We start from the raw sequence: 60,948 nt of genomic DNA, 5'->3' as shown, positions 1-60,948 counted from the left end.
TAAACTTTGGATATGATTCATTTTTTTGTTTCATACTCTAAAATGATCAAAAACCTTGGATGAACGGTGTGGATATAACAAATACATCATTTTGAGCCCCATGTAACTTTGATCTCCTTCGTATCAGCATCTTCGCACGACACGTACCCAATCCGCTTCCGGATCTCTTCATCTATCAAAAATGGCATTTTTGTTATTTTCTTAAATACGAGCTGCATTATTATCGCTTTTTTCAACCGAAAAGCGTGTACGTTTCCTTATATTGCTGAAAATCCATTAATTCATTTGATTCATTTGATATTTACTTAAATCACTCTCTCTCTCTCTCTCTCTCTCTCTCTCTCTCCAATCTTCCATGGCCATGATCACCGTCCACAAAACCCTAATTCTACTACTGCTCTTCCTGACCCAACTCACCTTCTCTTCCATAGGTAAGTGAAATCAATCACCAAAGCCTATTTTCATATTTCAACCTTTTTCTTTTCCTTGTACACAAATCAAGTACCTTCCTTCCCTACAAACCACACGTGTGCAACATCTGGTCCGTTCATCCCACACACATCACCCTGTATCTCTCTTCACCCAAAAATCACCCTCGTACACTGATCAGATGGGTCTTAAATATAAACCGTAGATCATTTTCACAAACCCAACTTACCCAACTGATGAATAAACCAGTCCCACCTGATGAATGGTCCAGATCTATCACACATGCTCTACAAATCTTCTCTTCATTAGAATCACCTTAAAATTTCTCTCTCTGACATACCCACATGCAGGATCTTATGCCGCCGTCGCCACCGTAACGCCCACCATGCAGAAAATCGAATTCCTCCCAGCTGAGTCAGCTCAGTACCGAGTCATGGAAAATAACACCAGCGACAGCAGCCGAAGAAGACTAGCACCATTCCAGCTATGCTTGTTGTGCAGGTGCTGTGCTGCGAATTCAGCACCGACCAACTGCGCTACGATGCCTTGCTGCTTCGGCATCGATTGTCAGCTTCCTGATAAGCCGTTTGGGACGTGTGCTTTCGTTCCAAAGTCATGCAACTGCACCTCTTGTGCCATGTGAGCTTCTTTCCATTCCTCCCAACTCAGTTTCCATTGATATGGGTACTTCAGTACTGAAATATCAAATTACAAAAGTTTCAATCTCATTAGAAGTATACACAAAAGATAGAAGGAGAAAGAAAAAAGAAAAAAGAGAAATGCTCCAATGCTCTCAGAAAACTGTAAGTTACAATGCTACTAGTTGCATTGGGACACTTAGAAAGTACAATCCATTGATCTAGACCGTTCATCAGGTCCAACGCAGATTTCATGGTCTACCATTTTAATACCATACTAATCTGATAAACATAAACCATTTGATCAGTAACCTTAAATATGGACGGTCAAGATCATTTACTCAAAAATAGGTTTAAGCAACAATTTGATCTAGGGACCGTCATAGATTGCTTATGATTCTACAGAACCACCTTTGTTAGGCAATCCTAACCATCCATCTATGGTTTGAGAAAAGTATGGCTATAGAAAATAAGGCTAAATCAAGGATGGATTGGACCATCAGATCAGTGTGATTTTTTTTGCATGTAGTCCATGAAATGTGTTCTAAACATAAAATGGACGGTTTAGATCGATTGATTAAACTTTCCAAGTGAACCGATATGCAGGTAGGAGCGCTATAACTTATAGCAATCTGAGAGTACTGGAGCATTTCTAATCTTATTACAGTGCATTTTTACAATAATTAATCACATATCTTTAAAGTAAGTGGAGTTTGGGAATGGGGTTGAAGTGTCCTTTTTTTCTTTTTCTTATTTTATTTTATTTTTGGGAATATTGTGACATTGGATTCTTGGATGTGTGTGCCTCATACCATATGCTTGAGCTAGAAATTATTGTTCTTACTATCTCTGAATTGATGTTTTTGGAGCATGTGGTGTATGCATTGCATAATGGAGATTCTCCTGTTGGGAATAGGGGCTGTACTCATGTGTTAGTTTTTCACCGTTTAAAGAATGCGGTGGCTTTTAAAACGTGCACAATGCGTATTTATATGGAAATCCACACCGTCCAAATTACTATCCCAACTACGGATGGAGTATAATAAGAAAAAATTGCACTGTGGATTTGAATGTCATGTGCACCGTTCACTCAACTAGCTGTGTGGCTCACTATGATGCATGTGTGGCATCGGAGCTGTGCATCATATGTGGGCCAGTATGAAAATGGGACACCCTAAAAATCAGCCGGACCGAAAATTCAGGTTGTCCACAACATAGGAAACTCCAAATCATGGCTAAAACATCCAAATTCCATGGTGGGGCCCAGCTGAGTTTTAGTATGGACTTATTTTGGGTCTGTCCCTTCATCCTGGTGGGGGACACGATGAACTGGTTGGGTGACATAAAAACATCATGGTCGGCCGCACAGACGGGTACCTACTTTGGTCATCCCCTTTTCAAAATTTTTCACCACCTGAGGTAGGAATTGGGTTATTTTTCATCCCAGGTCCTAACATCATGGGGCTCATCAGATGGACTGTTTAGATATTTGAAACACATCACAGTGGGTCCACTCCACTCTAGACCCTCCCTAGCGTGGACCTGCTGAAGCATACTGAGACGAATAAAGCGAAACACTCTAATCACAACAATCAAACCCAATCACAAAGACTCGAAATTTAATATGGAAAAATCTTTAAGGAAAAAAACCATGACATAAAGCGACAATGATCATTATAAAAGTAAAAATTATAAGAGATAAAAGAGAATACTCAATCCAAACAAACCTGGAATCTCCCTTATAGCCCCTGAAAACCTTTTTCTTCTTCTTCTCTTCCCCTATGCAAATGCGTCTTTTTTTCTCTTCCTCGGCCCCAACATTTTTTGATGACAGGAGATGCTGTTCAACTCTTGGGCCCTGTTTGGTTGCCATTTAAAATGAGTTCATCTCATAATTTGAATTAGCAATAGCAATGTATTACAGACCATAGAAATGATTAATTGATAATTTTTATGATTTCTAATGCATAATCACTCTTAACTAAAATGAGATGAACTCATTTTAAAGTGGCAAACAAAAGAGCTTTATGTTTATAATCATGCATTTGTTTATAACCCAAATTATTCTATACTAGCAAGGGTACATAACATGACCAAAATTCAGATTGTTCATACAATCCTGACCATGTAAAGGATGTCCTAATTGTTAAAGCGATTTCAGTGACCGTACACATCGATATGCATCGAATTGAAAGTGAGAGAATGTAAATTTCATCCTTACAGGTGGACGGAACCTCCTCCCATGCCAGTCCTGTCTCATGTGTTTACTATGCTCGGAACCATTTAAGGCTATATAAGTGGACCATCAACAAGAAATCAGGATGAATCATAACCATGTAAAATATATCTTAAGAAAATAGTGATGGGATTTTAGTGATGCATTAATATACCACATGCATGGAGTAGAAGTGAGTGGATGAAAATTTGGTCCTCTTATGATGATTTGAATTGTCCAATCATTATAAGGCTGCATGTATGGATCATGGACCAAAAATCTACATGATTGAATTTGGACCACGGAAAAGAAAAGAAAATTGTAACAATTATTCAAAGGCTATATCTTATAAATTTGAGCTTATTTGGATAGTGAAAAAATTTAAAGATTGCACAAAATAATTATTTACCTTGAATTAACCATAACTTTTTATCCGGGTATTGTTATGGGGCGCACAACCTATCAATCTTTACTGAAATGGGCCATCCGAGGTGAACCGACCCACAAAGTGGGTCACATCTGTCCGTTTCGTCAGAAAACGCGCATTTTCGGCTCAAAAACGAATTTTTAGAAAAAATTTACTATTTTTAGTAATTCCGATTTTTTAATATTTTTTAGAGTTTTAGATTTTCTTTCCTTTTAGAAATAACTTTTAGTTATACTAGGACTCTTCTAGAGAAAGTTTATTTGCAATTTTTATTTTTAGAAATTAGGCCTTAGAAGAGTTTTATTAGAATTAGGATTTTTATTAGAGTTAGAATTTTGCTATTTTTGGTAATTACGAATTTTAGTTTATTTTTTCTTTATTAATGGTGTAAGGAGACGCATTAGAGGATTATCAATTATTCATTAATCAATTTCGAATTTATTAGAATTTATTTCTATTTTCTACTTTCTTTCCTCGTGGATTCGAGAAGTCTCTGTGAGGAGTCTAGAGAAGTTCCGTGGATTCGGAATAGTTATCCTCTTGAGGAAGACGGTGCTCGACCTCACGTCCTCCCCTGCGTCAGTTTGGTATCAAAGCGAGGTTTCTCCTCGGATTGATGGCTTCTAACGACGGGTCGGGCAACAATCCCATGGGCGGTGCTCCAGGGAATTTACCTTTAACGGCGGTAGCTTTCGAAGCAGCACAGCGAGAGAATCGGTAAGCCATGCAAGGGCTGCAGGCTTCCATCGATCGTATGGCGGATAGTTTGGCGGAGGCCCTAAGGCAGATCTGTGTTCATGGTGGTGATCCACCATCAACAATTGCTAGAATTCGTAATCATATTGATCGTAGGGCGACGCTATCAGTGAACCACAGGATCACTCCTGATAAAGTGAGATCTAGCGACATGATTTTACAGCATCCTAGACGAGCCATTGATCAGATGGATCGGATGGACCAAGAATTCAAGATGAAAGTCGATCTTCCTAGTTTTAATGGTCAACTCTACTTCAAGGACTTCCTCGATTGGTTGCTTAAAGTCGAACGTTTCTTCGACTACATGAACATAATGGAAGAAAAAAAAGTTAAACTCGTGGCCTACAAGTTGACGAGCAGAGCTTTAGATTGGTGGGAGCAACTTTAACTCGAGCGAATGAGACGGATGAAGGCGCCAATCCGCATGTGGTCGCGGATGAAGAAGTTGTTGTGCATGCGATTCTTCCCTACCAATTACGATCAGGTATTATTCCAACAAAATCAAAATTATTGGCAAGATAACCAATCATTAAAGGGTTATGCAGAGAAATCCTATTATTTGTCGGCGAGAGGTGACCAAGTCAAAACGGAGTTGCAACAAACCACAAGATTCATCAGTGGAAAACATGTGACCCCTATGGGAACAGTGAGCCAACTCAAGACTTCTAAAGTGGAGGGACAATCTCTCATGACTGAGCAGGCCTTTGTTAAACAATCTGAGGAAACGGGAGACATATATGCAGTAGTTGAAGAGAAAAAATATGTGGAGCCTGTGAATATCCTAAAGGATTTGAAACCAGTATCGCAGGAGTTTAAGGGGGTTGTGCTCGATGAACTCCCTAATAAATTACCTCCCATGCGAGATATGCAAAATCACGTTGATCCCATCGCAGGGGAAAATCTGCTTAATTGCCCACATTATCAGAAAAAATATGAAATCTTGAAGACAGATGTGAAGGAATTAATCGCTATTAGTCAAGTCAAGGAAAGCATGAGTATATGTATCGTATCGGCTCAAAAGCTTAATGCCAAGTACAAAAAAAAGTCTAATGAACATCGGCGTCAGAAGTTATCTCAGACTCATGTGCCAAGTCTCTTGCGTAACTCGAGGACGAGTTTTTTCAAGTGGAGGGGTCTGTAGTAGAACCTGTCACAGACACGTTTCTAGCATGGTTGAGCCAAAAGAAGATGGACGTGAATTGACTATAACTTTTGATCCGTATCGTTACGGGCGCACAACCTATCAATCTTTCCTGAAATGCCATCTGAAGTGAACCGACCCACAAAGTGGGTCGCATCTGTCCGTTTCGTCAAAAAAGGCGCTTTCAGCTCAAAAACGAATTTTTAGAAATTTTTTACTATTTTTAGTAATTCCGATTTTTAATATTTTTAGAGTTTTAGATTTTCTTTCCTTTTAGAAATAAATTTTAGTTATACTAGGACTCTTTCTAAGGAAAGTTTATTTGCAATTTTTATTTTTAGAAATTAGGCCTTAGAAGAGTTTTAATAGAATTAGGATTTTTATTAGAGTTAGAATTTTGCTATTTTTGGTAATTACGAATTTTTGTTTATTTTTTTCTATATTAATGGTGTAAGGAGACATATTAGAGAATTATCAATTATTCATCAATCAATTTCGAATTTATTAAAATTTATTTCTATTTTATGCTTTCTTTCCTCTTGAATTTGGACCACAGAAAAGAAAAGAAAATTGTAACAATTATTCAAAGGCTATATCTTATAAATTTGAGCTTATTTGGATAGTGAAAAAATTTAAAGATTGCACAAAATAATTATTTACCTTTTCCATGGTAAATTGTCGGAATCAATTTAGAAAATGAAAATGGAAAATTGTTGTTGGATGATAATTACCATTTATTTTTCTTTATTTTATAACATTAGTCCTCTCAAGTGGAATAAAGCTCCTCCCATGACATTAATGAGTGTAACGGATTTGTAACGTGTAATACATTTATCATAATGCAAACCATTCTTGTTGTTGATATCTTAAATATGTTAGTAACAGGAGTCGGTCAATGCCATTGACAGACCACTCGATGCCATCGACAGATGCTCAAGAAAATTTGAAAAATTTATATTGATTGCTAGAATGTTTTGGTGTTGCTACTCGATGGCATCGAAAGAGTTTGATGTAATTGACAGATCCTTGATGATTTATTAATGCCATCGAAGGTCTCATCGAAGATGTGTATAAAATTGCGTAACTGCGTAAGTTGTTTCCTATAATTGTGTAAGTTGTTTCCTATTTCAATTGTATTACTATATATATATCAAGTGTAATTGGAATTTAAAAGAGATACAGAGGTGTATTAGAGCTTTCTAATTCATTCATAAGGATTCAAAAATATAACTAGGATTTATGGAAAATGATTCGAGGATTGTTCGAATTAATAAAACTCTTTCTCTTATAATTTCTTCTTTTATAGTGCATTACTTGTCACTTTGTATCATCGTTTTTTCTCACAGGAGTATTTTTTACGTAAAATTCAGATTATTCTTTATTGGACTTGGTCATGCAATTACGTAAACTTTGCTTGATTCGTATATGGGTGTTCCCGTAGTTTCCAACAATTCTAGCGTTGTAAGGCCACATAAATGGACTATGGACCCAAAATTAGAGTAACTTTTACAATTGTAACTTCCTAACCATGTAAAAGATGTTACAAAAAATCGCTGATAGGATTTGAACCATTGAGATCTTTGCTCTTGCTTGGGTGGTAGACTCCCGGGAGTTTCAACACTCGGTCAAGGGTTCGAGTATCCATAGGTGGTGAAAGCCCACGACGGCGTGAGTGTGTATGGGGTGTGTGCCCATGTGTTAAAAAAAAAAAAACCATTGAGATTGTCATACACACATGCTAGAAAAGTGTGAACCTCATTCAATGAAATACTATTATTGCCTTATTATCAAAAGTGGGCTATGTGTGCATGTTTGTGTGTGAACCCACATCTATGTGACCTAAGATCTTCATGCAATTTCCGCAATCGGGTATGAATTTTTCTTGGTTGTGTTCTACAACCAATCACCACATTAATTACTTAGTTGTCTTCCCTCAACATCAAGCTGTAGCGAAAGAGATGTGTGAGGCCACAAATGAAGTTTAGCGAAAGAGATGTGTGAGGCCACAAATGAAGTTTAGCCATTGACGCTTAAGCAATGATTGGATGCAAGCAAAATTGTGTTTTAAACAAATTGTCAAACACTAAAATTGGACTTTGACACATATGAGGAGCTTTAGGTGAATGGTTGCATATCTAGCACTTACGGCACATGTGTGACTTCACAATACATGCAACTCGTTTATAAGTTGATACTGGAATATGTGGCACAAGTGGAGTGTTTGAACATGGACAATCAAATAGTGATACAATGTGATAAATACGCAAGTAACATTATATTTCTATATGTATTAAATTAAATATAAGCTTTTCTTATCTTTATTCCACATTTTTTTTTAATTCACATATTATTATCTTTTTATTCCACCTAGTGAAAATAGTATATTTTTATATACTTGAGTCATCATGCAAATTGGGTTAGATAAGTGATAGATAGTTTATCTATCTATGTGGGACATGACTTTTCTTTCATCCAAACAGTCCATTAGATTAACAAATGATAATTTTTCTTACTTAACTTTCAATTTAATATCATGTACTTAAATTCGCCATGTGCTCTTTGATCCATGCCAAAAGTCATGGTTGAGAGAAGAACAGGTCCTCTCGATTGTTATTGACGGTGGAAAAAAAAAAGGAAAAATGGTTGCTTGTTAGAGATGAGAGTGGGACATTTCGATTGTAATTGATGGTTGAGAAAAATAGAAAATTGGTAGCCTGTTCGATGGGGATTAATTCCGTTATTTATGGCGCCCGAAACGCCAAGCTTATCAAGGAAGGGCCCACCAATTACAATTTGGTGGCACATCCAAACACTACCAGGAGGAAATGAGTTGTCAATGCCTGGACCAGTCATGATCAAGCCATTAAAAAAAAAAAAAAAAATACAAATAGCAACCAAGTGAAAGTAGCTTTGCGTGTAACCGAAGAGCACCACCATTTATGGTGCTCACGAGGAGCACACAATACTAGGTACACCATCAGTATAGTGCTCTGCACGTATACCCAAAACTGTGTACTCTGATGCATTTGAAGTGTTGCAGTTTACACCACAGCTGCCATGGCCCCAGGGAATCTCCCTAGATGCTTTTCTCCGACCTCAGCTGGAAAGCTGAAGAATCAAATTGGTTTTTGTAAGCTGTTAGCCATGAAAAATAGACATGGATTGCCTGGTGACCTGGCTCAACTCTGTGGGGTCCACCGTGATTTATGTATTTTATCCATGACGTCCATCCGTTTTAATATATTATTTTATGGAACTAAGAAAAAAATAAGATATATCTAAAACTCAATTGGACCACACCATGGGAAAAAGTGGGGATTAAATGCTTACTGTTGAAAACTTCTTGGAGGGCCACAGAAGGCTTGGATCAAGCCGATATTTATTTTTTCTCTTCATCCCTGTACATATGACCTTATGAACAGGTAGGATGGAAAATAAACATCATGGTGATCCCTAGGAAGGTTTCAATGGTGGCCATCGTTATTCCCATTGTAACTTGTGGTGTGGTCCGATTGAGATTTGGGTCAACCTGATTTTTGGCATCTTGGACTAAAATGAGCGGAAAAAACGTATGGATGGCATGGATAAGACATATACATCATGATGGGCCCCACAGCGTCGGGTCACATCCCACTGACCGGGTTACCAGGTAATCGCGACCTGGAAAAACCTGGACGGTCCGTCTCTTTCTTTGGTTTGTCTCATCCGCAGTTCACATTTCCAACATTTTGCAAGCATTTATGAGATCCAAACCGGTAAGCAGGTAATCTCAACTTTGGACGGTCCATATCTCAAAATTCACAGAGATTGGATAATCGTAGCCCTCCGATTGTATGCTTTTTAAATGAAAAATGGACAGTGAACTGAGTTCTAATGTAGACTGTTATTTTCTTTTACAGCCGTTCAGTTTGTTTGCCTAAAAGTCCTCCAATGAAGATTAGGTTTGCCCGGTCGGCCTGATTTCCATGTTCTGGTCCATCCAAGATATAGCCTTCCCGACCATCCATTTGGATCTTATACACGTGTGCCACGTGTACGAACTGATAAGCACTGGAGTCTATAGATTCCCATGAAAACAATGGCTCAGATGAACTCACAATGCCAAGACAAAAGGTCATTCCATTTATAAACCACTCGAACCAAATCTCTCTCAAATCTGGTGGGTGTTTGGCAGGACCGCACTATATCATAATATATGAAATTTCATTCTAATTGGATCAAAACACAAAAACAAATCATTGATCTTTTCCATCATTCAACCAACTGGGCCATCAGCTCAATAGGGCTATCAGTGACCCATGCCTCAGCTGATCAAAATTAAAATTTTAAACCATGCTATCCCAGCCTGACCAGATCAAAATCCGGACCACAATCCAATCCTAGACCATCAGGCCCAGCCATTCAAGCAGTTCAAAATCCGAGCCAAACACCAATCTAGGCCTATCAGGCCTGACCCAAGACCAAGAACCAGACCCAGCCTGACCAGTTCAAAATCTGAGCCAACCACCATTCCAGGACCAGCCCCTTGACAGCCCAACCATAGTTCAAAACCTGAAAAATCGTCGGACCTGTCCCGTCGGGTCTGTTCGACCCGAAGACTCGGATGGGTCCTAAATTGACTTGACTCAATATTTTAATAGGTAATTAAAAAAATATAAGTGGGGTTAATAAAAATAAATAAAACAATTACATATATAAATATATCCATTAAGGGCCTGTTTGGGTAGCTCATCATGGACCTATATAAATAATTCATCATAGGATGATGCATTATGCTAATGAAAGAGATTTGGAATATTAAGTTATCATGCATGTATGACGACTTACTTTCTTAATTTTTATAAACATAGTTTGAATGAGAAGCTTAGGTCATTCCGCATGTTACTTTCTCCCTTTCTCTCATCTAGCATCTCGCACAATCTCCCTGGTGGACCACATATATTGTATAGTCCAAATCAATGTCTCAACTTTAGTGATTTTTAAGAGGGATTGTCAATTAAAGGCAGGACGAAATTGGATCAATATCAAAGATTTAAAAAAAATGATTGAGCTGAAATTGGTGATCAAAGGTATGATTGGGTGCATATATATTGAAGATCAACAGTATGATTAGATCAATATCAAAGTTGAATGGTCTAAATTGGATAAAATTAGAGATGAATAGTATGTTTAATATTGAAGATTAATAGTCAACAGTACGATTGGACTGATGTGGAAGATGAATGGTCTAATATTGGTCCAAATTAACAATTGATATATTTGACTTATATCAACCCAATCAGACCATTCAGCTCCAATTCTAGCCCAATCAGACCGTTGATATTTAACACTAGCTCAATTGGATGATTGATCTTCAATTTTGTCTTAATTAGACCCTTGATCTTTAATATAATTGGAATTAGATTATTCTACTTCAACATAAATCCAATCAAACTGTTCATCTTCATTATCGGCCCAATCTGACCACTCATCTTTTATATTGGCATAAAAGGTTCGTTAACCATCAATATTGGCCAAATCAGACCCTTCATCTCCAATTTTGGCACAATCAGGCCATTTATCTTTATATTGATATTTTCTAGCCATTGATCTTCAATATTGACCAAATTAGGTCACCTTATCTTGAACTTTAGCCCATCAAAACCATTCATCTCCTATTTTGGCCCAATCAAACCGCTGATCTTCGATGTTAGTCTAGTTAGATCATTTATCTGACTTTGACTTAATTACACTGTTGATCTTGGATATCATTTGATTTAGACCATTGGACTTTAACATTAATCTAATCAAACAATTCATGTTCAATATTATTCCAATTGAACTGTTGATCTTCAATTTTACTCAATTGGACACTTTCATCTTCAATTTTGGCTCAATCAGACCAATCATCATTGACATCCGTCCATTTTAATATTCAAACTGATCTTGAATATTTTCTCAACAGAATCATTCATCTCTAGCTTTGACCAATTACTTATTTCAACTGTCAACCTTGTGGGGCCCACATTTGATCATCAACCCCTCTTGAAAAGTCACTTTTGATATGATGATTTTTAACCATTCAATAATTGGCGGAGAAACAAGCAATCAAAGGTGCACATGGAGGATCTTAGCAATATATGGGTATGATTTTATTATAATAACCTATAAAAATAATAACTAAACAAGAAAAAAATTTAAAATTACTTTTGAATTAATCTTAAGTGGGATAATCAAACAACCTACATTGCATTCGGAATTGAATGATTATCTACTTATAAGTAGTAAGAGATAATACATTAAAAAGATAGCATTTTAGAAAATTAATTTATGCCAAAATAATGCCTAAAAATTAAAGCTTTTGCCTATGGAATATTAGTAACAAGGCCATGCATCGATGCGGGTTATATATTTTCGTCAACTTAACTTGATCTAGTTTTGTATTGAATCAGAGAGTTTTATAACTATGATCCCAACCTCTTAAGCTTTTCTTTCTCTTGAGAATTTATTTAGAGATTTTTTTTTAAAAAAATTTAATTTTAAGCCTTTTTTTTTTCTTGTAATCATAAAAAAAAATTTAATTGCTGAAACAAAAAAATAGAAAATATGCATTATAAATTAGTAAATAAATAAAAAATTATATATAAAGGTATAAATGAATTATTTTAACTTGTAACCAATTTTTTGCATTAGGCTCATGGTAATTTCATGAAAAAATCTGAAAAGCTTTAAAAACTGCCGAGATCATTAATATCTCACGTGATGTCACTTTATTAATTTTTACGAGATTTTCAAAATAATTTGTCATATGAACTTTAATAATTGAGTAATTTTAGTCTAGAAAATGTCAAGCGCTAGTGAATACTTTAAGCTTATTGATAATGGTTAAGATAAGGAGGTGGAGAGGTTGATTGATTGATGGGATTAGCTGTTTTTTTTCTCTATTGGCTATGACCCAAGGTCCATGTCTTGGGTCCAAATCAAGCTCACCTAATTTGGCAACGGCGCCTTGAATGATGGTGATGGAACCTAAGGAATCCGTACATGTGAAAAGAGAGGTCCTAAATTACAAACACACCCTCCTTGGTGGGTGGTGTGAGACCTCAGTCTATTTTACATTTTACAAATTAAAAGCAAAAATGGGCCTCGTTAAATGCATCTATGCTTCTTATTTGTAAGTCCGCTTCTTCATGTATGTGCACATATGAGGCAATTAGATACATCTATATGGTGAAACATGCCACACGTTACACGTTACTTATGGGATCATGCTCTCTCTCTCTCTCTCTCTCTCTCTCTCTCTCTCTCTCTCTCTCTCTCTATATATATATATATATATATATAAACACAAATCTAACATAGGAGTATGGTATGTCTGACATAGGCAGAGTGAGGAGGGGATATAGAGAAAAGGGAGGCAAATTTGAATGGAAGAAATAAAAAAGTTAAGGCAAAGAGAAACTTGGGACTACATGTAGGTGTGTGTTATATAAATCTACATGCACACATAATGAGAGAGAGAGAGAGAGAGAGAGAGAGAGAGTTTTAAGAAGCCATCTCACTGTTTCCTAACATTAGCCTACATAATAGATGTACAGAGTTGATACCACTCGGTCATTAGGGTGGGTCCCACAAAGCCTTTGTTACAATGTCTTATAAATTAAATGCTTCATATAGGTGTGGATTACACGCGTAGGTTGGTGTAGGCTACTGAAATGAATGGAGTGTAATCCATGCCATCCCTTGTGTGGTATAAACCTAGTTGTTTTGTACCAAGCGATTGCATTTTTGTGATGAATTTATACTCTCTTAACAAATGTTGTGAAGAATGATTGGAAGGGTAAAATTAGCCAAAGCCATTAGTGATGTTTTGTATGCGCGCATGCTTGTTTATAATTAAGAAAATTTCCTAAAGGTCTATTAGAAGTAGGCAAAGTTTTGTATTAGTTCAGTTGTTATGGTCAATTTATTGGGACTAGGCTATCTTATATGAGTTGGATTAATTCAAAGAGTTACCCTTTGTCAAACACTTAATATGAGGATCATTCATCGCATGTGACGCATGTACATGCCTTTAATTTGGTACAAGTAGCATAGATATAGTACTTGAAAATGTATGATGGCACATGCGGCATGTGTAGAGCATTTGAAGTTGTATAATGGCCCATACAATACATGTCAAAAACTTGATGTTGTACGTGGCACATGTGACACAATAGGAATACACAACTTGGCTAATGTGGTGTGTCGGAAAAAGCACACTTGAAAGCCTAACATTATATATTTTTAACATTTAGATAAATGGTGGCGCACTTGTGGTACATTGGCATATGATGACCGATTATATCTGCGTGTGACATGGATAAGTATGAATGGAGCATTTGTGAAAGATAAAGACCAATAAAACAATAAAAACTAGAGACTAGAATATATTACTTTTTGGGTATGTGAGGCCCACATGTAGCAAATGCATGGATATGATTTAGCCCAGACAAACCTAACGGTTCTAGTAAATAGCTCCCGAGTGAAATAAGGTTTGCTAATTTCACCATTGCCCAACCAAACATAGGCGGACATTGATATAGAAATCATATGCTTGATTGACCATATATTTCCAATGGGTGCATTACACTATTTGGATCTTGAGGACTAAAAATCATACAATATAACACATCATGTGGGCCAGACAACACAAAAAGAAGGATATTGATATAGAAATCATATGCTTGATTGACCATATATTTCCAATGGGTGCATTACACTATTTGGATCTTGTGGACTAAAAATCAGACAATCTAACACATCATGTGGGCCAGACAACACAAAAAGAAGGATACATAGCTGGATAACATTGTTTTAACTTTCAATGTAGTTTGTACATTGTGGCCCACTTGAGTGGACAAGAAAGCATTATTTTAAATCATAAAAAAAGAAGTAAGATGTCAAAAATATTTTCCACATTTCCCAAAATTGGCAATATGCATATGGCATGACACCACACATGTCACGTACACCTGAAAAAGCATTCTTCATTTGATGGCTCACCAGGTTGTGGGCCCGATCGACTTAGCTGCGACCTAGAACGAGCGATGTGGGTGTTATCCTGACTGTGGGGCCCATTTCAATGAATGTGTTGTATATCTACACCATCTATCCGTTTTTCCAACTCATTTTATGGTAAAAGTCCCCAATGAAGCAGATACAAATCTCAAGTGGACCACACCACATGAAATAGAGGTGAATGAGTATTAAAATCATTTTGTGGGCATCAAAAGTTTTGGATCAAGCTGATATGTATGTTTTCCCTTCATCCACATCTGTGTGACCTTCTGGACAGTTTGGATGGGGAAAAAAATATTACACGGAAGTTTTTAATGGTCGACATTCAATTACCACTGTTTCCTATGGTGTGGTCCACCTGAGTTTTGTATAATATTCGACATCATGCCATTGTGCTCTTGGCATATTGGATGCATCATATGACCCTTTACCTAAAAGTGAGATGATTTCCCATTTTAGAGTCCTTTTTGAAGTGGGAAATGGGAATGCAATGACCAGCCATGAGATATATATATAAACGCACATGGAAATGCTCACCTGCGAAGTAGTTCGTACATACTATATATGAACTTTTTTGAGAACCTACTCTCTCTCTCTCTCTCTATATATATATATATAGAAAAAAGGTACTATATGCTTGACTGTATTATACCTTCCATCAGGTTAAGTGTTGGCGGCACGTTATTCGTAGGATGGTGAAAATTTTAAACAAATGCGGAGATTTTACAGGGAAATTAGAGAAACAAAATCGGTGCAACAGGTTATTAAAATATCCCTCCACCTCTCTTACGAGTAATTTCTGCGAAAGCATTGTATGCGACCTTAAAACCTTCCTAAGGCTCACTATGATGTTTATCTGAGATCCAACTTATTTATAAGTTAAGACATACATGAAAGAAGGGAGAACACAAATTTCAGCTTGATCGAAAACTTTTGTACCCCTTAGAAAATTTTAATGGTGGGCATCACTCTATCCACTGTTTTCTGTGGTGGGTACATTCCAACTTTATATCTGACTCATTCTTTGTCTCATGCCTTAAATTGATATCTCCAAGTGAATGGAGAGTATGGATATAACACATACATCATGGTGGGTCTCATAGAACTTGGTGATGTAACCTGTCTTAGCTAATCTGCGTCTAACTAGCGTTGGAGTCCATTACAACTTTTGATAGGATGCATATTGCGTCGCCTGGGCCGGTGGGGCCCACTGTGATGTAAGTGTTTTATCGATGCCGTTAAAAGGTTTTCTCAGATTATTTTAAGTTATTATCCTAAAAATGAGGTAGGTCCATAACTCTAGTGAACCACAATAAAAGAGGTTGTACTGATAATGACACTCATCGTTGAAACCTTTCTAAGTGCTAACGTTATGTTTTTTTTACCATCCAACCTATTCATAAGGTCATGTAAACGTGGATGAATTGAAAACACAAATATCAACTTGATCTGAAACTTCTCCAACTCGCAAGAAGTTTTTAATGGTGGACATTCAATCTCCACATTGTGGTCCACTTAAGCCTTAGACCTTCTTCATTTTTTTGTTCATTTATATTGAAATGATCTAGAAAATCATTGAACGGAATAGATAAAACACTTACATCACATTGGCCCCACGGAGCCCCTGCCCGCCTGGATTACCTGGGGTAGGACACAATCCGCGTTACACGGATTCCCTAGGAAAGCCTTTTGTCGGAAGTTCCTGCGCTGGGAACTTAGGTAGGCCCGAGGTGATGTTTTTAAAAAATCTACTCCGTTCATCATTTTCTGAGCTCCTTTTATGACATAAGGAGAAAAATTATCCATATCCAATACTCAGGTGAGCCAAAAACGTGAGTATTGAACCTCATCAGTTTAAATATTTGTGTGGCCATGGAAGCGTTGAATCAGGATAATATTTGTGTTTTCATTTCATCCCAATATGAATTACGTTTAAAACGGTATAGATGGCATATAAACATCACTGTCGACTCTAAGAACATTTCAACGGCAGGAATTTTCCTACACACATTTTTCTTTAGTGCGGCCCTTTTAATTCTTGGATCCTTCTCAATTTTGGTCACAGGTCCTAAAATGAGCTCACAAAACGGATGAACGGGGTGAATTTTTCACCAACAACATGGTAGACCCCAGCTAAGTTTCCACGGCAGGAACTTCCGCATATGATGTACACGGATTAGATAGGAAACGGACTGGCTACTCCCCCTGCCATCAGCCAGTGGCTGATGGTTGGTGCTATGTGGGCCCCACCATAAAGTATGTGTTTCATTCATGCCGTCCATCTAGTTTTATAGATCATTTTATGTTACGAGAGAAAAAAGGAGTTATATCAAAATATAGAGTGGACCACATTACAGGAAACAGTGTTGAATGAACGTTGACCATTAAAAATATTTTGGGGGCCACAAAAGCTTTGGATCAAGCTGATATTTATTTTTTCCCTTCATCTGGTTTTTTATGACCCAATCAACAGATTGGATGTCAAATAAACAGTACAATGGGCCTTAGGAAGATTTTAATGGTGGATATCTAATCATTATTGTTTTCCTGTGGTGTGGTCCACCTAAGATTATATCCCTATTATTTTTTGTATCAATGCCTAAAATAATTCATAAAAATGGATGAACGGAATGGATGAAACAAATACATCATGGTGGGGCCCACAGAGCACTGACCACCAGCCACGGGGCTGGTGCCAGGGGGAGTAGCCAATCCGTCTCCGATTGGATACTGACAGGTTGAGTGCAAGTCAGCTACCGAACTCACGTCACCAAGTTCTGTGGGCCACTATGATGTATGTGTTGTATCCACACCGTCCATCCATTTGGAGATATAATGGTAGGGCAGGACTCAAAGAATGAGTAAGATAAAAATCTGTAGCGGACCCCACTACAGAAAACAGTGGGGAGAGTGATTACCACCGTTGAAACTATCCCAAGGCTCACCATAATGTTTATTTGAAATCCAACAGGTTTAAAAGTTAAAAAAGACATGAAATAAGAGAAAACACAAATATCAGCTTCATCTAAAACTTTTGTAGCCTTTAGAAGTTTTTAATGGTGGGTGTTACTGTCCCCACTGTTTTCCGTGCTGGGGTCTACTGGAGCTTTGGATTTAACTCATTCTTTGGATGTTGGCCTAAAATGATCTCTTCGAATGGATGGAAGGTGTGGATACAAAATACACATCATGGGGGGCCTACAGAACTTGGTAACATCACTTCGGTGGGAGTCTTGCTACTCAACCTTTCGTATTTAATCCGCAATTGGGCTGAAGTGGATAGAAACAGTATGAATTGAACTTCTATATTGGGAAATTATCTGATTTTTAAGGTTGCATTGTTTTTTGTCATGTACAACTGTAGTGTTTGTAAGAAATCCACCCCATCCATCAGTTCATGGAGATCATTTTAGGATACAGGGAAAAAAATGAGCCGAATCCAAGACTCAAGTGGGCCGCACTAAAGGAAAATGTGGGTAGGAAAATTCTTACCATTGAAACCTTCTGGGTCGAAAGTGATGTTTCAATTGCATCCATACAGTTCATAACAATATTCCTAATGAGATGAACTGAAAACAAAAATATTATGCTAATTTAAAACTTCTGTGGCCCCATGAATATTTCAACTGTGGACGTTCAATCCTCACGTTTTAGGCTAGTTGAGTCTTGGATCTAGCTCATTTTTGGCCTCTTGTCCTTGAATGATATAAAAAAACAGATGGACGAGGTGGATTTCTCAAAAAAAAGAAAGAAAAAAAAGACCACGGTAGGCCCCACATAAGTTTCTAGCGCAAGGTTTTTGGCATAAAATAAGTCTGAGAGATATAGAGAAGGATGGGTATTTTAATAATTGGTTGCACCGGTTTTATTTATCCTGTTGTCCTATACAAATTTGCAATTTATTTATTTTTACCATCATGGAAGGTATAATACAGTCGAGCATATAGTACATTTTCCACACACACACACACACACACACACACATATATATATATATATATATATATAGGGAAAAGGTACTATGCGCTCGACCTCATGATAAGTTCCCGTGAGGTCGAGCTATGTGGGCCCCACCGTAATGCGTGTCGACCATCAACACCGTGCATTTGATGGGTCCCCTTTAAATTATGGGATATCCCAAAAATCAGCCGTATACGGAACTCAGGTGGGCCATACCATTTAAAATCATGTGAAGACACCGTTAAAACATATAAAGCACTTGGTGGGGCCCACCTGAAATTTGCATGCATCTGAAACTTGGTCTGAACCCTCATTCAAGTGGGACACACATAATGGATGGGCTGGATTTGCAAACCACATCTCAGTGGGCCCAAAAAATGGTTATGAATGTTTTAATGGTGCACGGCCCCTCTCCACTTCTATATGTGGTGTGGCCCACACAAGTCACGGATTGACTTGATTTTTGAGACATAGGCCCACGATGGAATGGTGCATCTGACTGATGGGGTAGATGTTCGAAACACATCACGGTGGGGCCCACATAGCTTGACCTCATGGGACAGACTCGTGAGGTCGAGCGCATAGTACCTTTTCCCTACATACACACGGGGAAACGCTCACCTGCAAACCAGTTCGTACGTGTTACATACAAACTTTTTTTAGAACCCATCATACGTGATGTGGATCCAAAATCTGAACCGTTCATGTGAAGCAGCACCTCGTGAAACCCTCCAGGACCAAGTTTTACTTTGATCTAGAACTTTGATGGGCCATGAAAAATTAAAACAGTTTCCTCCCTTGATTTGCATTTCTCTATGCTATGGCCCACCAGAATTTTAGATTAGGGTGAAAATTTCTCACGTGAGGTTTCATGGGATTCTGCATCACATGGACCGTTTAGATTAGACACCCATGACACGTGTGCAAAGGTGCGCATGTGGGTAGGTGCGCAGGGGAGCATGACTCTCTCTCTCTCTCTCTCTCTCTCTCTCTCTCTCTCTCTCTCTCTCTCTCTCTCTCTCTCTCTCTCTCTCTCTCTCTATATATATATATATAAAACGTGTGCCTTCTAGAGAAAAAGAGATCAACATAAATAAATAAAATACTCTACACAAATAGATGCATGTGATACATTTTAACCGGACCATGTTGATGTAAGAAGCTTCTAGACCAAATTGATTCCAACCGTTGATCACCAGCCACATATGATCTTGACCCTATAAACCTTTATTTTTAAAACATCGATCATGTGAAGATCTACATCACCAATCCTGGATGATCATATCAACTGCCAACTTTGGTCACATGGGTCCCACCTCAAGCATGGAACAATAGTCTAAAACTTGTTGGTCTACTTGAAACTTGGCTGAGTGAACCGAAGTTGGACTCGGTTAGGACTCACCAAGATCTGTCAAGGTGGCTCATAAACTCAGGCGACTCGATGTAATTCGACATGGTTCGATAGAGTAACACACCCAGTCAACAGCTATTCTTATAAAATGGAAAAATGAGGACATTAGGTTCAAATCCATCATCTAGCTGTGTAGAGAACAAACCTACTATGAGAAAATAAGCAGATCAACTACTTTTTACTATTCATTTATTTATGTAAATCTAACAAATATAAAATTATGCGAAGGTCTCGAGTCCAATCAGTTGGACCACAACTTATGGTACACCCAATGGATAACTTCCAAACAGTTGATTGAATATGACATCCAACCCTTACAATTAGTTGGGCCACCATTACGATCCTACAAAAATCAGCCACATCTACTCATCACAGGGGTCATACCAAAGAAAAACAATATTTATCTGTTGATAAATGGCAAAATACAAGTATGGTCTGCTCAATGAGTGGATGCAACTAATTTTTAATTTGTATAAGAAAACCTCACAGTGGGCCAGGCTTATTGGATGGATTAGGTTTTGCACCCACATGAAAGGTTGGAAATTATTCACTGGGTGGACCATAAGCTGTGGTCCAACCGGTTGGACTTGAGATCTTATCAAAATGTATGACCATACCAATTGATTATATTAAATGAGAAGGTCCCAGCTCCAAACTGTTGGACTTTAAGCTACAGACCCCCTAATATATAACATCCAACCCTTCCTGTGTAGTGCAACATCAACCCACCCAATAAATCAGCCCCATCACGAGGGTTACTTGGTGCGAAAGTCAATCATAAGCACTCATAGCTAGTAGTCCTAATGACACAATAGATATGATGAGGTCGGTCACTGTCTTACCAGGGGATAATTACTCTAAATCTATTGAGCTTCTCTAGACTCCTCATAAAGATTCCTTCAATTCATGAGAGAAAATAAGAAAATAGAAATAAATTTTAATAAATTTTAAAATAAATTGATCGATAATTGTCTTACTTGCATTTGTCCCAATTATACCATCAATAAAGAAAAAAAATTAAACCAAAATTAATATTTACTAAAAATATTAAAATTCTAACTCTAAAAAAAATCCTAATTCTAGTAAAACTCTTTTAAAGCTTAATTTTTAAAAATAAAAATTTAAAATAAACTTTTGCTAGAAGAGTCCTAACATGATTAAATGTTATTTTTTAAAAAGAAAAAAAAATCTAAAACTTCAAAAATAAAAAAATTATTACAAAAATCAAAATTAGTAATTTTTTCTTAAAATTTCATTTTTGAGCTGAAAGATTACGTTTTTTGGTGAAAAGGATAGATGCGGTTCACCTCAAATGGCCCATTACAGTAAAAATTAATAGGTTGTGCATCCCATAACAATACTGGATCAAAAGTTATGACCAATTTACGGTTCACCATCTTTTGTTCCAACCATGCTGGGAATGTATATATGCCACGTCTTACATCACGTAAGTGCATAAAACAACATCTAACCATTGGTGGTGGCACAAGCAAAGTACTTAAATATTGATAGTGGCGCATTTACATATGTCTGGTGCTTGAACTTAGACAGTTATACAGAAAATATTCAACATTCGTGATCCATGTACATTGAACGTTACATTCCGCATGCACCAAACTAGTGATAAGATATTCTTATATTTTTACATCTTTTTCAAACAAAGAAAAAAAACATACCATTCTCACTCAAGGTCAAGTTTAAAAAAACACATAGTACTTATTTTCCTAAGTTCCTGACCATTAATCAAATCGAGCCGCCTGTCGTACTCAACCTCAGTGACTCTATCGGCGTAGTCAAGTGCCCCATGAACATGAGGCCCACCGTTTGGAGAGACCAAGTACACCATGGAATACCAAACAGCTTTTTGTGATGCAACAACAGCCGTTAAATTGCCATGCATGCTGCTATATCATTTTGGTGGGCCATAAATTTTCACACATATAAGTATGTATACTTGTGTGGTGATTATGATTATTCAAAAAAATACCCTCCAATCTAATAAACAACTCAAAAGATGCGGTGAAATAAAAAACCCAAAACGTTTAGCCAATGGATGATGCCAAACGACTAGTTGGGTTTTAGGTGGAACATGACACAGGTTTACTAGGTTTTTCCTATGTTCATGCCCTGATCATTCAAATGCCCATCACATGCATTGCCCGACCTTACCACAAGATTTCTACAATATATAATACCACAAGTGTATGTGAGACCTTCCCATCCACACCCACACACATGCCAATATCGAACATGTGCGCGAGATCTGAGCTCTTCATCTGGTTGGGGACAATGCTTAATTACACCTTATAACTAAAAAATCATTCCCTTTACTCCTAAGGTGGGCCTAAACATACAAAGTAAAAAATCAGAGGTAAAACATTTTTTTCTAGCCATTCATTTGTTTTGTATGCTGTGGCCCACCTGAGGTGTAAAACCACCCGGCTTTTAAAACAACAAGATCTAAACAATGTAGCCCACCTGATGATATTGCACTCTTATTCTATTCAGGACATGTGCCAGGCTGAGGTGGATGGGCTTGGTTTCCATTAGCAAACCTCATGGTAGGGAGGATCTTTTGATGGGGAATAGAAAAAGACACTCAAAGAGATTTTTAGATGACTATCTACCAAAGTAGATGATGGTGGCATTACCTAACATTGTCTTTAGTTGTGTCCATTTTCCTTTAACAATGCCTTTGGTCTAAATTCAAGATAATCTAATCCCATTCTACCAATGACTCTACCAAAACCAGGGGCTCTCTAAATTAATCTGATTAAATAAATAACTATTATCTAATGATCCTAAACCTCATGTATTAAACTAGCCATTCATGCCCCACCTGTCATTCTAATCTTCCCTTTTAAAAGTACTAATTTTTGTGTGGCAAATATGATTCTCACTAATCTTCATCCACGAAACTAATGACATTTCATACCATCAACAAATAAAAAAAAGAACTTGATTTTGACCATCTATGAGACTCGAGAATGGCTGGTGCCGGGTAAAAAAGATGATCCAATCCGTCTCTAATTTGAGGGTTTTTTAATAGCCATATGTTACTCAAGACATGGAATGATGGTTAAAATTCCATAAGAAAAGCGATTCTTTATAAATCATGATCGATCCAGTATTGGTCCCAACAAACGGATGGATCGAATTATTGGTTGCACCTATTTTGATTAGATGGTTAAATTGTTAGAAGCATGTGTTGGATGTAATGGAGAATCTGGATTGATTGGTTTGAGCTTCTTGATAGCGAAAGGTCAAAATTAATAGAGAAATCATCTCCACCAGGAACATTTTAAACTATAGCTAAAAGCAAAAGGGTAACAAAATTCACGTGGAAAGATATTTCTCCATTAGTGGCTACAAAAAGACTCCTTGTACCATGATAATATACTTAAACTATTGTTAATGAGCATATATCTCAATGTTATTAATTGTAAGTTTTAAATTTAAATTTTTTATAAGACAGTTGCATTATTTTTATATATCCTCAATGCATTATCGAAATGCCGTCTAGCTCAAGGTACTAAAAAACAGTGATGGGTAAGGATGAGAATGATTATGTATTATGAAGCCCTAATAGGTTTTTTCCTTTAATTGGCCGCAACAACGATTGTGACCCTTCGTATTAATGACGGTAATCACGGAGGCTATTATGGTCATCATTACTGTTTTTGAATGCCTTGGCCTTACCTGCTTCAGGTTATGACTTAGCCTATGGTAGATGTTGTTTCATTATCATGACTTGGAAATTGGATTATATGAAATAATCAAAGTTTTCTTTTCTTGGGTAATTATAATTTTAAAATTAATTGAAAGAAAGAAAACATGTTTTTTATTTATATTTATTTTTAATTTTAATTGAGCAAATAATTTTGGGGAGTGGATTGTGTGGTGTGCTGACCTCGATGGTGTGTTGATGTCACCAAGTTTTGTGGGTCCCATCATGATGTATGTGTTATAATTACACAATCCATCCATTTTGTTAGATCATTTTAGGATGTGGGCCTAAAATTGAGGCAAATCCAAAGCTCAAGTGGACCACACAAAGAAGGCATGATAGAACAATGATGCCCACCATTGAAACTTTCTTAGGCCCCAACATGATGTTTATTTTCCATCCAACTTATTCGAAAGGTTACGCAGGCCTAAATGAAGGGAAATTGATCCAAAACTTTTGTGGTCTCTGAGAAGTTTTTAATGGTAGGTTTTAAATCTTCGGTTCTTCCTGTAGTATGGTTCACTTGAGTTGTGTATATATCTCATTTTTGCTCCAATGCTCTAAAATGAATGAATGGTGATATAATACCTACATTATGGTGGGACACAGGGAACTTGGTGACATCAACACACCACCCAGGTCAGCCCATCATGCAATATGCTTCCTTGATTTTCACATTCAACCTTTCATGATCTGTTAATGATCACTAAATTGGTACTTAAGTAACAAAGGTAGCTATCATCATCAGTTACAATGAAATGATACACCACTAGCTTTGTTTTTATTTTTTATTTTTCATTAAAATTTAGAGCTAATCAGCTAATGGTATGGTACCACAACTTGTGGTACAGTGCCATTGTTACCATGAATCTACCACTTAATGGAGGACATTGGTACAATGATATAAATGATAGGGCCCATCATGAAGATCACCTTGCATGGCTAATTGTTCATCAAGTGGGTCATACTGATGGAATCAATGACTGCCAATGGTCTGACTCAATATACAGGTGTGGCCCACCTAGATAGCCGATCTGCCTGATTTTTGACAAGGGTGATATTGATGGTGGGGCCCAGTGTTTCCATGGAACCGATTTTCCACGCAAATGGTGTGTTCAGTGAAAGATGGTACGATTATGTGATCAATACTAACCAATCTCGTTTTTGGCCATTTCTTTCTGGTATTTCTCAGGATATATATATATATATATTTTAAAATTTCTCCTAACGTTATTGAAAATTCTTTCTGAAAATAAATATTAAATATTTGACAAAAATTAATAAATGATTTTAAATTTTAAAATATAGGCACAAAATGATGTATTTTAATTCTCAAATGAATTTTGCAATAATTTCGTGAGAAATTAAAAACAGGAGATATTTTGAAAATATCGTGACATTATAGCGACAATACCGTTTGATCAAAATTTCGCGATGATATGGTGATATATACAGAATCTCGGCGATATTTTCCATTGCGTTTGCATGTAGTGTGAATTGGAATCTCTCGGGCTTCTGATAGAATCCAGGGCCATATGACAGCTCCCATGGGGTGCCTGCTTTCCACCATTGGATGGAACACACATAATAGATCTAGACCATTCATCAAGTAGAGTATGCCGTGAACATCCCTTGAACAAAAAATAATGTCAGTCCTCTAATCAGAAAGCTCAAACTTCTACAAAAAACAATTGGCGGTCAAAATATAAGTTAAGTAGTCCAAATTCATCATACAATTGAATTTTTGACTTTACCACTGTAATTTCTGGTATATGGATACAAAATATTTCGTACAACCTAATGAATGGACCAGATCTCTGCCACCTGGGCCATTCCACGTGGTAAGTAATCATCGTATGGGAACTGTTGTGCATGCACCGCATTCTATCAAAATACCTACGTAATTTGCCATGCGTCTAGATTAGGGGTGCACACGGGTTAGATCGGTACCATTCCAGGGTGAAGCTGGAACTGAACCGTTCCTACGGTTCCAGAAAAGTTGGAACCGGACTGTTACCACTCTAGAACCAAATTAGAACCGAACCATTGAAACCGGTTCAATTTCGAACGGTTCCAAAAAAATTGGAATCGGACTGTTACCACCCTAAAACCAAATTAGAACTGAACCATTAAAACCAATTAAATTTCAAATCTGTTTTACGGTTATGGCAGAGAGAGGAGCGTCGAGCGGTGGCCGGTGGGCAAACAATGGGCAGAAGGAGATTGTTAAGTGAGAGAGAGAGACAGAGGAATGGATGGGGGCAGCCGCAGCACTACAGTAGGGGTGGTGTGAATACTAAAGGGAATGAATAGTTAGAGGCTTTTTTTTTTTTTTATATTAAAATATATGGTCTGGTTTCAGATTTAGTTCCCAGGTTCAGATACACAGTTCGTTTCTACATTTCTTTGGTTCAGTTCTACAGACTGATTCACGGTTCGATTTATGCAGATCGGTCCGGTTTTATATACCCAGGTTGAGAACTGAACCCAACTAATCAGTTCTTTATTTTTTGAAACCGGAACTGGTGCACTTTAAAACCGGGTACGGTTTGGTTAGTTCTGGTTCAGTTTACAGGTTCCATGTGCACCGCTAGATCGTTCAGACACGCGCGCACGCACAAAAGTCTCAATTCCAAGGGCGAGGATTACAGTGTGAGTCTTGCATCGTTTCTCGTTATAAATCCACCGTAAACGCTGCATGCCCGTAAGCCATCCAAATTGACCAAATGAAGGGAACCAATGTGGATGGAATATCCAATAGGTGTCCATCACAATGGACATTTGGAGTGAAAATGATGAATGGTTGAAACGCGATGGCCGATATCAGAGAGCTAAGTCATCAGATCAGTTTGGATTTTAGGCTATGATATATGCACGATGGAGCCCATAATTTTGATGGTCTGGATCGATATAAATATATCTCATGTGTATGATGGATAACAACCACCACAGAGGAAAAACGTGGAAACCTTACATAATAATGTGGCGGGTCGGCCTTTCCACGTTCTTACGTAAGCCATACGTGCAGGGGAATGATCGCATACATTGCACGTTCGATCTGTGTGGGCCTACCCGTGATATCTATGTGTAATCCAACGCGTCCATCGGGTGGATCTCCATATGTACAACGAACCACCGTAGATGTTTGCCGATCCAAAACTCGGGTGGCACACACTACAGGAAGAAATGTGAAATCACGGATAAAACCTACATGTTCACTTATTCTGGCACACCCAAGTCTTGGAAAGGATTGAATTTCGTTATGAACCTCTATATTTGTGGGGTGCACCTGATGAATGGATTGGATGAAATATACAAAACACAGAAGATCCCACATTCCATCTAAAAATTTCTACGGTGGGTGTCCCTCTCTCTACGGTCCTCCATTGTTCCCTTTGGTGTGACCCACCTGAATGACGGATCAGGATCGATTCTGATATCTAGGCTTAACATAGAAGGGTTGGATGGAACTCATACATCACAGTGCGTGGGCCCCATATATATAGAAAGAACATGGTAATTACCATGTGTTATAACAAGCATTAGGGATCATTTCCCATTATAAAATGGCCACCTTGACCTTTGAGCCATTCATCTCTAACACCCATGACTAAAATTCCTCCTCCTCTTCTTCTTCTTCCCATCTCCACTAGTTTTTATACTTTTTCCCTGGGCCCCACATAGAACCTTGTGTTAGAACAAGCATGGGGGATCATTTCCCAATATTATAAAATGGACACCCTGACCTTTAAACCATTCTATCTCAAAGACCCATAACTAAAATTCCTCCTCTTCTTCTTCTTCCCATCTCTACTAGTTTTTCTTCTTTTTCTCTTTTTCTTGAACTAACATATATGTTCAGAATACATCCCACAGAGAGTAAATGTGGAGCAAAAGGGCTCGACTCAATGGTGCGACCAGTCGTACTAACGGTGTGGAAGAAGTCGACCATGGCCTTCCAAGGAACCGATGGGTTTTCGGTCTTCGACGGCAAGGGAAGGTTGGTGTTTCGAGTCGATAACTACTCGAGGAAAAACCGATGCACCGGTGGAGCTCTTGTTCTTATGGATGGGATTGGAAGACCCCTACTGACCATGAAACCACAGGCAAGTGTTTGATATGTATGGTTTATAGCCTCCAATAATGCCACATTAGAGAAATGCATTTTGTATCTTGAAGCTAGGGCATCAACGGCCCGGGCCCATCTGCCCAAGTTTAGCCCTTGGACAGCCCTAATTGAAGTTCACATTGTATTAGAGTTCAAAGGTCTAATCCAACCTTATCATAAAAATAAAAATGTATGAGGAATGTTCACATACTTTCATTATGTTATGCCTAGGAATCCGGATCCTCTGTTTACCACAAGTAGAAAAATCCCACTTTCTCGCATTATAATTGGCCAATATCATCACTAATGTTGCCTATATTACTGCATTGAATGTAATTTTCTATTTGTGTCAAGCAGAGAATTGTGATGCTCTATGCTTGGATCCAAAATTTAGAGTCATCTATAACTTAGGTGGGTCCCACCAAAAGAAAACAACCATGATAAAAACTTCGAGATGAAATATGAGTCCACCATGTTATATATATGCCATCAAAATAAATAATCAAGTGTGACCCACCATGATGAAGGGATAACTGAAACTTGGGCTATTTCAAAACTAAGGTATTGTTAAGGACAAGTGAAGATATGGGTTTTAGTTGTGATTATATGTTCGGTTTCTAGGATGTACGGGGACCATGAGGAGACACACTGGGATGCACGGTTTGGATTTCACAAACACATCATGGGTAGGCCCACATTAACGTATGCTGATTACCATATTTTGATTGTATGGATTATCATTCCTGATCATTCTAATCATTTATTGAATGATATTCTTTTTTCTTATCGAATGTAACTCACATCTTCTGATGAGGTACCATTTGTATGGTTAGGATCTTCCACTCAATGTAGGTTTTTATTCATGGCCCATTCACAGTTAAAACTGCTGAATGTGTGGTTCGGATCTGGTTCATGTACCCCGCTGGTACGATTAAATAATTTGGAGGCATGGCAGCCAATTGATTAGGCATCTCCTTCCATAACGGTGGCAATGAACTGGAAGGCCCGGGTTTGTTGGCCAGCCTTGTTAGACCAGGGCTTGTCCATTAAACTTGGGCTCTTGACCCAGTATCTAGACTTGGCTAATGATGAATGGCCCTGATCGAATCACCAAGTTAGCCATTGTTGTATTAATGGAATGGATGATTTAAAGATATATATACCTGTGAGTATTTCCTATTAATTGCACGTAGCTATATTTCCATAATCAAAATCATTTATATGATGAGATCAGTCACTAATGGAAGAAACTTCCACAAAATTCTTAAACCGAAGTATTTTAAAACCTTTGATCATTTCATTCTTTTCCTTACAGGTCTGGTCTAGCCTATTTTCAGCCTAATTAGGACCAGGACTCACGGGACTAGCTAGGGTTACACCCGGGTCAATCCTATTCTAGCCCCTTGCCACCTCTATTATTTCATGGTGGGAATCTAGATGCACATTTAAAGTGCCTGTCTCAAAGCTGAAAAGCCAAAATTACATACTACATGTTAACACATGAGAAGCAGGCTACATTCCATTAAGAATGATTATATTATATATATACAAGGTATATCATATTATAGAAAACATACGCATGAAATTAAAGAGAAATATATTCTAATATCTTACAATATTTTCATTCCTGACACAATAGAAAAAAGCTTGAAAGGTTGGAAGTGAGTATAGCCGGATTATACAAAACCATCTTCAGAGAGTGTACATTACATCCAGCTTCTCAATTTATATAAGTGGGCTCGCCATTGAGCCATCCAAACAGTTGTAATGATGGGCCCCACCATGCAACAAAAATTCATAAATTTGGAAGATCTTAATATTAAGTCTTTATTTATTTATTTATTTTGTTGAATTTGAATAGCTGAATTGTTATTTTATTTCTTCGTTAGCTGTCTACTTGTCTGTCCACTATAAAAAGGCTATGATCTTCCAATTTGGAGGGCTTTTTTTCATAGGCCATCTACGGTGGAGTGAACCCACTCTTACAAATTGAAAACCTGATTAATTGTCCAACACAATGAGATTATTTGGCAATGTGGTCAACATATATAGTGGGTCCCACATGACCCTAGGCTCCAGTATCCTTCACGCGTGCCAATGATCGCATGCTTGGCTGCATGTCTTCCAAAGAGATTTTTTTTTTTTAAAAGCTAATCCTCTTTACTGGTGTATTCATGCACATGATGGCAGATTTTTAGCATGCATGACCAATGGAATGGATTCGAAGGAGATGGAGGGTCAGGAGCAAGGCCACCTGTCCCAGTTTTCTCAATGAGAAGACGATCAATGGTTCAGATTAGTGATGAAGCTGTAGTTTCCATGTGTGGCCCCAAGAACCATGTTTGGACACATGATTTCCGGATGGACGGCTGCTTTAGGAGGAGGCATTGCAAGATATGGGGTGGGAGTGGCGAAGTGGTAGCAGAGATATCCAGGAAGAAAGTAAACAATACAACATTTTTACTGAGTGATGATGTATTTAGCTTGATAATCAGACCAGGCCATGACAGTAAGTTGATCATGGCCTTTGTTGTTATCATGGACCGCATTTGTCAGAAGCCGTTTGGGCCTTCCTTGTGCTCTTGATCACCATTAAGCATGTCTGGCCCACTTTGAAAAAGGGCTGACAGTGTTCTCCAGTGCTGACAATTGCATGCACATGCTCATTTGTATATTTAATGTCTTGTACGCAACCATTTGAATATGAAAAATTCGTGCAGCTAATTGCATGCAGGTTTATAGCTCATCCATGGGGGTTTTCTCACCGTGAAAGTATGATACCGGAAATAATCAGGCCAATCTAATTATTAGATACTAGTAAAAAATTAAGACACCCCAGATGATTAGTTTAATATATCAAGATTTCGACTTTTGTAGATAACATGAAAAAGATTAAATTTTAAGGTAATAATTTGAGTATGTTAGAGTAGAAATATTTCACATATTCTTTACAATCACATAAATTCATATTTTTTATGACAATTATGGTATAAATGACAAAAAAATTAAATCTTATTTCATTAAATAGCTGCTCTAAGTTTCATTAAGAGTTACATCCTCTCATGTGAACTTATTAAGCATTAAAATATAGTACATATTACATCCTTCCATGTGAACTTGTTACAAATTTAAAGTTCAAATAGCCACTACTAGGAAAGAAAAATAAATAAAAGAAACAAAAATCTTTTTTAAGGCGTCTTAGCTTTATCATTCACGGTATATTGCCACAAACCTTTATAGTCATCACCTTGAAGCTCTAGCTTATTCATTGGATTGTCATATGTACAATCTACAACTATTTTTCCACATAATGAATGAGTTGCCTAGGTTCAACCCAGTGAGGACATCCTCCCAAGATTATCTCAATAATGACAAAATCAATTCATGTAATAAGCAACACAAAATATCAATAAGAAATCTTGATTACTGCGATGCATAATATGCATGTCTGATGAAGACACCTTGACTAAATGAAATGGTGAGCCCACCACTCTCATTAGTCATTAGTCATCAAAGTTTACCGAGCCACCTATGAGACGATGAGTCTAACACTCTCACATGCTCTAAAAGAAATGCAACTAATAAAATGTGAGTGACCTGTCACTTTCATTAAATAGTGTACAACTAGAGAAACGGGAGTAGCCTGTCACTTTTGGGGTTGATCCAAGTCCTGGATCCTAGTAAATATATGAGATTAATCCAATCGTTTAATTAATCCAATTTAACATCTAACCAGTTTAGTAATGTATACTTTTCAAGTTACCCCCAAATTTCATCTTCATGGTTCACCATCCTCTAAGATAGCCATTACCCTTCCCATGACACCATTCATGCAAGGATGATAATATTTTAGCCACGATACTATACATGAATCCAACATTTCATTACCTACACATGTATCTATAACCAATGATAATCCAACTACTTGAATCTTCCATAATTCACATCAATTCAATACACACGAATTCCCCACAACAATATCCATAACCATGATCATTACCATAATCATTATAATTCCATAAATCGTGTATGGATGGTTCTTTGAGAAGTGACATTCATATAAAACGTATTTTCCATCACAATTAGCATGCATGTACTATTGTGGAATTGTGGAAGCACATAGAGTTAAATCAAACAAAGTATTCGCAACCACGCAACTAAGTCCAAATCAGAAGAATCTGAATTTTACGTGAACAAATCTTTGTGAGATAAAATCCATGGCACAAAGCAAGTATGCACCATGAAAGCAGAAATTACAAGAGAGAGTGTTACTGATTCGAACAAGCCTCGAATCAACTTTACAAGCATTAACTATGCCCTTGAAACTCTTAAGAATGAATTAGAAAGCCCTAAAAAATACTCTCTATTCCCAAATCCCGATTACACCTGATATATAAACTATTACAACCGGAATAGGAAACAAATTCTGCACTTACGTAATTCTTTGCGCGTGCTTGATGGGACCTTTGATGGCATTGACATCCCATCGAAGACCTCGATGGTATCGAATTCCTTCGATGACATCGAGTATCCACACCAAAACGTTCTACTATCCAAAATAGATTTTTTCGATTTTTTCGATGGCATTGAGCACCTATTGATGACATTGACATCTGCTTGATAAAATCGAGTGGTCTATTGATGGCATCAACAAATCCTATTATTGCCATATTTAAGACATCAACAACATATACATTCGTCACATGTTTCACATCATGAAACATCTATTACTTCAACGTAGCTTCATCTTCCACATGGAACTATTCTCAAATCCACATTCATATGTTCACACATATATAATCCTTATAATATTTAAAAAGTCCAACAATATGTTCATCCATAACCACTACAACAAGCATCATAAAACAACCTACAAATGTTCCACAAGGTAAGCTAACCCAATCTACATTACATACATAGGGTTCATATAAGCTAGGCCAGTGGGCGCACCTAGTAGATTAAGGTGTGCATAGGTTAAGCACGTCACACAAAGGGAGAGAGAAAACACATAAAGAAAGAAGAGCCATGAACGCTTCTGATCGTTACAATTACTGAGCACGCAATCCGATTTCCTGTAGGCCATCCATTCTCGTTATGAAAATTCCTTCAGAACTTTCTGAGCCCATCTCAGTAATAAGTGGGCTTGAATTTCATCTCCAGGCCCAGTTCTTGCACATGAAACAACCGTTCGGGCCAGCCCAGCCCAATAAGCCCACTCCATATTCAAGAGAGGCCACCAACCATATGTGAAGAGAGCAGGAATCATTTTTGAGCTATCCAAGCTGATGAACGGAGCAATTTGTCTACACGAGTGACGCGTGTTGAGAACTTTTAACATGGGCCATAATCCAAGATGGCTGTATTCCCTCTTCAAGGACCAGCAGGGGCAAAAAGGGAATAAAGAAAATACCACGACAGCCAAACGGGGCTTATCCATACAGAAAACCAAATCCAGGATAAGCAAAAACCCTCTTCTGAGCTCTCTCTCTCTCTCTCTCTCTCTGTAAATGGCGTCGTGTGTACCGACAGTGTCAATCGCAGGAGCATGGAACATGGCTTCCCTTCGATCCGCACTTCCTTCCAATCCAACCCCTTCTTCTCTTCGATTCTCAACCTCTTCATCTTCCCGCCTGAATTCCGTCCGTCTCAGTAGACCGGAGTGTCTTCGGTCCTTCTCCGGCCTCGCTCCTCACAATCCCCTTCTCTCCATCTCTTCTGGTAAGAATCTTACACTGTTCGCCCAATGCATGAATTATTTCAGACTCTTCATTCAAGATTTTCTATGGCCCGAGGACTTCCCTTGTGGGGCCCACCAGATCGTTCAGATAGTGGGAACCGAGGTGGATGTCAGGTCCCGTGGAAATCTTTCCCCATTGGATGATCCCAACCACCTGATAACTCGCTGTTGAATGCTAAATGTCGACCGTTGGTTGTATTTGTTGATTTTCCGTTGGGTAGTCAGGTACTTGGGAGAATCTGATAGGAGATATATAATACATTGGGGGTGCAGTGCTGTCCATTCATGATGGGGTGGTCCCTCAGATCTTTGGCTTAGATTACATCGTGGTTGGACCAACCCGTACCATTTCGGTCCGTCGCATTTTTATTTATTTTTTGATCTTGCATCATGTGGTGTTGCATTCTTCAATTTCAGGGATTTTTTCGCCAATGCAATTTCATGCTCGATCGAGCTTGTTTGGTGTGTTGCATAGTCGAACTGTTACCGTTTACAAATTTCCCTTTCTACAGTGTTGGGCTTGATTTTGTTGGCATGTATCAATCGTCTCCTTGATATTTCCTGTAGACAATTTCCCTTTCCAAGTAATGCACAATAAGGTAGAGCGCAATGTTGGTATGTGAGTAGTGTTTTGGCAAGCATGTATCAATGGGCTCAAGTGACTGTATTTACTAGGAAGCTCATCTAGCATTACATGCTTTGCACATCAACTGTTTGCAAATATCCCTTTGTGGGCAGCACACGATAAAGTGTGATAAAGTGCATTGTGGGGTCTGACCGTGTTGGCATTTGAGTAATGTTGACAATAATGTTTACAGGGTTCCCTTCTATTTTGAGCAATTGATTGCTCAAGCATGATCTTTCATGTATGTGAGTGCTTTGTGCTTACCATTTTGCTTGGCGATTGCCCCTGCATGACCCTAGATTGCTTGCTTACCCTTTATGGTGTGAATGTAATAGTGGTATCAGCATATGCCTCTGCATGGCATGGCTGGGTAAAAGAGGTTGATGTCTGGTCGGCAGCTGATACCCAAATTACTGTTAAGGGAAGATGATGACTATGATGATGACGATGATATTATTTGCTGTGTTCTTGTCTGGTTGGCAGCCAATACCCCAAATTGCTGAGAGAAAGGGAAGAAGAAGATGATGTTGATATATGCCGTGTTCCAGGGAAAAATTTCCATCACGTTTTAAATAGAAAATGCTGTAGATCATTTGTGTTTCTTGGAGGATATATCTAACTTGACTGTGATGTACCTATTCCTCATCTGATGCACTGCACTCAAATTGGACAAATGGAATGGTGGTCCATGAACTGTACCAGACATTCAAAGGGTCCACTTGTAGATCACCATAATAGAAAACCTTACTGCTTGGACGACCTTATCCATCTGATTAATAACATGCAAAAGGACAGTAGTAGCTTGCCAATGAACTACATTGAATGAGAGAATGAAATCTCATTGGATGGTTGGGATCATCCAATCCATGCAATTTCCAATGGCTATCCATCAACAGCTTGGTCCACTCGATGAATGATGCTGATTGTGGACCCTTGTTCCCCATGTCCAACTTCTAGGGCAGCATACCAGATAAGGAAATTGTTCACTGTGGTCAGGTTAGATCTCCCTTCTATGACTTAAGTCAACTTTGCCACCCATTCATTGTCTTTTAATCTGCATTTATTCATCATCACCACCACACCACCATCATCTAAGCCTTATCCCAACGAATTGGAGTTGGCTACATGAATCATGTTCCACCATTCCACTCTATCAAGGACCACAAATTCATCTGTGTTTATTGCATGAGAAATTCTGCCATATGCCGCTGGAATCCGCAGATTGTAGGCACGAAAACTGCTGATGTACATGTTGCATACATGCCTGAAAAATCCATTCCCAACCATCTATGCAAGGCCTTTAGTGGTAATGGAGCATGGTCTACAAGTCACAATGGTTGAACAATCCCAGCAACTTGGTTTACTATTCAACTTGGACCATTGGCCATTTTTCTTCTCAGACACTGATCAGATCGCTTGAATAATTTGGGCCATGCCCTCCAACTCCAGGAGTGCCTTTGTGTTTGTTTAAATGGGAGATGATGCGGTAGAGCAGGATGAACCGGAATATGGTAGAGGCATCTCCCCACAGTACACATGGCCATGAGACTATTGATTGGGGCCATGCATATGCTCGAACTAGGATGGATGGCTTACATTTTAACCCATGAGACAATCATGTCCATTAGTTCATCTACAGTTTATCCCAATGCATATCGATTGTTAATTGTTTTTGTTTACTACCATTTACTTTAATGGCCACATGTCAAATGGATAAGAATGTCTAATAGGTTTGAATTTTCTAAACATAAACAATCCTCACTAGGGCCCTGCATAAGAGCAGACCCTATTTGCACATCTCCCTGTCACATGAAATGGAGAGATTGCTCTGCCATATTCCGGTTCTTCTTAATACACTGTATCATCTCCCTTGGAATTCATAATGGTCTTTCCATAGAATGTAACTTTTTAGCCTTCCCTTTTGTTACAAAACCCAAACAACCTTATCAATCGCATGCAAAAGCCTGCGTTTTATGGTTCCTTCTCTGCAGATTACGGCAACTTTGATCATACTTTCACCATCATTGACAATGGAGGGAGGGTCTTTGCCATGAGACATGGGAGACGAGTGCCAAAACTCAACAGGCCTCCGGATCAGCGCCGAGCACTACTCCGGGGCCTGACGACTCAGCTCCTGAAGTACGGTAGGATCAAAACTACCAGGGCCAGGGCTCGTGCTATGAGGAAATATGTTGACAAAATGATCACGTTGGCAAAGGATGGGTCTCTTCATAAAAGGAGGCAGGCCTTGGGATTCATTTATGAAAAGCAGATCGTCCATGCCCTGTTTGCAGAGGTTCCAGACAGGTATGGGGAGAGGAATGGAGGATATACAAGAATCATCAGAACACTGCCAAGGCGAGGGGACAACGCACCGATGGCCTATATTGAGCTTGTCTAGAGTATTGTACACACTTATGTTGAAATTCATTCTAATAATTATTCATGAAATCGAGGTCTTTCAAGGTTGCAGACAATGTTTTTAAAACCTGGACTGGAACTGGCCCCGGAAACAGGTGAGTTCACTTAAAACCAAGGTCACTCAATGGTCCTTTTTTGGACGAAATGTATGTTTGCCTTAGTGGAGTTCAAACCTTCAACCGTAGAAAGCAGACAACCAATCCACGGTACTAAGGTGTTTTGTTTGTTTATTCCTTCTATTTTGATCTTTCATCATCATCATTACCACCTAAGCCTTATCCCAACCAACTGGGGTAGGCAGATTCATGATGAAAGTTATGGCAAAGGTTTCATGTCAGCTGCCAACCGGATGCAACCCTCCTTTATTCGGGCTTAGGACTGGCAAAGGACAGCACAAAACTCCCATGTGCTCTATGTAATAGTCTATTACATAGGTTGATTAAAATCAACGAGTTTATTTGGTCTTTCTATTCATTAAAAATAAATAAATTTCAAGTTCTCCTGGGTCGGACCAGCAGTTGTAACAAACTGCTCACTAAAACATGCCCAGTTGCAGTACATTTTTACCAGTTTTAAAATGTTGGTGTTCTAACCAGTAGGAAGGTTCTTGTAATTGTTCAGTACTACATTGCCAATTCAAAAGTTATCCATTTGTTTGGACGTTAATTGTTCCAACATGGTATTGCATTTGTGTTGTTTTTTGATGTGTCATGGGATGAACTCATATCCATGTATGGATTTTGGATGTTCATGCGTGCCACATATGCTTCCCGTGTTTTATCCTTTCAAGATTTTGACATTCCAATTCAACTTACATGGCTTTTTTCTTTTTCTCTTTTTGGTTGCTTGCTTATGGCCATTTATTCAAATCAGTACATGAAGAGTGGGGTCGTGGTTTGGCCAGGATCTAAGCATCCAGTCCAAAAACCAGGGTATTGTAGTTTCTGCATTTTGTTGTTAAGATTGTCTGGTGGGGTTGGGCTGACTCGCCATTTATTCACAACCTAACCAGGTTTGTGAAGGCAAGAACTGAAACTTGATTTTTTGGTTTCTGCATTTTGGTCTTATGATCATCTGGTGGGGGCGGGTTAGTAACTCTTTGAGTGCTCCTTTGAAAACTCAATTCATTCATTCATAAATCAACCTTACATATGCATAAGATCCTAGAAAACCACTCTCCCTTTTCTTTCTCACTTGTCCCTGAACCTAATCTCGAACCATCATCATCATCATCATCTAACCTTTATTGCCAACTAATTCAAGTCGGCTACACAAATCCTGTTCAACCATTCCACTCTATCAAGGACAATATCGTCAGTTAAACCATAGGTCATCAAATCCTAGTTAATCTCATACCATATAAGCACTAAAGTCTAGCATGTGGCTCTGCCATTTTCCTTCTGTTTCAGAGACTCTCCTTGCTATTGCCTCTATCCCCACTACGTTCAACAGCAATCAATTCATCTGTCACTTGGTATAGTTGAACTCTCACACCTTTTTCCTATATTGAATTGAGGGCATTCCAAAACTCTTTTGGCACTAATGGGTGCTTCTAATAAGCAAAATCGTATTTATTTATTTATTTATTTTTAATTTCCTTAGGGTGTGTTTGGATGCCACCCGTTTTTCATTGCTCCTTAAATCTGCAATTTGACTACGCATCTCTGCTAGGAAAGCTGCTCGCTCCCATTCTTTAGAAAAATGCATTTCACATGGGTGCTATCTTTTGCTGTGTTAAAAAATCCGAACCATTCATCAAACTCGCATCACGTAAAATGCGTTCTGGTAAAATTTCAGGCACATTGTTGCCCATATGGGCCACAATGTTTGTTTTAAATCCAGCCATTGTTATGTTATATATATATATATATATATATATATATATATAGAGAGAGAGAGAGAGAGAGAGAGAGAGAGAGAGATTTTTGGTTGGTAAATGCCCTGGAGATGGTGTGAGAGTGACTATTTACTATTCAAGAGGGCAGGTCAGTTGAACGATGCTGTGTGTTCCAACCAAGGTTTCAGAAACACAGGCAGCCCTCCATAACCATAGTTTAAAAACTCAAAAACCCCAGTTGGTTGGGTTGACTCGGAGACCCGGGCTTGACTCTTGATGTTTAATAATTAAATTAATGTTATTTATAGATATTTTAAATGGTTATAATAAAATGATTTAAAAAAATTGGAATGTGATACAAACCCACGGTGCTTACCTTCTTAATTAGAGACATTGCTTGCAGAAAATAGCTGTTTATACCTCGTTTCAACACTGAGGTCTTGGTATTGATCCACAGTGGGGGTGGCTAACAGTGAAGTGTGAACTGACAGTGGGGTATACTAACAAGATAACAAAAAACAAAAATGTCCAAGAAGAGGGACTCTTACTGAGAAATAAAAGCCATATCTGTGAAAATGGTGTAATCCTACAGCAAAAGTGATTTGTTCAACTCGGATGATGACTCATCTGAGTCGACTGGGATCCGGTTGAGTCCAATCCCGAATGTGAATAGAAGGTGACTGCCTGACTCAAACCGAGTCAGGACCGAACCAGTTAATCTCAGTCACCAAGTTTTAAATACATGATGGGTCCATTTCCTTAAGTACAGTTCTTAGGTAGATTTAATAGGTGTGCCACATCATGCAAGATATATGACCAAAAAAAAAGAAGAAGAAAGAAGGTTCTAATCCCTAAGACTAGATCGGTCATATGGGCTCCTAAACAGCCCGATCTCGGCGAGCGGACTGAACCCAGACTCAGGTTCTTGGTCCATAGCTCATGGAGAGCGGATTGCGTACTGAGTAACTCAGTAGACTCTGTGGAGTCCACACGTGATGTATACGTCTTATCTCTTTTACCGGCCTATTTTAGCTTATGAGCTCACAATTGAAGCATATCCAAGTGAACCACACCGAAGGAAATAATGGGAACAATGATGTCCACTGTTGAAACTTGGACCCAAGGGCTGACGGTGATGTTTATTTGTCATCGAAACTGTTCATAAGGTCACAGGATATCAGCTTGATCAAAAACTTCTGTGGCCCCCTAAGAACCAAAGAAGTTTTCAACTGTAGCCATTCAATTCCCACTGTTTCCTTTATTGTGGTCCACTTGAGCTTTGGATGTGCTTCAATTTTGGGCTCATAACCTAAAATGATATGGAAAAACAGATGGACAGTGTGGATAAGATACACATGATGGTGGCCCCCATGGACTTTACTCAGTAGGCCAATCCACTCTCTACCTGATAGTCAGGAAATGGACATGGTTCAACATTGCGCCGACCGGCTCAGTTGCAAATCTAGCCTTTGCGCGTGAGCGGACACATATACACAAAACGGTCGTAGTCAGAGGACATCTGACCGACATGCGGTGGGCCCTGATCAAACCAAGCTACCATATTTGACAGTGACTCTACCACATCAAGAAAACAAAAAGCTGCAGAAAGTTGTGGGTCAGTTGCATCCACCGTTTAAAGGTGCACAATTCGGCACGTGTTTGTGAAAACGATACCGTCCATGAGGTGTTTGTGAAAACGATACCGTCCATGAGGTTTACTTCAGCAGCCTGCTGCGCCTCCTATATGGACGCGGAGTGGCTACCCCACCCCTCCCCCTTCCTTAGCTAGGAACTGACGGGGCCTTTGAGGGGCCACCGTGATGTATGGGTTTTATCCACACCGTCCATTCATTTTGGCATATCATTTTAGGATACAAGTCCAAAAATGAGTTATTTTCAAGTTCAAGTGGACCGCACAGTAGGGATTAAACACCTACCATTGAATTTTTTTTGGGGGGAGCCACCTAAGTGTTGGATTAAGCTGATATTTGTGTTTTCCCTTCATCTAGGTCTATGTGACCTTATGAACCGTTTGGATGCAATTAACCATCATGGTGGTCCCTAGGAAGGTTTTGACAGTGGATATCAATATCACCGCTGATTGCTATGGTGTGGTCCATTTGAGCCTTGGTTCTGCCTCAAAATGATATGAAAAATAAATAAATGGACGGTGTGAATAAATACCATCCATCACGGTGGCCCACCAGAGCTCCTGTCCATTCCTAGCTAGGCGCGTGCTGGTAGTACCCAATCCGTTCCATTATCTATGGCAAGGATGATCTTTAGTGGGCCATCGTAGATGGGTGACGGCTTAAAGATTGGGCCAATCGGATACAGTGTTGGGTAGGGAAGAAACCAGTCATGCCAAGCTTTCCAATGATAACTAGATATCCTACCCAAGAAGTTTTTAATAGTAGCCGTTCAATCACTATTGTTTCCTTTGTGGTGTGGTCCATCTTAGATGCATGCCTATATCATTTTTTGTCTCATGCCTTGAAACAAGCTGGCAGAATGGATGAACAACGTGTATAAAACACATATATTATGGTGGGGCCATGGAGATTTTTCTTGCACCCACGTCCGTATGGAGGGGTCACTACTGAATCTGAGTCCACAAATGGATAGATCAAATGGAGGGCCGGCAACCTCGTTTCAATACTGAGGTCTTGGTATCGATCCCTAGTGGGGTGGCTAGCAGTGAAGTGTGAACTGAAAGTGTGGTCTGCTAACAAGCTAACAGAAAAAAAGGAAAAAGAAATAAAAGTAGAGAGCCAACAAGCCACAAACGATACTGCAATCAATTGTTTTGCTTGGGAAGTTATTTGGTAGTCTGGCTGGGTATGATGCTTGACACGCAGGCTCTTGGAAACAGTACACCTAGCATATTATCAATTTAAACCATGAAATTGCAGAATCTAAAGTCTCTAAATTAGAATTTTAAAAAAAAATGAGATTGGTTGAAAAATCCTGACCTCTGATTCATGGACAGTTTTTTCTTGAATAAAACCATTTGATGTTTTTCATTTAACCGTCCACCAATCTAATAGTCAGATAAATAAAATAGGTGTATCTTTTGGCTCAAAGTATATCCAAACTGGTACACACAATTTTGACAGTTACAATTGAATTATGATATGTCACGTGTTCAATGCTTAAGTAATTTCCAAGTGTGTGCGTATCATCCATCATACGCTGCCAGAGTATCAAAGCCTTTCTCTTTTAGTTTGAAAAACAGGAATTTTGTACGCCCAAGGTAGTCTGAAAAAACCTAAAGCACTAAAGTAGACATATATTTATATAGTCAAATTTAAAAAGATGGAAGTACTTTTATTTTTTTTAAGCTATTTTATCCTAATAAGTAGGAATATTTTTGTCAAAAAATCAACATACATACTCTAAAATTCACGTTCGGTGGAATAATTTCTCAAGCAATAAAATCCACGTTTGGTGAAAAAATTTCTCAAATACGGACTCATCTTTCGCCGTTCGTCCGTATGAATACAGGCCTACTTTGGTCCCAGGGTTTTTTTCGGTTCAATGAAAAACGTGGATACTTCGTTGAATGCATCGCACACTATCATCGCACGTGACAACGTGTGACGATGTAATGCCTGAGCTGATACTCATGCAAAACCCCAATCATCATATGCTGTTTCTCAAAATCCAGACCCATCTGATTATCAGGTGGGCCACAGGTCTACTTAAAATTTGAACCGTTGGTCGATTCCTTTAACCATTAATTTTTATTTTATTTTATAACTTGTGGCCAACCGGTGATAATATTAGCCTACCGTATAGAGGACATTTACTCAGTGGGGATCTTAACTGATGAGCGGTCCAGACATTAGACACGTGTGCTTAGTGAGCTCTCTCAGCTAAAATATCTAGACTATACGCAGGGCCTAGAAGGAAATCAAACACGTCACTTCCACCTTTAAAAAAATGACACGTGCCGACTTATACGGCCACCACCGTCCCTTGGAAAGGCAGTGTTGTTGACCATTCTCAAAAGAAAAAATCTTTTGATGCTCTGGTAGATGGGAAAGAGGATACACCGGCACTTAGAAATTACGTAAAAGTTGCGTACGTGGCATGCATATAAGTCAAACGAAACAGCCATTTTGGTTCCCAGCTCAATGTCTCATGGACCAAAATATTAACCCTGATTACGCGGTAGGTGGAGATTTATTGGACGGTTGAAAAAGAAAAGATAATAAAAATCTAATGGTCAATATTCAGCGAAGAAGCGTCCAAGAATCAGAGGCTACGATGGTTCAAAAAATTCAATGATGGGATGTGACAGCGACATGGGTTACACAGTCTTAGGCGGCTTATAAATTTCTAAGTTTCCGTGTATGAACTTGCATACAATACCCGAGCATCGTACTCCTCTTTACCAAATTGACATTGTGGCAACAGTCGTCCAAATTTCAGTCCTTGCATATGAGCTGTTGCTGTTAACGGACTATGGACGCGGATTGCGTCCTACCCCCACCCGGACGGTAATCCGTCCGGGCAGGGCTCTGTGGGGCCCAAAGTGATGTAAGTATTTTATCCACGCCGTTAATCGCTTTTATTAGACCATTTTAAGTTATGAACCAAAGAAAGTGGTGGTCCACAGCTCCAGTGGACCACACCAAAGGAAGCTGCAGTGATAATGACACCCACCGTTGAAACCTTTATGAGGGCCACTGTGACTTTTTTTTTTATACCATCCAACCTATTAATAAGGCCATGTAGATGTGGATGAAGTGAAAACAAAAATATAAGCTTGATCCGAAACTTCTCTAGCTCCCAATAACTTTTTAATGATGGACGTTCAATCTCCACTTTGTGGTCCACTTAAGATTTGTACCTGCCTAATATTTTGCATCATACAGTAAAATGATCTGATAAAAACGATTAACGGCATGGATAAAACACTTACATCACTTTAGGCCCCACAGAGCCTGCCCGAATGGTAATCTGTCCGGACAGGGTAGGACGCAATCCGCGTCCAAACGGACTATCTACAGTAAATTAAATTAAGTCATCTAAGTAATTATGACTCCTAAGTTGTCTTGAAACGGTGGGTATAAATGATAGTTAAATTTGTGGACCCCACCATGATGTGTACAACTTATCTAGGCCATTCATTTATTTTAGGCATGAGATATAAGGGCCTGTTTGGGAGTGTGGATTTAGAACCCTTGGATTAAGAGCTCTCTAGATTTGAAACCCCTTGGATTTGAAATCCTCTTATTATGTTTGGCCTTTGGATTGGGAATCAACTTTAATCTAAGATTAGCTATGCATTATATATTTATAGGGGTTTGAATTTAATTATTAAATCAACTTTAATATATCTAATTAGTGACATATGTAATGTTTGACACAATGGTTGTAATAAGCCTGTTGAAATACATGCTTTGCCCAAAAATGATGAAATTCCAAGTCGTGGATGGACCACAAGCACAAGATCATGTTCGGGTGACTAATTGACGCTTTTCACCTGTTGATTTATATGCACAATGTTTGGACAGTGTTGATCATCATATGAAAGTAATTATAGTGATGCAATAGATAATATATTTGTTTTGGAATATCATTAGTGGGCCATGTGTCCAATACAATAATAGTATGGTGACACACATGTTAAACATACAACTCTGGGAATGATTTAAGATGTAATCTAAGCTTTCAAAGTCGATTTCAAATCCCTTCTTTGAAGGGTTTTGAAATCCTCCTTATTTGAAACCCTCAGTTTCCTTATGGTGCCGAACAACCAAGAAATTTGAAATACCCTTAAATCCTCCCAAATCCATCGTGCCAAACCACTCCTAAGACAACCATCATGGAAAGTAGTTTCCTTTCTAGGGCTCATATATTTATTTGTCACCTAACTTGCTCATAAAGCCAAACAAACATGAATAAAGCATTCAATTCTCATCATTTCTCGTGTTGTGGTTTGCTTTAAACATGAATCTATTTCATTTTTCGGCTCATGCTTTATGATTAATTGACAAAATAGATAAGCCACATACATCTCAATGGGTCTGTACTTTTTGCACCGCTTGATTTTAACATCGGACTATTTTCAAACAGCAAGCTGTCAGCATTGAGAATGTTGTTGAAAGTACACAAATATATAATTGTTACTTATTTATAGAGATTTTCAAATAAAAATTGGAAAAAAGAAAGCAGGCCTTCAAATTATTTTTTATTTTTTCATGTGATTTTATTTCATGTGAATTCTTATTACTATTAATTTGTAAGTCACAATCATCATCTCTCACTCTCCTTTTCAAATGCAGGCCACCAAATATTAATTAGTGATTTTGATTATTGTAGTGTTAAATTCTAATAATTCCAATTCACATGAATTTCATAATAATTACATATTAAATACAAACTACCAAATAACCCTTTTAATAATTTTCACACGTTTGAAAAATGTAGGGCCCACCATATTCTGCAGATACCATCCAACTGATCCATTAGATGACCCCTATAAACCTCGATCCCAAAATCCACCCTTACACAGAATCTGATGGGCTGGACCCAAAGGAATGGGGGCATTTCAAAGCAGAAAGCCCACCTCATTGTAGAAATCCCAAGTGTAATATAGGATTTACCATGTTTTGTATTGTTTATGTGTCATCCAAACCATTCACGAGGTGTGAACCATTACGATGAACGGTCAGATAAAAAATCAACCCATTCCAAAACTTAAGTTGACCACAAAAATTGAATAACATTGCTCCCTTTGTTGTATCCCACCTGAGTCTTCGATGATTGTGATTCTTGGAATGTAATCTGGAGATGTGAAGGCCCACCAGATGCAGTATGTGATTCCAGATATATATAACGTGTGGGCCCCAAACAGCTCAAACGTTATTGATGATTCTGCTAGCATTGTATAGTCAAGCAAAATACAACTAACAAGTAAAAAACAGCCTCCTTTTAGGACTCTTGAAGTTTCATAGTCGGAAAGATTTCCGCGTAGAATATCTTTTCAACCGTTAAAATTGTATTTTGTATTTTTAGCATTTGTCATTTTCTCATACAACCGTTGTAGGCTTGACGTTTCTCACCAATGCATGAGAGATATATACAGGAGTTTCGTGACGTTTGAACACCATTTCCTTCCTTAACCGACTCAATTGATATGTGACGCCGCACGTGTCTAAGATCGACACCGTTCATGGTGGGACCCACTCGATGAATGGCCAGAATCTTTCACATGTGTTCTATGTTCGACCAGCTTAGACTGGCCATCTTCCTCATCTGTATAATCACACTGATCAAGCGATCCTGACCATCCAACTAATGGTTATCAAATGGATAGTTAAAAGTCTCTACCATTTAGACGGTCTGGATAGCCCTACAACTGTGCCGTACGTGTGTATGGTTGATACGTCTCCGCCATTTTTAATCTGTGCAATGTGGTAGTAAACTCATCCAGTAAGCCGCACATGTACGTTGAATTCTTACCGTTCGATCTCTGACACGTGTGCAGTGTATCCACGGATCTCTTACACGAACTTCGTCCTTTCACGTGCGGGGCCACTCATTTAATCCCGTGTCTTAAATTTTAAGAATCTCTGATCACCCCTTGTGGATGGGAGTTTTGTTGATCCATACACATTCACGTAGCAGCTGTACACCTGGCATTAATGTACGTCAATCCAAACCGTCCAAATGGTGGGCTTTATGTCGGGTCGAACGTAAGCTAAAAAGAATTGAACCGAACGGATTAATTACCTGACTCTGAAATTATAAAATGGGCATTGGAAATAAAAAAAAATTTTAATGGCCCGTATTCGACAAAGTTATAAATCAGTGGCTACATATGTTTAAGAATTCAGGGACCCACCTAGAGTGGAGAGCATGATTTTGATGGTTGGATTCACGAACACACATGCCACGTTCTCATGTTCTTGTTCTCTATCAGTGGTATTCGTTATTTTCTCAATGACATCCGTTCATTTTCCCGTATCATTTGAGGGTATGAGCCGAAAATGTGGTAAACCAAAGACTCAAGTAGGCCACACCACAAGAAGTAGATGTGATAATGAATACTTCCTAAGAGCTTCCATCATATCCATTTGCCATCTAAGCTGTTCATAAGTTCAGATAGACGTGGACGAAGTGAAAACACAAATATTAACTTTCTTGTAAACTTCAGCAGCTTTCAAATCCTCTTGTGTGGTCGAATTAAAATAATTTGCCTCATTTCAAGTTCATGCCATAAAAAGATTTGAAAAAAAAAATGGATGAATAGCATGAATAAAAACCATACATCATGGTGGGCCCTATGAATCCCTACCTGGATGGGTTATCATGGAGGTCGGGTAGGATGTACTTCGGTTCCTTTAGTTTTACCATTAACGGCCTGTTTGGCTGGACTGATCCCATGGTATTAGGAGGGATGGGATTGTAATATCCTAGGATATGCATGGCGAGCCAAACAGACCCGGTGAACTTGTCTCGGGATATAAGCAATCCCATGCATCTTAAAACAATCCACTGACATCACCATCATTACCTTAAAATTGATCACATCCCTTGGTTGGACGGATTGGAAGGTAAATCCCAGGATATGCTTAGCGTGCCAAATAGACCTAGTAAAGATGTCCCGGGATATAGCAATCCCATGGATCTTAAACCAATCTACTGACACCACCATCATTACTTAAAATCCATCCCATCCCTCCTAATCCCATGGGATTTGCCCGGCCAAATAGGCCCTAAAATTTATAGCAACTCCTGATTAAGATTATGTGGAGGATTTTTTTATTTTTTTATTTTTTTTACACACGCACACACATCACCACACACTCACGCCATGGTGGGATTTCACCACCCATAGGTACTCAAACCCTCAACCAGGTGTTGAAACTCCTAAGAGTCTACCACTAGAGTAGGAGTAAGGACCCATGTGGAGGATTATTTGCATGAACAATTTGAATTTATTAAAAATAAATAAATAAAATAAAAAAAATCCAAACTCAATCTAAGATTCTATTCAAACCCAACCTATATGATAAATGAGTTAGGCTAGGTCCTATACGAGTCCATCCACTATATAAATGGATTGACTAATTTTCCGTGCTGGACCCGACTCTAATACATGGATTTAGATTTAAAATTTTGACCCAATTTCTAATATATAAATGGTTCAAGGTCCCCTCGACATGACTCAACCAACTCATTTACATGATAGGACACTTTCACTTGAGTTGTCTCTATTAGCAAGATCCTATGGCGTACAAACAAGAAGTGGATTCCTTATTGACTAAATCACATGTAATATCCTTGGGGACACAGCGTGGTGGGATTTAATTGGGCCACGTATCAATGTAATAGATAGATCCAAATGACTATGTAATATCCTTATTGACTAAATCACATGTAATATGCTTGGGGACACGGTGTGGTGGGATTTAATTGGGCCACGTATCAATGTAATAGATAGATCCAAATGACTATGTAATATCCTTATTGACTAAATCACATGTGATATCCTTGGGGACACAGTGTGGTGGGATTTAATTGGGACATGTATCAATGTAATAGATAGATCTAAATGACTATGTATTTGACCGAACAATTTTCAAAAATGCTTTGAGAGACCATTTCTAGCAATGGCATGAGGCCCAATTAAAATCACCTTGCGTCACCAAGGGCATTTGTGCTTATGTGTTCGTTCGAGCATTATCATCTTTGCCAGACAAAAAGCGGATGCTGCCGGTTGCTTGGACCAAACTCCCTCCGCTCTTGACATGGCATGATTTGATTGGACATTTAGCTGGTGCTGGAGATGAGCCATGGTTGAGTAACAATTTTGGAACATGCTTTGCATGGGTCCGTATCTAACAACATCATGCAATCTATTTATCCTTCCATGTTGGGTGGTGGATGGACCTCAATCCTACCAGGGGTTGTACCTAATCACATCTTTAACTGCAGCAGTCCAATCAAATCATGTCACATCAGTGGTAGAGGGAGCTAATTCATAACAGGAGCTGTACTTGATCCTCGTTCGAGAGAATACGGACTCTTGCCATGCCTCATGGCATACCATATGAGGTGAATTTTTACAACCCGTATGATAAAAAAGTTTTATGGCCTTGGTGATCTTTGTATGACGTCCACTCCCTCAATCGTTTGCCACAACTCATGTACGAAAGAGCCCAAAAATCAGGGAGATTCAAAACTTACATTGGTCACACCATAAGAAATGGCATGTATGGGGATGTTGGCCGTTGAAACCATCTTAGGGCCCATTGAAATTTTAGATCAAGGTAATATTTATGTTTTCCCTTCATTTTGCTCAAAACCATTATACGAGATGATGATATGACGTAGCATTATGGTCGGCTTTAGAAAGGTGTCAAAGGTGGGCATCCTCATCTTCACTGTTTCTTATAACGTGGCTCATTTGAGTTTTGGGTTTATTTCATTTTTACCGGAGAAATTGATGGATGAAATGGATGTTACACAGATGCCATGGTGGGCGTAATAAGGTGTTTGTTGCTTGGTACCGTAAGAAATTTGGGTCCCATGCTACAAAATACTAAAGGCATGAATGTGTTGAGGATAGCGCGGAAGCAATAATGTATTCGAATCAAACAACAAAAGATCAAGCGTAACCAAGTACATATAGAACACATGAGATTTATGTGAAAAAATCCTCTTGAGAAAAATTATGGTATAGACCGACAATCAATTTGCTATAAAAGTAATATACAAGAGATGAGAGAAACTTACAATAATGAAAACTCATTCGAATTTCCCAATAATCTTAATTTTTTCCTCTTTAGAACCCTTAAACGTGCTTAGCATTGCTCTAATTTTGATTACACCCAATATATATATACTATTACAATCAAAATATGAAACAAAAATTGCAATTTTGCAAATCCACAAGCAACATCAATCTAAGAGTCGATCTATCAAGCCCCCTTCGATCGATCAAGCAGGCACCCGTGGAGCAATCGAGCTGTGTCACCATACTGTTATTCTATTGGGCACATGACCCACTAATGATACCTAAAAACAATTAGATTATCAATTGCATCACTATAATTACTCTAATATGATGATCAGTACCGTCCAAACATTGCCCATGTGAATCAACAACTAAAACTCGTTGGTTAGTCACTCGGACATGATCTTGTGCTTGTGGCCCATCCAAGACTTTGAATTTCATCATTTTCAAGCAAAACATATATTTCAACGGGCTTACTACAATCATTGTGTCAAACATTACATATGTCATTAATTAGAGATATTACAATTGATTTAATAATTAAATTCAAAACCCTATGAATATACCATGCATAGCTATTTTTGAATTGAAGTTAATTCCTAATCCAGGGTGTTAAACACAATGGGAGGGTTCCAAATCCACACTCCCAAACAGGCCCTAATAATGACAAGAACTCATTCCACTTTTCCTCTCTATAACCTTTAACCGTGCTTAGCATTACCTTAATCCTGGTTATACTTAATATTAATCCTGGTTATACTTAATATATATACTATCACAACTGAAATAGTAAACAAAACGTGCATTTTTGCATATTTGCATGCAGCATCAATTGATCAAGCCCCCTTTGATCGATCAAGCAAGCACCAGATCAAGCGATGGAATTGTGCCACAAACTTACAGTGACTTTGGGGGTATTTTTTGAATATTACCAATCAATGGAACAAGGTCCAAACTCTACGGTGAACAACCAATATAATTCTGAAGAGGTTCAATTGAGCAAGACCGTAGATCACTCAAAATCCCCCATTTTAGATTGAAGACATACATCCAACATAATGCCTCTCAGTTAAAATGGCCAGACCGTGAGGCCGACAATGGATAATATCTTAACAAACAATCACACAGTGAAAAGACGGACACCGGCCGTTGGTTTGGTCGGCATCAAAAGTCATCTAAAGATACAAACGTTGGACAGTTCAGATTCATCAAGCAAGTATCGGCTAGCTAGATGATTAAGATATACGGTCGATATGATTTTTGGGTTGTACCACATCCATTTTAATTCCCATGATTTAGACAGTTTGGATCAAAGCAGTTGGATGCCACGTGCAATAAGCATTTTCATGCGTTTAAGCAATAGGAAATGATGCTTTTGTGGCAATTTCTTCCCCACCAAAATCCCTTTTCTCACATCTACACATGGGTTCTGCAAGCCACCGCTTCAATATATTCTTATCCAAGCCTTTAGTGTTGGTATGCACCTACTCAGAAATTGTACACATGGAATATATTAATTCAAATCTAACCGTCCAAATACCTTCCTTGATAAATCCTGTCCGGCCAAAATTCGATAAATCCTAATCTGGTTGAATTCTAGCCAATATTAGTTTTAATATTAACCGTCCATTAAATATCCATCAGTCGACTGGTAACAAAAATAAAATTGACTAAGTTTGGTTTCGTAATCTATCTAGATCGGCACTGATTGTTTTAACAACTCAATTGAGTTGCTTGTATTCCACGTTTAGAATTTCCTAGTGCCTGTCTATCAACTGTCACACTCTGCCAGAGTATTAAACTCTTCATCTTTCCACTTTTGGAGACGCAATTAAATTGAAAAGACTCTGGCCACTGATGGCATTCACATCTATTCTCACAAACACAGTGGTGGGCCGGGTGTCTAAAACATGGTCGGAAGTTAGGTGAGGTCCAGAAATGAGATGCATCTGGAACTCGTGTTTATAAACAATCCACCTCCGCCATCCGTTTGAGATGCATCTAAAACTCAAGTGGGCACACCCTTAGAAAAAGTAGAAAGTGAAATGCCTAATGTTTAAAACTTCCTGGGTTCTAGCTTGATGTTTATATACCATCCAAACCGTTCGTAATGTCATTTCCACGGGGATGAACCGAAAACACAAAAAGCTATTAACCAGATATAGAACTTCAACGGTCAAACGAAAGTTTTAATAATGAGAGTTCGATCCCCATAGTTTACTGTTACGTGGCCCACTTGAGATTTAGATTTTAGTTTTTGTCTTATGCCTTAAGAGTGTTGGGGGGACTGAGGAAGCATACAGAGATGAATTTAGGATAGTAATCCAATTGCACCAAGCAAATACGAGAAGAACACAAAGATTTTGACATGGATAAATCCTGGAAGGAAAAAACCACGACACACAGAGACATATTATTATCAAAGTAGAAATTACATAAAGAAAAAGATTACCTGATTCAAACAACATAGAATCTCACCCTTTGCTACACCATTTGAAAGTCTTGGACGATTTAGAAACCCTTGAATACTCTCTCAATCTTGTTTACATCCATATTTATAAGTTAAGAAAAAATTCAAACGAAATCGAAAATAAATTCCGCAAAATCACAACTCTGCATATTTTGCGCCGAATAGTTCGATGGCATCGAATACACTTCGATGTCATCGAAACTTATCATTTGACGACATCGAACTAACACCTTAACTGTCTAGAGACAACACTGAAAATTTTAATTTTCTCCAATTACATCGAGCCTTGTTCGATGGCATCGAACAGATCTTTAATGACATCGAACAACTACCGCTGGCATCGAAAAGATGCCCAATTAGTCCAGTGATCAACCAGAGAAAATCCGAAAAATCTCAATGGGATCAAGTACTGTTTGATGCCATCGAAGTTGATATCGGAATGGTTTCTCGATCACATCAACAAGCCCTATAACAAACTCAATTTAAGACATCTATTACAACAAGAGGAGTTGGTAAAACAGATGGATGACTCACAAACATTATGGTGCGCCGACTTAGCTTTTAATTTTCTTTTAATGACTTCTTGACCATATGTAAAACACGTAAGTATCCATGACCCACGGGTCTTTACTCTTGCTTCGGTGGTAGACTCTTCGGAGTTTCAACACCTGGTCAAGGGTTCGAGTACCCACAAGTGGTGAAATTCCACTAACGTGAGTGTGTGGGGTGTGTGTGCGAGTAGACATGGCACAAATATCTTAGTGGACCCATTATATATATATATATATATATATATATATATATATATATATTTATATATATATATAAAATTCACTCCATCTATTAGGTTTTATCCTCGATGATAGGTCCTCAAGCTAAAAATGACTAAGATCAACATATCAAGTCAGCCACACCACATGGAATAATGGAAAATACAGCTACCATAGCATGTGCAAGCTTCTGAGAAAAACGCTGACTCACTCACTTTTGTCGTGTCGTCCAACGAAGCAATTCCACGCACAAAATAATGAGTTAACTCGGACAAAGGTTTCGAACTCGGTGAGTCTGACTCCTCAGAAAGCCTGCAATTGATTCCTGTGATAGTTCACCACTAATTTAAAATGGTGATTCATCAACCATACAAGCGGATTGGACGGTACCAGATGTGTTCGACCGGATTGTAACGGGTTTGCGTCTGAAAAATTAGGTTGCATTCGGGTCTGACCTTTGATTGTTCTTAAAAGGAGAGGATTCCTTAGCTACACGGATCTAAATCTAAAAGAACCGATGGGTACTCAAACCTGAACGTATCTAGTTTGGGTCTTCTGGAAGAGAATCCAGATTTTCATTTTCCTGCCAGGGGCATTTACAACTATTTTAGGGCATGTTTAGGCAAACGTTTTAAGGTGTATTAAAGGGTATTAGGTGGGATAGGATTGTCAAATCCCACCGACCCTACCCCCCCTCGTGTTTGGGCGGCGTTGACTGCAGGTACTCGATCGTCCTTCGATGTATTCAGCGAGATATAGAGGGATTGCAAAATCCCTCAGAATTGATGTCGACTCTCTCACATCCTTCCCATCCACAGCGAAACCAGAAGACATCGTACGGAGACCGATGGGATTTCTCAATCCCTAGCGATGGCGAGAGAGAGGGTATGGCAGAGGTTTTTGGCGCGAAATCGATCCTAGATAGATGGATGCATGTTCGTCACCCGTTCTTGCTGGGTAGAGGTGTATTGCAATCGCGAGCTGCCGTGGAAGTGGCTGTGAGGTAGGTGTTCCCAAAATCGACGTCCAGGGATATATATGTTGTAATCAATGGACGACGATCGGGGATATATATGTCCTGGGACGAGGCACGACTGCATGTGGAGGGATTTAGCGGTGCCAGACATCGATCATTTAAAACATTCCAAGATGCCACCGCATGGTGGAATGCAAACTATGCAAGTTCAAGTAGTGGATTAATTAACAAGCGACGTAGTGAGGTACATTCACCTACAGATGCTCGGAATTCTATCCGAGAAATTTCGAGATCCATGGTGTGCAAGAGTATACAAACAGATGATGTCACCCTGAAAGTCGGGGAAGTGGTGGTAGCATTAGTAGTTGCAATCTTGGTTTTATTCTTCATATTATATATAATAATTAAGCTGTATTGCAATCGCGCGCTGCCGTGGAAGTGGCTGTGAGGTAGGTGTTCCCAAAATCGATGTCCGGGGATATATATGTTGTAATCAATGGACGATGATTGGGGATATATATGTCCTCGGACGAGGCACGACTGCATGTGGAGGGATTTAGCGGTGCCAGACATCGATCATTCAAAACATTCCAAGATACCATCGCATGGTGGAATGCAAACTATACAAGTTCAAGTAGTGGATTAATTAACAAGCGACATGGTGAGGTACATTCACCTACAGATGCTCGGAATTCTATCCGAGAAATTTCGAGATCCATGGTGTGCAAGAGTACACAAACAGATGATGTCACCCTGAAAGTCGGGGAAGTGGTGGTAGCATTAGTAGTTACAATCTTGATTTTATTCTTCATATTATATATAATAATTAAGCTGTAGTTTTGGATAGTGTTGCACCATTTGCTGTTTAAATTTTTGTAGACAATAGATAACTTATCCTCGAACTCTTTGATATGGCATGTATAACTGCATCTTAACTACAAATCTCATTATATGTATATTTGAGTGTAAATTGTGATAGAATTGCATGCATTGATTTTTTCTTTTATCCATATCTCCCTTAATCTCCATTAATATGAGGTTTCTTACAAATGAAGTCCAGCCTCTTGCTCCCAGTTGGACCAAGGGCCAGGTATGACTACTTGAAACCCGAATTGGATTCTTGTATCATTTCTTAGGTAATGTGTTTTTGTGTGTAGGCAATAGATGTTTGTTTGGAGGTTAATGACCACATCAATCTTGACACAAGTGAATTTAACAGTGAGTAGTAATGCCCTTTGCATATAGGCAATCGTCTCTTTGTGTATAGTGATAATGTACTTATATCAGTCGGATATGAACAGGTAAATCTCAGCATTTTGGTAGTAGTATGTAAAAGTACATTTGACTGGGAGTATGGTATTCTCTTCCTTGCATTATCAATACGGACAGGTACTGAGTCTGCACATTGGCATCATGAGTTTTTGTTTAGTACCTATTTATATTATATTCATTTTCGTATTAAACTCTTTACAGGTTCACCCGTGGGTTTAGCCGTTCTTCATTATCCATTCCTACAGTATGCAATGGTTTAGAAGACAATCCAGTTGCCACTGAGACTGCCCCTCCTTACTATGATGTTAGTCGTGTGAATTTGTTGTTGTTTTGATGTTGAGGAGCGGGTTTCTTTTGGATGTTCCCGGTGCTATCCTTTTTTTTTAATGTGTCTATTTTATTTTGTTTTTGCCTTTTATTTATGTATTAATATTTTTTTTTTGTTCGCTGTTTTCGTGCATCCTAGACGATTCTATTTCTGTTTTATTCTGAAGCGTACATTTTGTGTGCAGGTCTGTTTGATTATCTTACGTAGTTGATAGATTTGATATGAAACATGTTTTCATACAACGGTTTAGTTTCCTGATAATGTGTCGATTGGCTGGAGAATCTACACCGTTGAAATGGTAGAATAGCCCATTGAAATCACCTGGTGAAGAAGCTGAAACAATATATTCATTAGAGGGGCCACATTGATTACCCAAAGGTTTCGATGGTGTAGATAACGTGATCAATGGCCCATCCAGTTTTCTCAGTTTATTTTAAGGGAGCATTTGATACTCGAGACTTCTCTTATTGTACAATGCTCAGGCACTAAAGTTTTGGTTTTCGGTATGTATGAGTGCCCCTATAGTTCAGTGATTTAAAGCGTTGAAACTATGGGGTCCACCATGGACATATTATGCACCAAAGATCTGAGCCATAAAATTTATAAATTGACCGTGATATCTACCATTTCGGATCCTTGACATCCACCGTCTATATGGACTTTTTATCACGTAGTGCATGGGCCACCGAAAGCATGGCCCGTGATATGCACCGTTTTCGCACCGTTGAACAGTGTCAGTATTTGTACAATACTGGAAGTTGAAGAATGGTTTACAATCTTACCAAATATCATTCCAATGGTTATGACATATACCGGAAGCAATTCCTCACTTATCCAAACAACATTAGCTCGTGGGATGGTTGCAATACCATAACACCCAAGCACGACCGTAGCTATTCATGGAATTGGTGACTACACACAAACCACCGACAGTCCACTGACAGCATTAAATGCGTCATATCAACCAATTCCATACACCTCAATACACCTAAAATCATTTGCCCAAACAGGCCCTTAAGGAATCCAGACCGTCTAAATAGCTGACCCAAATGTAGATGGAACATAGCCCAAGCATTACGTTGTGATGATAGTAACCAAGATTTTTCCATTAGAAAACTATCATTTTAAACCGTTTTTCCGATAGCTATCAATTGAATGGTTAGGATTGCTTGATCCATGTGATTTTTTTAGATAGGCTACATCCACTATCGGCCCCACAACTTTTACGGTATGGATATCTGGAAAAATGTCACATCTGAGAAGGATGAGCCGCCACCATTTTGAAAATGGTGGTGAACTACCATAGATTTCTAGAGCAAGGGCATGTTAGTCTTTTTGCAGTTAGGACTTAGGTTGAACCTAAAGTAGCCGTTACTTTGCCGGTGGAATCGGAAAAAAGACCAATGGAATTCGCAGGGGACGCGGATTGGCTACAACCCCACAGACCTAGCCAGAGTAAAAATCAGGTTGGATTTCAACGGTATCTGCTTAATCGGAATAATGAGCAATAGAATCCACACCGTCCATTCATTTTTTCATATCGTTTTATGGAATAGAACAAAAAATGATTCAGATAAAAGGTTCAAGTGGACCACACAATGCTGATTAAGCAGATACCGTTGAAAACTTCCTGGGGGCCACAGAAGTTTTGGATCAAGATGATTTTTTTTTCCCTTAATCTAGTTCTATGATATCTTTTGAACGGTTTCGATGGAAATTAACCATCATTGTGGGCCCTAGGAAGGTTCAACGGTCAATTATGCTTCCTGTGGTGTGGTCCAGATGAGTCTTTAATCTGTCTCATTTTTCGTCGTACGCCCTAAAATGATATGTAACAATTGATGGACGGTGTGGATAAAATTCATATGGTACACTTGAACAGTCCATGGCCCGTCCGTCTCTTGCTAGGTCCATCCGCGTCGTTTTTCGAGTGTCGTACCAATAATACACACGCGTGCGAATCGGTGCGCCGCGGTCAAACGGCAATCAGTGCTCCCGCGTCAGTGGTCGGCAGCGTCTATCCTCTTCTACTTGGCACCTTGCCACGCGTCCTTATCTTATCCCTTCTAAGTGATATTTCTGTGAGAAAAAATAAAAAACATTTATACTCTGGCACAGTATGATAGTTGACACGCAGCCACTAAAAACAATGTTGTGGCATTAAAGTAGCTCAAATTACACCGTCCAGATATTAGGCACTATTTCAGATCGTAATCTGAAATGAGAAGGAATAGACCATCCTAGCCTTTGATTGGTTAGCATTTCTTTGTTTACGGTTAACTATATATCATTACAACCGTCCAATTATTGTACGATCAATCCTCCGTAAGATGTCACATTCAGTGTAGTTTCGGCTTTATAATCGATCTATCCATTGTTAGGCATCGAAATTTGGATTGTTTAAATTAATTTCATTTATGCCACGTGTACATTTATTGAGTGCCTGAGTATCAAGTATCACGCTCTGCCGGAGTATGAATAAATCTGCAGCCTGATTCAACGAGGTTATCAAATTCTCCTTTCCTTAAAATGGAAAGATCATTCCGTCATATTAAGTAGCGTACCCAGGGGTTTGCTAGAATACATCCGGATGTATTTGGATGTGGACTATAGCCGTTTGATCTGAGCCTTTTTCAACAATCCAAACCATTTATACGATGGGATCAATGTGGATGGAGATTGTTAAAAGAACTATTGGAACGAAGTTCTTCAAATATTTTACCATTCAAAGGTTAAGGAGACCGTTCATTTTTAAAGGAAAATCAACAAATGATCAAAAGGTTAATATTCAAATCTAGGATCTTCTGTTTTCTTGATATCCCTAATTCAAAGTGAGGCCCATCATATAAACGGTTTGGATCATTAAATTCTAGCCCAAAATCTAAAAACCAAAGTCCCGATGTACCTTACATTAATACCATCCTAGCAAACCCCGTCCCGCTCCATATAAACACCTTTTTTACGTGGGAAAGGAATTCGTATCCTCTCAACCTTTGTAGAAAAAGTTTAATATACAACTCTACTTGTGGGTCCCACTGTAGTTTGTGTACATAATCCAACCCGTCCAAAAACATTGTCCCATCAAGAAATTTTGATGATCAAAAAATAAGTAGAATTGAACAATCAAGTGGACCACCATGTGAATTTGGAATTTTTTAGCTGGATGTCCATAGTTTTCAATGGTGTGGTCCACTCAATGATCATTTTACGAAAGTGATTTTTAGGGCATTTATCATCATGATGGAGCTTAATTAATACACGGATTGGATTTAATATGCACAATGCATTGGACCCAACAGTAATGGCACGGATAACATTTATACATTAGTGAATGAGTCTCCACATATGCATGAGAATGTCAGTTAAATAAGAATTGCAGAAGAAGTATACAATGCAAATCATTTGCGGTGGATGAGGAAAAGACAAGAAATATTCCTCAAGAGTTGTTGGCGTGGATTGAGTACTACCCCGACCGTCCCAGGCCACCATGATATCCACACCATCAATCCATTTGCCATTTTAGGGTGCAAGCTCAAAATTAAGTCAGCTCAAGGCTCGAGATAGACCATAGAGTAAGGTTTAAACACTTACTGCTAAAAACTTTTTAGGGTCACTTGATATTTGTGTTTTCCCTTCAACCATGTGTATGTGATCTAATGAAAAGGTTAGACCGAGATTAGCCATGAGAGCAAGCCTTAGGAAGGTTTCAATGATGGGTGTCATTATCTCCATTGTTTCCTGTGGTGTGGTTCACTTGAGCTTTGGATATATCTCATTTTTTAGCATATACTTAAAATGATATGTAAAATTGGATGAACAATTTTGGTAATTTCCACACACGACGGTGGCTACTTAGAGCTCTAGCTATGGACAGGTTTAGCTTGTACTTAAAATGATATGTAAAAATGGATGAACAGTTTTGGTAATTTCTACGCATGATGGTGGCTACTTAGAGCTCTAGCTATGGACAGGCGGAAACGGTACCCAGTCGGCGGACCAATGCTCTCATTAATTATTTACTATTATTAGTTTTTTGAATTCAAGCATTTGAGTGTTAGTTAGATGATATGAGGCCCACTCGTGTGCATATGACATCTAACCTATATCCAACAGCTTTACACCATTAATTTTACTAATCAAACAAACAAAAAATCAAGCTAATCCACTCATAAGGTGTAAATGTTAAAGCTCCAACAGCTACTGTGCATTATTTTGAACCAGCCTGATTTTTAGTTCGTCTATCTAATCATCATGATGGGATGTGCTTTTTTGGAGGGTTGAATGTCGTATACAGACCATGTGGGTCATAATGCTCGACCCCACTTCAAACTAGAAAAATAAATAAATGAGAGATCTTTGGTCATTTCAAGTATTAAAAAATAAAAGTAAGCTCGAGTCATCATTAGGTAAAATCAGAATTCCTTGCAGTGAAAAGCCCAAAAGACAAGCGCATAAAAGGTTTTGTCCGGCTCCACATTATTCTAATACCTTGTTTGGACAGTCCAAGTCTCATTATGAAGTATCTAATGCATGCAGAAAGATCTTCCAAATAGAAAAATAGCCTGTTTGGGAGATTACTAACAATGAGTTCATCCCATCTTGGCTATCATTAGTTTTGTATTAAAGATCTTTATCTCTAACACACAATTTTTTTTAACAACACAGGATGTTCCTATTCCATTTTGAGATGAGACTATTCTTTGCAGATGTATGCAATCACTCTAAATATCTCTAATACATAATAAATTTATGTTAACTATAATTATATATTAGATACTAAAATTTTTAATAAATAATTACTATTAGCTAAAATCAAATGAACTTATTTTTAGGTGTCTGCCAAATGGAGCCTAGCTGTAACTTTTTGTTAAGTGGCTCAACAAATAAATGTTGTTGGATATTTTTAATTTGTCTATAACTAGGTCTGTTGATGCATAGATAAACTACTTGATCCCATCGAGCAGTTGTTGATCCCATCAAGTTACTTATTAAATCCCATTGAGAAAATTTCATTTTTATTTTTTATTCATTTGCTCGTTGGATAATTTATGTGTCCAAATCGATCTGATCGAATATGGCTTCAATCCCATCAAGGGGTCGAAGATGACACTTGATATGATTGAAGCTCTCATGCACCGACGACTTGTGCAATTTTGTAAAATTGTGAGCTTTATTTTCTAATTCAATTTTAATTCTTTTTAAGAGTTTGTAATAGGATTTTTAGTGAACAAATAGAGACCAAAGTTAGGATATTTTGTAGTTTTCGTGGTGTATTTTCGGATCCATAAACTCTTCTGTCCCTCTATAACATTGATTATCATAATGGATTTGTTGTCGTTTTATGTCGTGATTTTTTTTTTCCATAAAATCTTTTGTTCTCTATATGATTAGTTTATTTGATCTCTTATATATTGTTTGATTCTAACTCAGGTTACTTGCCCCTCTACCCCCAATAATAAGTAGTTAAGAAGTAAAAAAAAAAAAAACCCCAAATGACTCTTTTCATTGGACCAAAGAAGGCTCTATTGTGAGGGTTTTCAATCTTGTGGATTCTTGGTGAATGGGCCATCCATGGTGGGGCTACTACATTAACCATTTAATCACTAATCTCCTCTTGCAACCTCACAAATAGAATCCAAAGTAGGAAAAGGCCTTTTTTGGGGGGAGGTAAAAAAGAGAATTCTTCCTGCTGACAGGTTGAATAAATCCTTTCTCTTAATTAGGTAGACTCGTATGATTGATCTCTATCTTCTTAGAAATGGTGGTGACTTTATAACCATTCACATGGCACCTGTAAGGCAATCCAAAATTTATTTAGAGAAGATGATAGTCGCCATCTGATTTTGCCGTGGAAAAATTCGACCGCTTACAATCTTACTTCCAACGATTCCGTTGATGGCCATCAATT

General features: G+C 38.4%; 3 protein-coding genes across 3 annotated transcripts; all 3 read left to right on the top strand.

Moving 5' to 3' along the window:
- The first annotated feature begins 270 nt into the window (after positions 1-270).
- On the top strand, positions 271-1,913 carry LOC131253706 (uncharacterized). Its single transcript, XM_058254829.1, has 2 exons — positions 271-431; positions 780-1,913. The coding sequence occupies exons 1-2, from the start codon at positions 356-358 to the stop codon at positions 1,070-1,072; spliced, it is 369 nt and encodes a 122-aa protein (XP_058110812.1). The 5' UTR covers positions 271-355; the 3' UTR covers positions 1,073-1,913.
- A 25,780-nt stretch (positions 1,914-27,693) lies between these two features.
- LOC131254384 (protein LURP-one-related 12-like) lies at positions 27,694-30,437 on the top strand. The gene is made up of 2 exons (XM_058255371.1): positions 27,694-27,849; positions 30,042-30,437. The coding sequence occupies exons 1-2, from the start codon at positions 27,694-27,696 to the stop codon at positions 30,435-30,437; spliced, it is 552 nt and encodes a 183-aa protein (XP_058111354.1).
- Positions 30,438-33,172: 2,735 nt separating this feature from the next.
- Positions 33,173-36,690, top strand: LOC131253705 (large ribosomal subunit protein bL17c). The gene is given in 2 exon segments (XM_058254828.1): positions 33,173-33,569; positions 36,205-36,690. Coding segments are annotated over 2 exon segments (792 nt in total). The 5' UTR covers positions 33,173-33,187; the 3' UTR covers positions 36,615-36,690.
- The last annotated feature ends 24,258 nt before the right edge of the window (positions 36,691-60,948 follow it).

This window comes from Magnolia sinica, chromosome 8, assembly GCF_029962835.1.
Source record: "Magnolia sinica isolate HGM2019 chromosome 8, MsV1, whole genome shotgun sequence".
Lineage (NCBI taxonomy): Eukaryota > Viridiplantae > Streptophyta > Magnoliopsida > Magnoliales > Magnoliaceae > Magnolia > Magnolia sinica.
The sequence above is the reverse complement of the archived record's forward strand: the minus strand, read 5'-3'. Positions and strand labels throughout refer to the sequence as shown.

What these genes read in the sequence shown, in the direction of transcription:
- LOC131253706 (XM_058254829.1), top strand. Translation starts at nt 356, where the DNA reads ATGGCCATGATCACCGTCCACAAAACCCTAATTCTACTACTGCTCTTC. An exon ending in ACTCACCTTCTCTTCCATAG is followed by an intron (nt 432 to 779) that starts GTAAGTGAAATC and finishes ACCCACATGCAG; the next exon opens with GATCTTATGCCGCCGTCGCC.
- LOC131254384 (XM_058255371.1), top strand. Translation starts at nt 27,694, where the DNA reads ATGGCCTTCCAAGGAACCGATGGGTTTTCGGTCTTCGACGGCAAGGGA. An exon ending in TACTGACCATGAAACCACAG is followed by an intron (nt 27,850 to 30,041) that starts GCAAGTGTTTGA and finishes ACATGATGGCAG; the next exon opens with ATTTTTAGCATGCATGACCA.